The sequence below is a fragment of the Agelaius tricolor genome, unplaced genomic scaffold, assembly GCF_023055355.1.
Source record: "Agelaius tricolor isolate 1412-34295 unplaced genomic scaffold, bAgeTri1.0.p SCAF_2, whole genome shotgun sequence".
Taxonomy (NCBI): domain Eukaryota; kingdom Metazoa; phylum Chordata; class Aves; order Passeriformes; family Icteridae; genus Agelaius; species Agelaius tricolor.
The window spans coordinates 74,977,746-75,049,834 of NW_027269262.1; the positions used below are offsets into that span (position 1 = coordinate 74,977,746).

The 72,089-nt window shown below is 38.8% G+C and overlaps 3 protein-coding genes across 15 annotated transcripts in view; 1 reads left to right on the forward strand and 2 right to left on the reverse strand.

The window, feature by feature from the left end:
• Positions 1–12,914: 12,914 nt before the first annotated feature.
• Positions 12,915–45,325, reverse strand: TMEM67 (transmembrane protein 67). 2 transcript variants are annotated; one of them, XM_071421608.1, is made up of 28 exons: positions 45,110–45,325; positions 43,065–43,153; positions 41,545–41,638; positions 40,014–40,113; positions 39,501–39,570; positions 39,321–39,395; positions 38,044–38,106; positions 35,621–35,775; positions 35,392–35,500; positions 33,768–33,854; positions 31,796–31,861; positions 28,746–28,902; positions 28,256–28,379; positions 27,284–27,389; positions 25,408–25,464; positions 25,214–25,312; positions 24,623–24,721; positions 24,202–24,288; positions 23,378–23,477; positions 23,137–23,276; positions 21,481–21,621; positions 20,923–21,003; positions 19,634–19,750; positions 18,341–18,457; positions 18,154–18,258; positions 17,699–17,801; positions 16,550–16,692; positions 12,915–16,095 (listed from the first exon to the last, which is right to left on the reverse strand). In XM_071421608.1, exons 1-28 carry the CDS (start codon positions 45,294–45,296, stop codon positions 16,015–16,017), a joined length of 2,952 nt encoding a protein of 983 aa, XP_071277709.1. In that variant the 5' UTR covers positions 45,297–45,325; the 3' UTR covers positions 12,915–16,014. The 2 variants fall into 2 exon arrangements, with proteins under 2 accessions (XP_071277709.1, XP_071277710.1); XM_071421609.1 differs by lacking the exon at positions 24,202–24,288.
• Positions 45,326–46,877: 1,552 nt separating this feature from the next.
• On the forward strand, positions 46,878–53,256 carry RBM12B (RNA binding motif protein 12B). Of its 11 annotated transcripts, none has more exons than XM_071421604.1 (4): positions 46,878–47,020; positions 49,898–49,943; positions 50,017–50,176; positions 50,624–53,256. In XM_071421604.1, the coding sequence occupies exon 4, from the start codon at positions 50,652–50,654 to the stop codon at positions 52,749–52,751; it is 2,100 nt and encodes a 699-aa protein (XP_071277705.1). In that variant the 5' UTR covers positions 46,878–47,020; positions 49,898–49,943; positions 50,017–50,176; positions 50,624–50,651; the 3' UTR covers positions 52,752–53,256. The 11 variants fall into 11 exon arrangements, with proteins under 11 accessions (XP_071277705.1, XP_071277697.1, XP_071277706.1 ...); XM_071421600.1 differs by lacking the exon at positions 46,878–47,020 and adding an exon at positions 47,075–48,763; XM_071421596.1 differs by lacking the exon at positions 50,017–50,176.
• Positions 53,257–56,963: 3,707 nt separating this feature from the next.
• Positions 56,964–72,089, reverse strand: part of CIBAR1 (CBY1 interacting BAR domain containing 1) — a 20,582-nt gene continuing 5,456 nt past the window's right edge. The window contains exons 4-8 of one of the 2 annotated variants that reach the window (XM_071421606.1): positions 67,584–67,685; positions 63,928–64,032; positions 63,288–63,401; positions 61,627–61,746; positions 56,964–57,778 (exon numbers count right to left, since the gene is read on the reverse strand). In XM_071421606.1, coding sequence (XP_071277707.1) covers positions 57,668–57,778; positions 61,627–61,746; positions 63,288–63,401; positions 63,928–64,032; positions 67,584–67,685 — 552 coding nt within the window. In that variant the 3' untranslated portion in view covers positions 56,964–57,667. The remainder of the gene's footprint in view (positions 57,779–61,626; positions 61,747–63,287; positions 63,402–63,927; positions 64,033–67,583; positions 67,686–72,089) is intronic. The other variant, XM_071421607.1, reaches the window with a different exon arrangement.

A 72,089-nucleotide genomic window follows, 5' to 3' on the forward strand; every position in this document is an offset into this window, starting at 1 on the left:
AAAGTTTTTTTTTGGTAAAAGTTAATGTCTTTGAAATGTTTGTAAGCTGGTGAGGTAGTGATTTATTCAAGCTTGCTAAGTGCACTATTATTCTACAGTCTCATTTAAATACTGTGAATGAAGATTGCCATAGTTACAGCTGAGTTCAGAAACTGGCACTATTGTATTGTAATTCTGGTTTCTTACCTTGCCTCTCTTGCTCTGGTACAGTGACAGACACATTTCCATCTCTGTAATTACCTGTGGTGTGAATGATCCTGCACATTCATTTAAAAATGCTTGAGAAACTGTGAGATGAGGGACATTTTCCATTGTCTTGTTTTCCCCAAAACCAGTGAGCAACATGGTACTTCCTGCATGCCTTCTGTGCTATCTTCAGCCTAGTCCTTGAAATTCAGTTTGGCATTTTAATTCATTGCAAAAATATACACTACCAAGTAAACAGGTACACTGATGGTCTCCTTTTATGTAGGATATATTCCATGTAAAGAATGTTTTTATGTTGGCATTTATTTTGACAAAAAACAGAGGTCCTGACATGACTGCAGCTGGCAGGTCTTAACACTGACTTCTGTGTGGTTTGGATAGGTCTCAGGATGGTGGCTGGTAAGCAGGAATTGTCAAGGATTTAATGTAATATCCTCTGAAAATCAAATGCCTTCTCCCCTAGCTGAGGAACAACAGGATATGTCTTACTGTCAGAACAACTTGTCTCCATGAGCTGCTTTCCAACACATAAAAAATGACACATGAATAATTGGCAATGATTCAGGCGTTTTGTCGGGCTCCTGAGTCATTCCAAAGCAGACTGGGAGCTGGGTCATACCGCCCTGCAGGTGAGTACGCCAGAGTTGGCACATCTGGGTCTGCCCAGTGCCCACCGGAGAAAGCGATGCCTCCCCTGCTCAGGGGCCCGAGCGGGGCAGCAGCGACATTGCATCCTCACCAGCCGCCCAGCCCCCTTCCTTGTGCCGGCTGTCATGCCTCACAGACCCTTTGCCAGGGCAATACAACTTCCAAAGCTGGAAATGGATGACTGTTCTTTCTTTGTTTGTTTTTCTTTTTTTTCCCCTGCGTTGTATGCTGCTGGTTCAGTGAATTGCTTCTGCCCACAGAGGAAGGGGGTGGCTGGGCTGGGGTGGAGGGAGCCATTGACCTGGGTCGAAGCAAAGAGGAGCAAGGAAAGCAGGGCTGCTTGGCCTCTTGGCTCTTTTCCATCATCCAGCTCTGCCTTTGGAGCTTAAAGGTATGTGTTACCATAGGATTTGTTAAACAATCAGCATTTCCTCTTTAATACAGTAGTGAGAATAAATATGCTTTATTCTTCTGAGATGGTGGGTGGGAGGGAACACTCACAGCACAAGATGGGGTAGGGCCAACTTTTGTCCTGTGAATATTTTCCTGTAATTTTTTCCCAGACAGGATTATGGATGTATGTGCCTTATAGTAGGGATCCCTATGTCATTTGGGACAAACCACTACAAACTCCCATGAACAGAGCTTTGTTTGGAATATTTGATACAATACTGGTAGAACTTTAGGGGAAAACCAGCATTCACCATGCTTTCCTATTATAATTGAGCTCTCTGAAGTTATATACCCAGCTCATCTGCACAGTGGACATAGTGAAATATGCATTTCATACCCATAGTGAAATAAATCTTCAGTTTGCTTGCTACCTGTGATTGCAATGCCATACGCTTGGCTGAGCATTGCTCCTGATGGATCACTGTGCAAGGATGCCTTACACTGGGGGCTGAGCTCCTTGGTGAGTCACTGCAGTAGAATGCACGGTGGAAAAGGCTCCTTTCCCCAGTTACTCAGAGGTAAAATATTTCTGGATTCATGCCTGGTTTGTGCTAGGAATATTAAGGATGGTTTTGTTTTTCTGATAAAGTTCCACTAAGAGAGCAAGTGATCATTGCTCCAGTTAGCACTGAATTCTCTCAAACTGCAGCTGAGTTTTCCTTTCCAAAACGGTTATGTGGCTGTCTGAAACATAACTTGAAACAGTATGGTTGGTTTCTGTGTTGAACACACAGGACTGCATTTACTCTTTCATCTTTGCTTTATCTTTAGTTCCCAGTGGCAAACTGGCATTGAGCCCTCATCTGAAACATGGACCACAGCAAATCTATAATTTTTCAAGCTTTGATGCTGTAATTAGAAGATGAAAAATCACGTGGTTTTTTGTTTCTTTTTAAGCTCTGTTAAAATTATCATAGTTCTTCAAAATTATGAGTAGAATTAAAGCTATGTTTCTAATCAAAATCAAAGCACTGGAAGGAGTGCCTACATTTTCCTGTGGTGGAAATCTGATGAGGCCCAGAGTGAAGTAGTGCTAGAGATGGAAGTCAGTCAGTAAAGGCATGTTCTGTGCACAGGTGTCTGTGCAAGGTGTTGATCATCTCTCCTGACAACTGGATGTGACTGAGTGCACAACTTGCTCTGCCAGCAGCAAACACTGCAAAAGCAGACAACCAAAGAGAAAGTGGTGAAGGACTGGGCAGTCTTTTGTCTCTGAGTTCAGTAAACCTATGCCATCAGGATGGGAGAAAGACAGGCCAGTTCCCAAATAAAAGTGTTTGTCTCTCCGTTTATTGAATCCTAACCTCTTCTTAACATTTTATTTTTCGCATTTGTTCTGTTTCTAAGGGGGTGGCCACCTTGTTTCAGAGGGCAGCATTGTCATCTGAGCTGCCTGTGGTTCTGATGTTTTTTTGACCAAAAAAAGCACCATGCTGAGCATGGTGAGGATTTCTGCTTGTTTCTGCTGAACCTTGAGGCAGATACTTTTAATGCACAAGGCGATCTGGTAATCAAGTAATTGTAAGAAAAATAGGGGGATGCATGAGACCATGATTTATTTGACATCAGAATATTTGACTTCATTTCATAATCCCTGCTGTAGGCACAAAGCCTTGGTGGTGACAATGGGGAAACCTTTTCTCTCCCCATCATCTTTCCTCATGTTCTCTTCTCTTGTTGTTCCCTATGTCACTCGCTGCTTTTACTTCCCTCAAGCAAAAGAAACAGGATGTATTTAGTGCCTTTCCTTAAAACCTTGTGGAACTATGGGACACCTTCTCTGCTCTCAGCTTGGGTCTGACACCCTTTGCAGCTGGTGCTTCTTTATGCCCACCAGGACCATGTGAGGCTGAACCAGAGCTCTGGAGGAATGTGTGGATATCTGATATGGTTGTTAATGAGGAGTTCAAGCTGGTACTTATAACTAAGCAGAAGGTTAGGCACAGATACAGCAATGAAGCACTTCAGGTTGTGAGGGAGGTTATAAGTGTGTGCCTTGTGCCTTTGGGGTCTGGGAAATGTGTCTGTCAGAGCTGGGCACCTGCATGTGTACAAAATGCCCTGAATGTCACCTTTAGTGTGAGCCCTGGGGACCAGTTTTCTCTGAGCCGAGGGCTGGAAAGGCATCCAAACAGCTCTGCATGGGTAAGACAGTGAAGGCTGTGGACTTGTCACTTTGCATGAAAAGGTCTTGGACTGCACAGAGTAGCCTTTGCTCCTTCCAGCAGCATTAAATGATCCATGCAATTGGACATCCTGTCTCACCCTGCTGGTGGAAGGAAACATTTATCCAGAAGAGACTATCGTAGCCAGAGCAGTGCATCCCTTATTTGCCTTATCTCTGGAGCTCATACAGGCAATTTCACTCTGCCATACATAAAGGAAGCAACACCTGTTATTAAAACACCTTGGAAATCATTGGCAAATAGCTGTTATAAACATCAAACACAGGAGAGATAAGCACTTGGATAAAACAACAAATTGTGTGCCCTCAATACCATGAAGGCAGCACTGAGGGAAATGTATTTTCCCATAAGAAATATTCAGGAAAACCTGCAGATACTGCAAGAAATGAGAGGAAAGGATGGAGACTTAGAAAGCACAAGCATTCTCCTTTCTCAGGGGTGGGAGGACAGGTGGTGGGTCTCTTCCTCACAGACAACAAAGGAGATGTTCAATTTCAAAATGAACTTTCGATAGTATGAAACCTGAATAGAGATCCTGGGGATTTAACTGGTTTAGAGTTTGGTGTTCCTACAAACTTCCTTTAGTCCAGGAATTTCATTCTGTGTTATCCAAGTCTTTGTCAATGTGTCCAGGCTCCTTGTTCCCTGGGCATTGGAACCTTTATGTTCTTGGTGTGATAGGATGTCCTCCAGGATGCCAGGCTCTGTCCTGTTCTGCAGGAACCTATAAGCCTTATTTGTGCTAGGCCTTTCTAGGCTTCTCATCCCTGGAAAATAAAAAGTCTGAAATATTAGCAGCCCTGTGAAGCTGTGGATGTGTGAGTCCTTGGCAACTGTGCAGCTCAAGAAATTAGAAAAGAACGAGGCAGGTCCTGAAAATCTGTTTCTTTTTTTTCAGAAGCTCATTAGAAACTGCTCTGCTGGTTCAAAGCCTGCTGAATTTGATGAACTGGCATTTTCTGATAAAAACCTGTTGTTTTGACAAAAATTCCTGCCAGCTGTAGGACATCCCTTATTGCCTGGTGGAGCAGCAGTGACCAGCGGGAGCCAGGCCAGCGCACCCCGAGCCCTGCGCAGGGAGCGCAGCCCTGCTCGTCCTGAGCCTGGCCAGGTCCCTGAGCTGCCTTCCCGCCAGGCCAGCAGCAGAGAGGAGCAGCCCTACAGGCAGCCAGGTCCCTCACAGCCCCTGCAGCCCGTGCCTGGAAGGGCCTGGCCCTCCCCTCCTTCCTCTGTTGACACAATGGGGCTACCAGAGCTCTGTCTCTCCAGAGCAGTTTCTAATTTGTTTATTGATGTTGACAAAAGCCCATTTTTACTTCTGTCAGCAGAGGTGATGTGTCTGTAAATGAACAGTCTGCTCTGCCTCCCTCATTATCAGCAAAACTGCCAGCTAAGCACCAACTTCTGGACCCTCTGTGGCTGATACACGGAGCAGAGCAGCAAAACAAGTGGTCTATTTACATTTTGCTATGCTGGGGGTGAGAAAAAAATGTGGTTTTAACCCCTGAATTGACTGAGTTTGTAACCAGGGAATGTACGTGAATGCAGGTGGCCCATAGTTTCATGGAAATGTGTTTCTGATCATAACTGATCTCAAAAAACTGGGGCTTTAGTAAGGTCTAGCTATTTTGCCTCAATTCATACTTTCTAAATAAAAGTCATAAGATATAGATGGGGATGATAACAAGCTGATAACCCTGAAGTGATTTGCATGTTGTTCCATATAACAATATATATAACATATACATAAAAGAACATTGACTCAGATTATTGTAGGCACAACATTACAAAATGACTATTAACTTGAGATTATTACAGGGAGATTGCTTTAATTAAGACTATCATATTTGTGCCTCTCCCTTACTGAGATTCTATTTCTATGCTGTTTTGATACATTTTATGCTTTTGTTGGGCACTTAAATAACTGGACAGATTCAGTGGGGAGATTGTCACAAGCAGAACTGGAAGGCTGTTCCTTTGGCTTTGGTCCCGTGGCAGCCAGCAGAAAGAGAGTCTGACACACAGCCAATGGTCAGGGGAGATTGTCACAGTTTTGTTCACTTTGAAGAAGCCTCAGCATTGAAACCATGCTGGCAGCACTGGGATTGCTGTTGAAAAGGCAGTGTTTAGGCTAGAACTTGTCCTTGTGCGAGAGCAGGCTGCACAGAGCGGGCTTGGGCCAGGGATATCCAAGTGCTTGGCAGATATTTGATGGCAAAGAGGTGATACAACATTTTGCAAAGTATTTGGGAGTATTCTGGAGTGTTTCAACCACCATTCTCTGTGGGCATCCCTGACCCTCTGAACTGCAGTTGCAGCACATAAATTAAATTGCCACCTCAAAACATTCAGCATTCAACACCGGTGTTTTTTGAAAACAACAGCTAATTTCATCAAAAGGCATTTCTCCTATGTTCCCAGATGTTTTTATCCTCTTTGGCTCAGTCATCTCTAGCCCAGGAAACAAAATAATGTTCTGTATTGGTCCTGGATGAAGAATTTCCCTGAGCCAAGTGTGGTCCTGTAGTTCCTTTCTGTCCAAGAAAAAGCTTGGCTTTGTCTGGCCTGACTTCTGTCAGCAATTGAGTGTAACTGGACAGGAGGGTGGTAGCAGAGCTGCCCAGTGGTCAGTCCTGGCCCCGTGAAGAGATTGTAAGGCGGTGGCACTGCCTGCTGTGGGACACGAGGGCAGGGAGACACTTGGAGCGTTGCAGTGCGGTGGTGGTGTTTGGAATAGGCAGCTGCATAAGGTGAGGAAGTGTCCTTAGAGTGGATGAACGAGTGGACTTGTGAGCTTAGAAGGGAAGCGGAGTTTGGAGCGACAGCCGAGCAACTCCCAGCAGCGCGCCCAGGAGCAGCGCGACCACTGCTCCTTGTGCCGCGGGCGGCGGCCCAGCTGCCCAGAGCCTCTGCGGCTCCTGGGTTGCAGCCGCGAGGAGTTTCCCGCAGAGCAGCGCCGGGCTGGCAGCGGAGCCGCTGCTGCGCAACGCCTTTGATCCCAAGGCCACGCTTCCCTGCCAAAGAGGCCCTTCGGGCGCAGGGCGGCGCACGGCTGTGCGAGCGCGGCTGCGGCTGCGCTGGGAGCAGCAGCTGGAGAGGGGAAGGGATGCCAGAAAACGCCCTTCCTCCTTCAGCCTCCGCGGCTTGCACAAGTGTGCCTTTTGTCCCACAGCTTTGCACGCTCCCAAAGGTGCCCCTGCATACATCATCCCTTTCAGCTCTCTCCGCCTTTTCGGAGGGCACCCCCTGACCGAGGAGCCAGCCCAACGCCAGCAGGGCTCCAGCACTGGCACAGCCTTCCAAAATCACTGCCGTGAAGTTGTATCTCACTTAAACCTGCATGCTCAAGTATAGGCAAAAGGGGAATTACCAGCTACTTTAATTTGCGCTTTTCCAGAGCCCTCCTTTTTTTCCTATGATGGGCCAGTGCAGCCTTCCGGCAGAATTAATGAGCACAGATGGCTGCCTGGGGAGTGCCCACCCCTTCCGCTGCCAGAAACCTTCGCTGAGTAGCCCCCTTTTCTCTCCAGGTTGTGAAAGGAATTTAAACTTTTCTAGCAGGTTACCATCAAGACAATATTCTTAAATCAACACTGCTCTGGGACTGAGCAAACAAGAAGGAGTTTGTTTGAAACATTTCTATTCCAGGTTTGACTTGATTACAGCCTTTCTGGGCATGTGTAAACCCAGAAGAAATTGTGTTTAACAGTGTAGTTCGTTGGGAGCATGAATACCTTCTCCTACTCAGAAATTAACCCAAAATAATTATCTTGGGAGCAAACTGTGCAAGAGCCTGTGCTATCACACAGCAAGGGGGATCACTGGAGTTTCAGCATGTGCTTGGTGGGTTTCTTTGAGAAAAACATTTCCAAATGGGGCAGTTTCTCCCTTCCTTTAGCTAAATCACTCCTTGGCAACAAAGGAGACACAGACCTGCAGCATCCCCAGATTTTGGACAGGGATATGACCTTTGGAGCATTTTATCATTGCTTACAGCCCTCCTTAAAGCAATGACTTGGGTCCAGGAAGGTCACTAGTCCCTACCGACTCTTGGGCACCTGGGGTCCAGGTACCTTTAACCTGCCAGTGTGGCCACCCAGCTGGGAACCATCAGGTTGGTTTGCAGAGGTGCTTTGCAAGAAGAAAGTGCACTCTGGGGTTACCCAGACCCACTGCTGGGAGCCCTACAAGACATTGCTCTCTACTCCCCACCTTGCTGATGGCTCCAATCCTCCCACAGAGTTTAATTTGATGCATATGGCCTTCTGTGGATCTCCTGTGCCTTTGTCATATGGAAAAGCTGAAAGATGGCAACTTCCTGGACTGTAGGCACTTTTCTCAAGAAATGCCTTTCTCATATATTTGCTGAGACAATGGGAATCTGGCAATTCTTAGCTAAGGAATACAAAACCATACGAGGAGGTGCCATCACTGGGTGATTGTCTCTGCTGCATTGGCTCAGGCCCCTCACTGCTGGCTGTGCAGGTTGCTGGCAGCCAGGGACAGGGTGGTACCATGTGTTCAGCATTCACATTTACTGCACGCTCTCCTTGCAGCAAAGGGGCTGCAGAGGAGGAGCACACAAGAATGGGCTGCCCTGCTCCTGTGCAGTGCCAAAAAACACCTGAAAGAGCTTGTGATCCTGGGCTGGTGCTGCACTTTGCTGCGGTGTCTCTGAGCGAAACTGAGGCCTGCTGCCCCAGGCACCTCTGCCCAGGCACCTCTGCCCAGGCCTGGCTCTTCCACTTTTTCCTCCCCTCACCTGGTGCCACCAGCACCATCCTGGCCCTGCAGGACAGCAGACCCTGCCAGGGTTCCTTTCTCACCAACAGCCCTCTGAGCCATTTGCCAGCTAGGTCCATTTCAGTGCCACTGCACAGATATTATCAGGGGCTGAGGCTTGTTCCCAGCTGTGAGCTGGGTTCTAGAGGCATTCATTTTCAAGCACAAGCATCTGCAGAGCTGGCTTGTGCTCCTTGCAGATGTCTATGACGTGGTCCTTGAGCCAAGAGACTGACAAGGGGTGTGAAGAGCAGCCAGTCTTTTACTCTCCTGCATACACACAGGCAGAGAATGTGAAAACATCCACCTCCTCTAATTATACACTGTGACTTCCAGTACAGCTTTTATAACTCTGGATGGCATGGCAATCACTGGTGGGAGGTGAAACTTTTTGAATTCTCTTTTGCCCTTACCTATTGCATCTATTTCAAGCTCTCCCAGGTAAAGCAGGAGACAAAAGTCATTCCCCAGAGCAGATAAACTCCCTTCTGTTCTCCCATCTAGATACATTTAAATGTCTGCAACTTAATTGCATGGTAAAGAATCCCAGCCCTTCTCTGGAAATGGTTGCTGAGAAGGCAGTGGTTCCCTTGACGTCAAGGGATGGGGAATAGGTGTGACTGTGCCAGAGGAGCTAAGAGCCCTGAGTGGCCACCAGGGGAGGTTCCATTATCTCATGGTCTCTTCTGGCTTCATGTCTGCTGAGCATGGGCAATGAATATTATTATTTCAAAGAAGTGCATCATCAAAGCATTTCTCTGCATTATTCAGGCTGTCAAAAATAAACCACTGGAGAGCAATGCTAATTCTAAACAGCTAGAGGGATTGAGGAAATTGTGGCTTGCTCACAGTATTTGGTGAGGAAGCAAAACTTCCTCACTGAGAGCAGCCAACCTTTCCTTACAACCTGTATAACAGGGGTGTCACAGCTGCACAGCTGCAAACCAGACAGCATTGCTGTAGCATCCTGTTCTTCCTGTTGACAGACCAGATGGTCCTGATCCACAGGTCTCAGATCCAGCATCTTCCCTCACCATGCTCACAAATCCCTGAGAGTCATCACAGCATCTGCAGCCTCCAGAGGAATTAATTTGTGTTGCCTTCCAAAGGGCACAGTGCTGGGGTTTCTGCAGATGCAAAGACAGGGTGTCACCTAAGAGAAATAGTATGCAGTAAGATCAGTGTTAGCCACCAGTGACCTGCAGCTTCCTGTGCAGGCTAGGCAGCCACATTCTCTCTCTTTCTCTTTTTTTTTTTTTTTTTTTTTTTTTTTTAAGACCTGTAACCATGTCTACACAGATGCATTTGTCAGGCTCTGCCTCCATCCCTATGAAAAGCTGTACCTCCCTGTCCATGTGGATTTAGGGTAATGTGGGGAGAACCCAGAGTCTCATCAAGTTCTGCACTGAGCTTTTGGGTGCCCCATGTCACAACACTTACTGCATTGTAACTGTAAAAAAAGAAAACATTGCAAATAGGAAATGCAGCCCTTTCCTTTCCTTTCCTTTCCTTTCCTTTCCTTTCCTTTCCTTTCCTTTCCTTTCCTTTCCTTTCCTTTCCTTTCCTTTCCTTTCCTTTCCTTTCCTTTCCTTTCCTTTCCTTTCCTTTCCTTTCCTTTCCTTTCCCCTTTCCTTTCCTTTCCTTTCCTTTCCTTTCCTTTCCTTTCCTTTCCTTTCCTTTCCTTTCCTTTCCTTTCCTTTCCTTTCCTTTCCTTTCCTTTCCTTTCCTTTCCTTTCCTTTCCTTTCCTTTCCTTTCCTTTCCCCTTTCCTTTTTTCTCTCCTTTTTCCTTTCCTTTCCTTTTTTCTCTCCTCTCCTCTCCTCTCCTCTCCTCTCCTCTCCTCTCCTCTCCTCTCCTCTCCTCTCCTCTCCTCTCCTCTCCTCTCCTCTCCTCTCCTCTCCTCTCCTCTCTCAAAGTGTTGAAAAAACAGAAACTAGTTTCTGACTGTATGCTTTTAGGAGAAATGAGCACCTGAGGGTTCCCTCTCCTGGCGTCATTGCTGCTCTGACCTTCCCGGATAGTGCAATAAATACCAAGCTTTCAGCACTGCTGTTATTAAACACAAAGGTTTCAGCTTAACTCCTGCAGTCCCCTTGACAATGTTTCTGGGGCTTGGCTCTCTGCAGGCCCAGGTGAGCCTGAAAAGGAGAAATCTGTAAAGAAGGGCTGGTGCAGGTGGGGCAGCAGCCTGGGGATGTGCCCCAAAGCCAGTGCCCAGATCCATCCTCCAAGAGGCTGTGGAGGGGGGATGCTGCCCCAACAGCTCCATGGAGTATGTAGAGAATTCAGGGGGAACTGCAGCATGTGAAAGTGCAGAATTTATTCATCCCAGGTTGGCTGCCAGTGGCAGGGCATGGATAGGAAGGGGAATCGGGTTCTAGGAGGTACTGAGCTCTTTGCTTGGGAAGTCATTTGGTGCAATTCTTCTTGTCCCAGAGATCAGACAAAGCCAAAAGCAAATAACCCCATTCAGCATTTGCAGAAAGAACTGGAAACTTATTTCTTGTATGATTTGAAGGGGATTATTTTCCTGAAGCTGCAAACCAGGGTGAGATTATGGTGACCATAGGGTTACAGGTCATTTTATCCATTCCTGTTTCCTTCATACTGCATGAGCCTTTCTTGCTACCCTGACACACAGACCTGTAAAATGGAAATTTGATAATTCCATAATAAAAGGCACTTATGTAAATAACCCAATCTCTGAAATAAACCATCTAGATCCATCTCTTAATTGCTGCAGGTTTTCTAGGAATAACTGCTTTAGTGCTATGGCAAGTACATTTCCTTCTCTCATGCTCAGATTCAGCCCCTAGTTTGATTCCATGAACACCACAGGTTGTGAGGAGATTGACAGGTCACCTTTCACACCTTTCACAGATTAACAAAAGAACAATTCTGAACATTCAAAGGGAAATTCTGTGCTGCCTCCTGACCTCTGCAGAGCTATTCCACAGACGAGCTTTGAACATCAAATATTCCCTCATTACCCCAAGGGCTGCCTCACCTCTCCCAGCTCCCAGGCTTGGAGCTACTCCTGCTGTGACTGAAGTCACAGGGGAAAACCAAAGGGGTGACAAGTCTGGAGTAGCATCAGTAGCTTGGTAAAGCAGCTGGAACAGAGAGGGATACAGCTGGTCAGGCCTTTGGACCATCACAGCTCACTGAAGCTCTACCAAGGTAAAATGTAACTCAGCCTGCAGAGAGGCAAATGCGTCTCCTATGGAGTTCCCTGGGGACTGTCCCACAGGCTCCAGGATCCCTGGCCCAGCCTGTGGATCCAGGTCCTCCCCATGGGCACCAGAGCCCAGACCTGCCTGCACAGTTGTGCCCATGGAGGCTGACACAGCTTGGGCACCCTGCCTGCAGGACACCATCCACAGCCCCGCTCCCTTTGGCAGCCAGTGGTGGGCCAGCAAGGACTGTGACTTTCTCACAGGGGTCCTCTGTCTGCTGTGTCATGGTAAGAGCCTGGGAAGGAAGGTGGTGTTCTGGGGTGGAGATGGTAAGTAGGCAATAGAAGAGGCAAAGCTGGAGTAAGCCAGTGCTCAAAGAGCAGGGATTTTTTTGAGGCATCTTGGTTTCATTCTTTCTTTTAGACATACACAGAAGTTAGGACTTCATGCTTTTAAACTGACTTTTAAGGCTATGTTTGGATTTTCATTCTTCTCACCAAAGAACCTGTGCTGCAACCCTGAGGCACACCTTGGCACACAGTGCTGCTCAGCTTGGCAGCATTCTCCTGCTGGGGTCACATCTCTTATTTGCCCAGGGAAGTGGAGAAAGGCAGCATCTACCCTAGCAGGGCCTGGCTGCCAGACCTGCAGGAAGAGAGGGGCAGGATGTGCCTCTCACTTGACAGTGAGGAGGTGATGGAGGAGGTGTCAGGCACTGCCTGAAGACAGTGGCTTGAGGCACAGAAGAGTTGAGAGCTTTTAATTAGTGAAAAGGTACAGGAGAAATGGGTGTGATACTGGGTAGAGAAAAAAAGGGCAAAGCAGGTAGTGTTGAGGGAGACCAGTTTTGAGAGGTTAGGTAGTTACCTCCTTCCACCATCCATTTACTTGTGATTTTCTTAGAAGTGTGTCACAATCTCACTGTCCCTTTCATCTACTGCTCAAACACTCCTGCTGAGCCTGAAAACAAACCAACATCCCTCAAGCTGGGCTTGGCTGGCAGCACTGTGCTGCAGCAGCTGATGGAAGGGTGGGAGCTGAGCCCCCTTGCCAGCTCACTTCTCACCTCTGGTAGGGTTTACCTCAGTCACACTCCCACCTCTGCCATTCAAATGAATGTTCTAGTAAAATGGCAAGTCCTCACCAGTCAATGAAACCTGTAAATGTTAACATATTTTTGAAGTTACTGTAGTTTGTCTGTACATACAAATTTTAATTATTGGTAGAAATAATTTGTTTGGTATCTAACTTGGCAAATACCAACCATCTCATTCCAATAGTTTTGACTATCCAAAACCATACCCTCCATTGTTGCATGGACTGCAAAACTCCTTTCCCACACTTGTTCTGACAGAGCTTCTCTGAACTGCAGAGCAAGCAGCAACCTCTGCCCCTACTCTCATGTGCATGGAAGAAGAAACGTTGTAGGTTTGGGTCAACTCAACTAACAAGTGGAAAAAAACTTGTCTCAAATCTTTGACATTTTTTATTTGCTCAGAGAAACAGACAGGAGAGACTGAAATGCCATGTGGGCAAACAGAACATTTAGAAACCTGAAAGACACTCATCACATGAACACACTGTAGATGCATATTAATGTTAAAAAAATAAAACCCATTAAGCTGGAAGTACAACCACAAGGGATATTTCTTGAACAAATACCCAGCTTGATATTTCTTGAACAAATATCAAGGAATAGGGGAACAAAGCTCAGCCAACCTGTTCCAAGTGTTCACTGGACAGCAAGAATGAAGAGAAGCTTCTTTGAATTCCTGGAGCTTTTGACTCCTGTAATTATTTCCTAAATCATGTAAAATGCCTATGTTAGGAATATTAACATTTTAGACAAATGATCTGGAAAAATAAAACAAAACAGAGTAGTGTGTACACTAAGGAGAAAGAGAGGGCCAAGTGACTGAACTGTTTTTACAGGATGTTTTTAGATTAATTTATCATTTATCTGTTAAGAAGAGCTGCTTTTAGCAGTAGTTCTTAAAAAATGCAAAGCCATTAAAGCTTTCATGTGCCCTATTGTGCAGCAGGTAATTAAAGGCATATCTAAAACTCAAAGCAGGATTTTTGTATGGAGAAGTGTACCCGGGTAGCACAAGCATTGAGAACAGGGTACAGTGTGAGAGCCCCCCTGCTGAAATGTCTCCATTTCTGCAGGTACTGAACTGATGAAAACCAAACTAATTGAAACCACATGCCTACAGATGGCACAACCACATCTTCATTCTGCTTTCGGACATTCTCTGATTCACCCAAGTCTAGTTAGTTTAGTTATTCTGACTGGAGTTGGTCATAAATCTGACCACTCTGGAGAAGGTATGGTACTAGAAACACTTCATGGTCATGAGCACATCACCAGAATTCAGAGAGAACAAGCCTGTGCTGTGACCACTGACAGTGATGTGCAGTTCTATTCACAGTTCTGCTGGCCTAAAGACCAGTATTAGGGCCTTTGCTCATTAATGGACCACAGCAACTCCCTACACCCCTTTAGTCACATCTGTTAGCATCAGTAAACATGGCCACATGACAAAGATTTTATTTCCTCTCATACACTGACTTTGCAGGGACTTGTAAGGACTTAAGTTTAGTTAAGCTATGCAAAGATATCCACCAAAGAAATATATGGAAACCAGGTGAGGCTAACTTTGCCTTGTGAATGTCCTGCTGCAGACTCTGTCAGATGGCTCCTGAGCTTAATTTACATTTTTGGCTCTCAGTAGATCACTGACAAGAAACCTCATAACTAATGAGGTCATACAGTCATGGTTCCCAGTGGAAATAAGATTTTTGACTGTTTAAACAGATCCAGAACCTAATGGACACTTAAATTACTACATTCACTATAAATCAAACAACCTTAATTTTATTTATCCTGAACACTTCACTCCATTAGAAACCACCTTTTCTGAGGCATAGTGTGCACCAAGAAACTAAGAATTGTGTCCATAAGCAGAGAGAAGCAAGGAAAGCATGAAATGGAAATGCCTATGCTAAACTGCACATTAATAAATGGATGTCCCACTGCAAATCAGCTTTTCAGTTATCTATCTCTCTGATCACAGCCTTACTGGCAGGCATGTTCTATCACTCAATACAACTGCATGGGACTAGCAAGTGCCACAGGCTTTGCAACACCAAAAGCAAATGCAGTGGAGCAATAGCAACTGTGAGATTTATGTCCATGTTACTCTCAGTTTAGTATGATATGACATGGCACCAGCATGAGAACATATTCCTCTTAATGAAGCCAAAAAACATTTGAAATGCAATGCTGCTTCAACTCATATAAGCATATCTGCACTGGAAATCTGCTAAGTTCAACTAATCTTGTCCTCAGTCTGTTTCAGAATAAACATGAGATGATGGTGACTGATATTTTTCTGGTATTTTTGCTCCTGTAAGTCCCTTGTTGAATCATCTAAAGACAAATAACAGCTGTAAACTCAGCAAACACTATTCATGTTTAACCATTTACTGAAAAAACATTAAGTATAAAAAGAGGGAGACTTTTCAGTGACAAAAATGGGAGGTAGACACCTCAGTTTAAGGTGATTTGAAGGCCATTCACAATCTCCCTTGGCACTTGAGTAATTATTAATTACTAATTATTAATCTGTCTAAATTAAAAAAATATGATGACAGTAAATGATTATGTCTCTGTTATATACAGAGATAATAAAACCAGAAAATTAGGAGACCATGAGCACCTGTGAAAACAATTTTAAAAAGATTTAAAAAAATTGCTTCCATTTCACTTGTGTGGAAAAAGTGAACAGAATAATTACTGCTGTTTCTCTGAACATCTTGCATCACAAAACAGAAGATCAAGAACAAATCCCAAATGCTGCTGACCATCTCCTCTGCTCTATCATAGCCTCTTTCTCTACATCACTGTAACACAACTGTACCTCAAATACATGTTTGAGATGTGTAGGCCACACCCAAGAAAAACAATTATACAATAGAATTATACAATACTGTATGACACAAGACAGAAACATTAAAATTTCAAGCAAGGGTTGCTGCAAATAAATGATCTTTAAAAAATCCTCCAGAAATACTAACTTAATTCAGAACAAATCCTGTGCTGTGTAAAATTTGACATAGATTTGCTAAACATTACAACTCAAAATGACTTAAATAGGAACAAAGATTTAAGTTATTTTCAGAGAATTTCAGAGTTGGCAACCTCTCCTGTCAATCAGATGCTCAAATTGTTGCCTCAAAGTCAGTGGTCCATATCTTATCAAAAGCCATAAAATAATTTTTATCTTATTCTAATAATAACAACAGTAAGTTTATTTCTGTCTTATTTGCATGTACCTTTCTTTTTAAAGGCCTATGGCTTAGAGTTCACAAATTAAAAAAAACCCTTATAAATACAGAAAAATAAAGCTTAATAGCACACAATATAAAAAATGACAAGGTTCAAATCCATTACATTGTTATTGTTGAAGAGTGCACGACAATTAATCTGCAGGTCAGAGACGCTTTGATCATGTTCATATTTTCCACGATTAAATTCTTAACAGTTTTTCATCTTCTCAATTAAATGAGAAATCTTTGATCCACCAAGGTTTTGGATGCCAAATTCTTCTGCCCAAGTGTAGTACGAATAAACCTAAATATCTAAGAACATTTGGAAAACATATATTAATGAAGAAATACTTACACTAATATGTTTCAGTATCTAACATAAATAGTAAATTCAGATCATCTTTAAATTGTAAATAATATGAATTAGGTGCTTAATTTCCTTTCGCATTTTTAAAACATTTTCCACTACCTTTCCACGCTAAATTATAATAGAATTATGTGCAAATAATTTTAACAGATATTCTTGTTTTTTATTGAAAATTATTTGTAACCTCTTCATTCAGGATCACCATGTGAGCAAAATTAATTTCTCACAAGTCTATTTGACAAAAAAAATAAAAAAAACTACTTCATAAGGTCTCAGTATTATCAATCTTTTCTCACTGCACACTGCTAACTCACTGCATCTATTATCTAGTTAACTATTTAAACTGCCATACTGACTCCCATTTAAAAAATATTACTTTGTTCCTAAATTGAAATTTACCTCTTGTTGCAAATATGTTAGAATAGCTGCTAAAACAAAACTTTGGGACGCTAAATCCACAACAGAGAAAAACAGGATATCAAAGATGAGCAGTGTTGTTTCATTGCCATAATAGAGAATGTCAGTGAAAGAGTGTCCTTCATCTAGGAAAAAGAACATTTAAAAAAAATTAGTATTTCTGTGAGTTGCAAGTTTGTGGAGTTCATCAGTCCATGTTAAGGAAGATGGTAAGAAAACAGAAGATCAGAGACAGAGCAATTTATGACATTCTATGGCAACACAGAGATGGTCCTGTCATTCTATTGAAAAATAATACAAAATTTTCACTTATAAAATGGCATCATACTGATGAACACAATAGATAAAACCCATATATCACATACAACTCTATTTACTCCTGAAATCTCAATCAGATTATTTTAAAAAGTTGTTTTAAATCAAGAAGCAGATGTAGCTTCCTTGTCCTTGAAATTTTTAGTAGCTGTTAGCTCTGGCCTCAACTCAACAATATCATAAAAACATATGCTAAATGCCTTATTTAGGAGGAGGTTCAGAGCTTTGCATTATTTTTGTTTAATGGTTCTGCAGAAAATGGGTCTTTTAAGGTGAAAGTACCTTTTTCACAGCCAAAGTACTCTTGAACATTTATCTACCTCTTTATTTTATCAAAAATGAACACTTCTATAAGAGAAAAGAATATGTAAACAATTACAGAAAACATATTCTTTTCCCTTTTCCTACTTTTTCAAAAAATGTCCAATACAAGTTTGATTGGAAAAATGTGTATTTTCATTATAAATTGTGTATTTCAGTGCCATGAAATCCTGATTTATATCTAAACTTCTGGGAACCATAGCAGTCTAGATTATCAAACAATGTATTTCTATCAATGCTTATGATTATGAATTTCATAAACATGTGCATATCTGTCACTTTCAGCTGCCTTAAATAAAAAACATCACAGTCAAATGACAAATTATAAACAGCATTTCTATAACCTAAAGAACTTCTCTTAAATACCTCCCTCACAAGTATTCATTCAATGATCTCTCCTGCTGTGAACTCTGTTTTAGATTGTAAATCCTGGGAAAGAAATCTACACAGAAACCAGGATACTTAAAATAGTACAAATACCACACATCTTTTTACCATTATAAAAAATACTTTTCTCTATTGGTTCCATGAACTCCATGCCAAGAATTCGTTCAAGCAGCAACTTATCTTTAACAATATAATCCATTTCTTTATGAACCTGTAAGAAAAAGAAAAACAACAGTTCTTGTTTTATGATTTCAAACCTGCTACAAAGTGAAGTACAGCTACTTAGATCTTTATGAATGAAACAAAATCCACTGGTCTATTCCAAGACAAAAATAACTACATAAAAAAAAGGATTTGTCATTTTTTAAGTGCAGTCTGCACTGCTGGACAGCACTCCAATTGTTTTGGTTTTTTTTTTTTGAATGTTCTGGATGCCATAAAATCTTTAGCAACAAATCTTAAAGCACATATGCTTAAAGAGGAATTACAGTCCTTTAGATTTACAATTTTCAGTCTGTACTTTAAGTATATTTTCCTTAATATAGTAATGACAATATACATACGTGATCAATAAAAGAACTGAGAAATTTGTTCATGGCGTTGTAGGCCCTGGTGCTTTGTTCAAAGGTATTTGCAGACGAGTCCAAAAGCCTGGCAGGACCACGTTTCTGAAATACAACAGGACCAAGACTTTACCAGAGAAATTTCATATTTTAAATAAGATTTAAAGAATACCAATATCTTACTTACTCTTGTTAAGGTTTCATGAATCCAGTCATAGTTTAGTCGCATTTTTCTTGAAATGGAAATCTGAAATGTCTGGCCATCTGTGTTTGGTAACAAACCTCTCTGACTACACAGATTTTCCTATACAATTAAAGCAATTGTAAATTAGCATTATTAATGTCATTCATAGACCCAAAAAATAGTCAAAAGCTTTTAATTTCCTCTCTTTCATGTATAGATAATAGTTAATATCTCTAAATATTTGAAATCACTGCACTCTTGTTCTACTGCAGCAAGATTTCCTTAGGACATGAAATCCTGACCCCTGCTGTCACAAAGTCATATTTCTCTTTTCACCTGAGTTCGGTTCATTACCTTCTAATAATACATATTCTCTTATTTATTCTGAAGACCTTTCTTTTAGGTCTATCATTTCTTCTATACTTGTCTCACTTTTTTTGTTTCTTTGTTTGGATTCCTAACTTTTTCCATGTCTTTTTCAGGTTACATTTATTAAATCTCAGAAACTGCAAGAAAATAAAAAATTCAACATCTCCATGGGGAAAACCCCCTGTTTTTCCCAGAATCATATTAAAATAAGCAATTAGGAAAAAAACTGTAGGAACACCTAATAATAAGATTCCTCTGTATTTCAGTGTTTGCAATTTAATTTTCACATGGTTATGGTTTTTTCTGTCTATTTAGCATTGAAATAGCAATATCCTTACTTAAGGTACTTTCATAGTTGTCCCTAAAAAGAAACAAGATGTCATGAAATTTAATGCAGTCTGATCTTGTATTAGACATTTTATATTTGCCTGATCTTGCAGCAAAGATATAACATATGACAAACTAGAAAAAATACTCATACAAATTAATTTCTATAAAGAATGGGTTGTATCACCACAGTAGAAGAGATGGAATAAAGGAACTGATTGGCAGATTACAAGTTTCTGTATTAGTGTTTCAGATCTGTCTCTTTATGAAAGCCTTTTGGTATGCACCTTTTTGAATGTGGCTGTGACCTTATGAAAAGCTTAAATATTGAAAAGAAGGTTCTTAACTACATGAAAAAAAAAACTTTTTAAGAGGAACAGGAATTTAATATCCTTGAGATGTGAAGAAACAACAAGATGAAATAGTGAAGAAAAAGAAAGTTGAGCTAGTTGAAAGAACTACTGAGTCATGCATTTACATACTAACAGCTGCTATCTTTAAGTAACATGGTTCAGTGTAGTGCAAATATAATGCAAAGGTGTGTGGTCTTTATATAAAATAAATAATTGAGCGGATATAAACTTGAATACTTTTACTTACTGCTTCTCTCTTCAGGTTCATATTCATTTCTTCCATATTGGTATCTGCATGTCCATGCACTGAGCGACCATGGATATAATGACCAAAGCAGTTGTGTGACAAGAGGAACACTGAAATCTAAGAGATGGGGGAAGAGAGGACAGTTTAGTCAACAATTATAATTTCATTTTTGATGATCTGAATTCATAGTGAAGATCAGACAAACCAGCCAGTCCTGCTACAAATACAAAGTAGGCAGGTACTGAAAAAATATGGGAGAAAAATATTTAGCAACTCTTTTACAAATTAGTTCTTTCTATATGTAATTAGAAACACATCCCAGCTTCATGTTTCGTTTATCAACAGCAGGGATCTGCTCCTGCTTAATTCCACTGAGACAAGAAATTAAAGCTATTAGATTATTTTTTATTCAAAGGTTATTTCTGTGCTACATAATACATATGCATGATTCCAGCTGAACTCCTAAAAGACTGCATTTAACAGAACTTCATTCAGTATGATACAATGATTATATACCACATAAACTCCAAAATTAATTCTTTTCTACAATCCAGGTACTACATAGGTGTTTCATAGAAGAGGAATATTTGGATGGAATGGAATACATGTCTGGAAAGATTGATAAAAGAGGTAAATCAGTATTTTTAAGAAGTTCTGTACCAATGTGGTAATCCAATCAGTTCTCACTGCACTCTTCTTTGGTTAAAAGGAAATTCCTGCAGTACAAAGCTTCAAAACCCATTTGTAAAGAGAAAGTTCAGATATGAGTAAGAGAAAATGCATGCAAAAGGTGGTAACTGTTGGTACCTGTTACGAGGGACAAAATGAAGTTCAGCAGTTGAGGAACAAGCAAAAGACAGGAGAAGAAACTGGACATATTTGTTTTAAATAAAACCAAGGCAACTTTCAAGTCAGAAGGACTAAAACACAAACCAGTATACAGAATGGCAGTAAATGGTTCCACACCTAATTTCTGTTACAACTTGTTATTTTTGAATTCTGTATCAGCACATGTAATCAATTTAAACTGAAAAAGGAGAAACAACAAAAACCTTAAAAATCAGGTGTTTAAAAGAACATATTGATACCTATACTTCTGAAATAATTTTCCAATTAAAGTTTAACTGAAATCTTGCAGAGTTCACCAAAAAAATGAGCTGAAGGAGACATCAGCTTTGGCTGTTAGCTAGTAATCTAAATTAAATGAATAAATATTATTTAATATTGTTAACACTATCTTACATACTATTCTATTTAAAATGCCACAGATGAGACACAGAAATACTTACATTGCTCACACAACACAAATCAACAAATTGGCTTATCTTATCTTCAACAAATCTTTCATAAATCACAGCAAAAAATATAACCTGAAATAAATCAACCAAATTTTCTTTCATTAGTTCATCAGATTTGATGTTATTAAGCAATTAATTTCACTACTTAACACCCACAAACAACAGAGTTCTGTGGTGGCCAGCTCTGGACTGGATTTAATGAAAAGGGATTGACATACTACTTCCTTTAAGAAAGAAAGTTGTAGTAAGAACCTGCTTTTTATTTTGAACTTGTCAGATTCTTCAAACTTGTTTAAAATAAAATGAAGTATGTGCATAAATTCACATCTTTGAGAGGATTAAAATTCTGATCCAAAGTCAGATGTCCCATATCTCAGAAGATTCATTTTAAGTCCCAAAGGTGTATTATGCTAAAACAACTAAACATAACAGTTAAGAACATACCCCATGCTATGATAAGCAGTTTGGACAGTCTAGAGATTTATTCTAGCTTCCAAGAACCAGCCTGAAAGTGATAATTCAGGATAGGATGTCATGTGTTTCACATACTTGTAGGATGGCAATGGCTACCCAGAGTGCAGCAGACACACCAAATCTTAAAATGCGGCTCCAAGGAGCTACATAGCTCTCACTGCTTCTTGTGAGACTGGAAGAAGCATCCATTAAAGCCAGGTTTGAAAATCCCACCACCTGAAGAGATAAGAAGGTCAATATAACAACAGGTGAGAATGAATAGCATTAATTAGGATCCTGCTGTTTACATCATAACAGGAAGTAAGAAAAAATAATGAAAAACTAACCTGGGAATAGTAGCCTGCTCACTATGCAGAGCTCAATTGTGTGATCCAAAAGTCAATATTGGGTTCTACTGAAAAACTCCAAAAGATTCTACTGCTGTACTGCATAGGGATATAATTTCTGCCAAATTTCAGCTCTTTGGTACTATATATCTCAGCGTTAAAACAAATTTTCATGTGCTTTGCCACTCTTAAAAGACTGATTTATTTTGTTTTTATTGTATAGAAATATATTTTCCTCCACCATCTGTATGGTTGAATTTATTTTAAACAAAAAAATCTAGAAAAAGTTCCAAAATAAAAAAGATGAGAGGAATACTATATGTTGAAATACTTAAGAGGTGAAAAAATAGTGAAAATCTTTCATAACAGAAGTTGCACCAAAATATACTTGTGGTGGGTTGACAATTTCCTCATGTCCTAGTGCTTGTCACTTGGGAGGAGAGACACCCACCCCACTACACCCTCCTTTCAGGTAGCTGCAGAGTGCAGTAAGAATAGGTGCTCTCTTTTCTCCCTCTCTTGTAACATTGCACCTAAGTTGGTCCTGGCCTGTATTTACCAACAGCAAAAATGCTCACATAGTGAATGAAGAAAGTTTCAGGACTTTCATTATTTAATTTAAAGGAAAATTTTTAAAAGGACTATAAAATTGGATAAATGTGTTAAAATATGTATAAGAACCCCACAAAAACAACTATATGCTACACACTTTAAGAATACTTCCCAAGATAGAAAAAATTACTAAACTACAAAAGAAACAAACCCAAATATTTTTTAGAAGTTAAAGCACAGTTTCTCACACATTCTGAAGCTGTAACTGGAGGCATACTGCCATTGGGAACAGAACTGGCACATTTTATTTCCTGCATAATAAAAGGCAGCTGCAGCAATTAGCAGGAAGGAAGTTCAGTTCAGACAAATATGAAATCAGAAATAAAGCTGTAGACTGTGGCAGGAAGGTGCTAATCGGCAAATAAAGAATCGAGTGTGTACACAGATTTATCAGTCTCTTAAGCCTTTTAAGGTAACTCATTACCTTAAAAAAATCCCCAAACATCACCTTAGAGATCTTTGTTAGATCTCTAAGGTAATTAAAGTTTGGATTTTTTTAAGTCTTCCTTAATTAAATATTGCAATAACCTATATATATATATATATATATATATATATATGAATTTAAAAATTCATTAAAATAATTATTTTACTAAGTTACATGATTTCAGTTCAATTTAAAGGTGATTCACTATACAGAATGCGAGAAATAAATATCAGACTCTTATGTTACACTCTGGTTGTGAATTATAAATGATAGTAATGAAAATAATGATAATGATGATGATGATGATGATGATGATGATGATAATAATAATAATAATAATAATAATAATAATAATAATAATAATACCTCCAGAAAAAAAAGAACTGCAAGCACTTGAAAGAGAGGATTTATTTTCCTCACTGTCTGAATTTCATTCCACTCATTTGCTATAAAGTATGTCCTCCATATGCTCACAGGTGCAGCAGTACTTTTAGTAACACCTTCACCTAAAAAGAGTACATACAATAAGGCTCTAAAATTTAATATCTGAGAGTAATATCTGAATTTCACCAAAGCTGCTTATACAAACAAGCATAGTTTGAATTACCTTCAACTGCTTTAAGAACTTTGCCCTTAGGTCTTTCCCAGTCAATAAAGAAAATATCAATAGCAAGTTGTGAAACCAGCAAGTGTAAAAATTGCAGAGCCTAAGAGAGAAAAGTAAGGACAGAAACAGCATATACACAAAAATGGAGGAATAGTTATTGCATGGATTATTCATTAAACATAACAAGCAGTATCTTGATTGTTCATGAGACTGCAGCTTTATTACCAACTTTTGATAATCTTTTGTTTGTTTAAAAGCTTGGAATAATGTTAAGTCCAAAATCATGGAGAAAATACAGCAAAGTAACAAATTACAAAAACCTGACTATTTCCCCATAACATACTAACCTGGACTACAAATTCCAATTCAGTATAATATCGACAATTGATACAATATTTGTATGTGCCATGAAGACAGAGCAGCGATCTTAGAATTCTACATATTTGAATGTAATTATTTGGATCTCTCTTCTTTCTAATCAGGAACTCAGAGCACTTACATTGTGCTTTAAATGGAAGTACTTGTTCTCTTGATGTGATGCTATTTTATTTGGGTTTCTTTATACCTTTATCCGTGAAAGAATGATTTTTCAGTCTTTCTTTTGTGACCTTCTTGAGACATTTATTTTCCTATAAAGACTCCACAAAATAAATTTCTATGGAAAAATGACTGGATTCTCAGAAGAACATAATTATTAGGACATAACATCCACACACTAATAACTAATAACTGTACAAGATATTTAAAAACGAGCCTACTAAAAATAGGATACATACATAGAAGCATGCTGGAATGTATTTTATGGTGAGGAAAAAATTATTTACCTTTAAACTAAATGCACACGCTATGTATGTAACAAAATCTTCTTCTTGAGATGGAAGAGGTAAAAGGACAGATACAAACTGCTGAGCCTATAATTGAAAGGTTACATTGAAACAGTACATGTGGCATATGTGACAACATAATTAAAAATGCTTAAATGTGAATAAACTTTTCCAGAAAAAGATCAATGAATGTGTAAAATATTTTAAATGACTATTAAGCAGACTGCAAGTACAACAAATCCTAAGAAAAAGAAACACACGAACACAAAATTTAAGCACACAAACCAGAATGCTATATAGAACTTGCCTCAACAGTCTGACAAGAAAAAAAAAACCAGAAGAAAAAAGAAAATTAATGTCCATGTAAAATATATTTAATATTACTAGGTTTTCTGACATCCAAAACTGGAAGGACACTTACTTTGAAGAATACAAGCCAATAAATTCCTGTGCCCACTGTGATGATAAAGAAAACGTTGGCAAGGTCTCCAGCATAGAACAGTAAGAACTTGAAAACTGTCTGCAATTATAAAAACATGCTGTAGCCATCTGTAAAACTAATTAAGTAATGCATATGTTCATAATGCATTCATAGAAAATGCTATGTAGCTCATAAAGGAAACTCTAGTACTGAAAAGTAGCCCTGAACAAAAGCTTTCCACTGTGGTTATATATTTATGGTATTTTCACTAGCTGAAACTCGTACATGCTGGTTGTTGTTCAAGGAAGAATTAATCTGAAAACCAAGTCTACTCAACTGATCAGAATAGCCCTGTAAACACCTCTATTTTTAGAGCAGCTTTTCCTCAATGACAATATCAGAATCAAAAAGAATGCAAAACAACTACTTCCTCAAGTGAGCCTAACTCTGGGGCACGGCTCTGTGCAGCTAGGCTAGAAATTATTTCAGTTACCTTAGGAAAATGAACTTTTATAATCACAGGGAATGACAGCTAAGGTGCCCTTAAAGAGAGGAAGAGATGTCCCTTTTCAGTTTGGCAGCTGTTCATACCTGCAAGTCAATTAAAGAGCTTCCTGTCCGCCTCTTCCAGCCTGCAGTCTTGAGAAGAGACCATAACACTGCCAGTCCACCCAACACACCCAGTGCGATCTGAAAATAACAAAAAATGATTTGCAGATATTTTTAAAACACAAAATACAGAAGTAAATAATTATATCAACAAATTAAAGGGAATTACAACTTACATCAGTCTGAATCTGAGCCTCTCTCTGATTCATCTCATAGCTGACTGCGAAAGAAACCTGAATATTAAAATACAAAAAGTAAATGTGCATAGCAATTCTGAAGTGCTACAACCATTATAGACAGCTTTCAGTTTTAATTGGTGGGAATTCCCATCTAGGGCTACTATACAAGTACCACATACATCTCTTTTTACTGCAGATGACCTGGTGTGTTCTGTTGCCAGGCTCAGTACCAGCATGCACTATGCAACTCTTACTGCAGATTTTACCAGCAGTAATGCTGGGGATGGGTGCTTGCCATCTGCAAGTTACCAGCTATACCTATCTGTAATTCTTTCAAATGTGCATGAATTTTTCCTCCTGAAAGGAGACATTGAATATTTGATACTTCTCCTTTTATCACTGATTAAAGGTAACCTTGATGTAATTAGACCAACATGCAAAATCATGATAAGCTTGCACAGCTCAGATACTAGGGTTTTTTCAGCTTGAATGAGATAAAAATTGTCACGCAGCATCAAAATTGTTCCCTCTAGCTTCAATTTAACCTAAGATCTCTTTTGACTTTGATCTGAAAAATTTGTACATGGAAGAGAAAATGTTTGTCTTGGTTTTATAATATTCTGGCCTGAGTCTTTATCACTGTACAGCTAAAATTAACACAAGCATGATAATAAATAGTATTTCTAATTAAGTTTAAAAGAAGCATCACCCCCACCCCCAAAACCAATCCCTCCTTCCCAACATCTTGTGTTCCACAAACATTTGTTCCTGTCAGACCTCCTTCTATCACTGCACTTGGACTGAAGTCTAAATATCCTCAGTTACTACAAGCTCAGTGCTTACAGAAACTGGAAACAAAATTCAATGTATCTTTTTAGTTGCATAAAATTTGTTAAATGCAACAAGACATCCAAAATTGGCAATACTCAAATATATCCCACAGATCTAGATGTAAGGATGAAATAATATGACAGAAAATTGAGGAACTGGAAACAATTGTTCCTACCATCACTATTTGAGTTAATTGCTTTCTAGATACAGTGCTGTCTCAGCGGTTAAATAAAGACATCACTGAGGCAGGAAAAAAAAGGTCTTGATTTTTCTATCTTTCTAATTCTCTTGCTTTCATGCAACTAATATGGAACTCAAGGAATGCTTCTAGCACCACAAATTTCTTCTAGCCAGATGTCTATTTGTACTGGAAGGCTAAACAGTTGAAGGTTGACAAGCAGAAAATGCTAATGTAATTTTTTTTTTGTTCTACCATCCTAAGATCAGTATTTTTATTTTTTAAAGCAGTGTGATCTAACATACCAACAAGAGAGAAGAATGGGACATCTGTGCTGCTATCCATGAAGGCAAACAAAAGGGCAAGTAGAAAATGTCCCTTCTGCATCTGCTACAGCAGAATTTGGTGGTTTTCAGTACAGAAAGATGAAACACTAAAGGATGTTTTAAATATATTACCAACACTTTAACTTAAAATACAGGTGATCTGAAATGTCTGTGTCATAACAACCTCCTCTAAATGCATTGTTCTAAATAAAAATACTAATTCCTTGCATAACTTGCTTGCAGTGCTCCTTAGAGTCCTTTATCTATTATTTTTTGTGTATAATTTTATTTAACTGTAGCCTAATTTAGCATTATAAAACCGATTTCAAATTCCAAGTGTTTTAAGTTAAAAAAGACTGAAAATAAACTGAAAATAGTAAGAGTTTTAACTGATTTGTTTTAAAAGGTTTTAGTAAAAACTTATAACTTCAAAACTGATAAGAACTAGAAACTGCTTATTAAATTTTTATTATCCACTACCAAAAATCAGAATTCCAACAGAACTAAAAGTATGATTAAGGTGGCACAAAGATCTCACCATCACACTCTGGGTTTCAGGGTTTTGGACAAGCACATCTGTGTAAGCAACAGTAATGAGAGGAGGGTAGATGGTTCCTCTCTGTGTATGGGATACCAGACGGATACTGCAGAAATACAGAGCATGATTATTAAAAAAAAAACACAACTGGATGAGTGTTTGGGAAGCTATCATTGAAATTTGTAAGAAAAAACTAAATGAATAGAACAACCTGATCAATAAAATGTGAATTTCTAACTCAATAACATGGCACTTCACATTTAAATGTACAACTGGAGTGTACAAAGGCATGTACAGAAATATATAAAAAAAGTCATAGGAAGGATTGTTTACTTGTAAGAAAATACCTGAATCAATCTTTACCTGTCTACATCTTACAGGAGGATATCACATAAAGGAGAAAAAAAGTTTCTTCTAAAATGTATTCCAGCTGAGATGAGCAATCAGTACTGACCCTAACAGGCAGTCACACAATTTTAGTTAAATGACTACAAGCCTATTCTGGATTGTACAACAGAATAGGCAACAGGTTGTAGAAATACTGCAAAAAAGAATATGGAGGATGAAATAAGATCCTTGTATAGTCAGCATCACACACGTTGAAAAAGAATTAACAGAGGAGTTTTTTGGTCTTTCCAGACAAAACTTGCTTCTAAGAGGAGACTGAATACCTGCTAGCTTGCATTATGCAAACATGGTCTGATCCTTGTACCTGGAAGGGAATCATGGTGATTTTAACTCCCACAAGTCAAGGTTGTTTTCTTTCACTCATCAGAACAACCTATGGAATTTCATTCCATTCCCAAATATGCAATTGAAAAAGCGAAACATATTACATATTAGACATATTAGAAAATACATAACAAAACAACTTTAAGACAATAAAAGGCACACTATACAACATTGGCTTTATTTTCTATGTACTATATATTGTTGTTATTTTCTATGTACTATATATTATTATTATTGTACCTTATTGTTATTTTGCTAGCAATCCGAATTACCCTTGGTGGTTTTCCCAAGTCATTCTCTTTTCCACTAAGTGCATCCACCAAAAAAAATCGACGAGTCAAAAGCCAGTTGTTCATATTACTGCCTAGAAAACATGAAAGTTTCACACACACAAAAAGAATGAAATGTATGAGAAACAACACATATAATTGTATAACACACAGTAACTACTGAGGATTTAAAATTGTTTATTTTCAACTTATACAAATATATAATGAAATGAGATTATTTTATTCGTGCATATTACTGATTGGAATGGTGTATGCAACCAAAGCTTGCACTAAAACTATCAGAACTTGACCTCAAATACTACATTTTTTAAATGGAAACAAGTTATGGTGTGTTGTGGTATCTTTAAACACAACACAGTAACAATAGTTAACACAGATTATTTCTATTTGAAGTTTTGAGATTGTTTAAATTCATAGAGATGTTATTATCACCATCTTACCTTGATTAACAAACTTTTCGTTGTATTGAAGATTCAAATTTAAAACTGGCACAGCCCAAAGATGTTGCTGTCCATTGCCACCATTATATTCAAGGAACAGGTCATAAAAGACTGGATTAGCAAAATCCAATAAAATCTTAGAAACTGAAATTTTGCACTACAAGAAAAAAAAAAAGAAAATTAAAAGATCACTTTAACTAATTAGTTAGCTTGTCAAGCTGTGGATTCCTTCTCTACAAAATTATTGTGGAATCTGTACTACTTCTTCACAAAAGAAAGAATCACAGAATCATCAAGGTCCTGCATGATCCTCCATTTCTCCAGGCTAAACATCCTCAGCTCCCTCAGCTGCTCCTCATAGGACTTGTGCTCCAGCCCCTTCACCAGCTCTGTTGTCCCTTTCCCCATGCTCCAGCACCTCAATGTCCTTTTGAAGTGAGAGGCCCAAAATGGGGCACAGCACTCAAGGTGTGGCCTCACCAGTGCCAAGCACAGAGGGCAATCACTGCACTAATCCTGCTGGCCACGCAATCCTGGTACAGGCCAGGATGCCACGGGCCTTCTTGGCCACCTGGGCTCATGTTTGACAAGCTGGCTGTTGACCAGCAATACCAGGTATTCTGCTGGGCAGCTTTCTAATCACTCTTCCTCACGTCTGAGTGCTGCATGAGCTGGTTGTGACCCAAGTGCAGGACCTGGCACTTGGCCTTGTTACCTCACACCATTGGCCTCACACCATTGACCCAGCCTGTCCCTCTACAGAGCCTGCCTGCCCTCCAGCAGATCAACACTCCCACCCAATCTGGTGTCAGCTGCAAACTTGCTGAGGGGTGCTCTGGATCCTCTTGTTGAGATCATTGATAAAGATGTTAAACAGGACCAGCGCCAGTCCTGAGCTCTGGGGAATACCATCACTGACCAGCTGGATTTAATTCCATTCACCACTCTCTGGGCCAGACATCCAGCCACTTTTTCACCCCATGAAGAGTGCACCTGTCCAAGCCTTGAGCAGAGAGTTTCTTGAGAATATGTGAGAAATGGTGTCAAATTGCCATACTGAAGTACTGGCAGAACAAGGTATTCCAGCTATCTGCAAGCAATTACCCGGTACTAATGATTTTATGCAAACTTCTTGGAAATGACTGCAATTAACTACAATGAGTACTGTGGAGAATGAAGCTCTTAAAATTTTTCAACAGATTTGGAAGAAATATCCTAGCAAACCTCACAGACATAAAATTTGAAACAGCATAAACATTAAAGTCAAGAAACATAAATGCTGAAGTCATGAAATCTGGTTCAGGGCCCACCAGTACAAGAGAGAAATTAGACTACTTGATACAGTCCAGCACAGGCCACTGTGGTGAGGGAGAGACTGAAACATCTCTGCTATGAGGAGAGCTGAGACTCTTTTGCCTGGAGGTAAGAAGGCTCAGGGGATCTTCTCAATGTGTACAAATATTGTACAAGGGAGGGTGTACGAGACAGAGCCAGGCTCTTCTCAGCAGTGCCCAGTGACAAGACCAGAGGCACTGGGCATGAACTGAAACAGAAGGCTCCCTCTGAGCATCAGAAGACAGGTTTTCACTGACACAGGCTGCCCAGGGAGGCTGTGGAGTGACTCCTTGGATACAAGACCATGTGGATATGGTCCTAGGCAACCTGCCCTACATGGCCCTGCCTGACTTGTGGACAAGACAGCCTCCTGAGGTCCCTGACTACCTCAACCACTCTGTGATTGTATGAAGAAGTTAGATGTGAAAGCAGGTAACATTTTGCAAATGTGAACAACCATGCATTTTAAATACTCATGTAATTTGTCAACCCTGTTTTCTCCAAAGCCACAGAGGAAAAAACAAAAGTAATGCATACAATGGACAAAAATGATATTTTAAAATACTCATTAAGTTACTGATGTATCTATTCAAACCCAACAATGTTAACTGTTATTAATACAGGTAATACAGAATCAATATCAAATACTCAAGATTTTAAAAAGAAAAAAAGCCTCATACTCAACTAGTTCAATGATCCTAAATAGAACATGTTTTCATTCTATCTGAAATACTGAAATATGGATTAAACATTAAACAATGTGAAAGATATTAAATATCTTGATAAATGAAAATATTTAACAAAGATTTGTCAATGTTATTTGGTAAACACTTTAAATTTCCCAGAGTAAGCTTTAACAGCTATTGCTTTCCAAGATTTTCACACCACCTAAATAGCAGCCAGAGTTTTGTATTTTCACACTTCAACACATCATGTGGGGAATGGTTTTCAATGTTTGATGAGTTAATAAACAATATTAATATATAGGTATGAGATGCTGTGCACATATATGGAGTTGTATAAAGATGTCTCTTTCTCCACTCCATTGCCAAAGAGACTACCACCTTCCCATCTAACATATTAAGAGACAAAAATTAATGATGCTTTATCACTGGCAGAACCATTTCTGCAGCTGACATAATTTAGTGTTCTATTCCCTCTTCCTTTCCTGGTGTTTAGTAAAGTGTGAAAACCCCAACAGTGTTTTTTCATAGTTAACACAGCTAAAGAATCTCTTTCCTCTCATGAGTCATCTGTTCAATTAAAATAGATTTTCAATGTCTTCACAGAATTCACTAAAATCAAGGCATACCAGAAAGAGTAAATGGAAACAATATTCAGGCATGGTATGACTGGATTTGCCTTCTTTCCATATGAAAACTGGCCAAAGATGGTTGTAGGAAAATTTGGAGATATGATACAAAGCATATGGCTGTCACAATTCAGGCTCTGTGTTCTTCCACTGCAAAGTCAGCAACCTCACAAATACAAATGCCAATTTAATTTACTGTGATTATACTATGTAGTAAACAAGTTTTGTGATGTAGTTAAATAATTTAAAAAACCCACACTAATTTCATTCAATTTCCTAAGAAAGAACTCCATGTTGCAGCTTATGCCTAAACTCCAAAACTTCTTCAATATGCACTGAGTAACTAATGACATATAAGGCAGCTTAATTCAAAATTGAAAATAGCATTTTATATCTTACTTACATTTTGTTGGTAAGTTGTTCCAAAAACATAAGCTGCATCCAATTTAGTTTGGGTATCGGGACAAAGCTGAATAAAACATAGTTATAATTAGGTGAATTCAAAGGTATCATCTTCTCATGTGAAAAATATTTACAAGTACTTATGTATTTAGGAGTCCTCACAAAAGATTTAAAAAAAAATAATAAGGGAAGGATTTATTTTGGGGTAAACACAATTATTTATTTCACTAACACTGATGTGCTTAAAATGCTGGTTTACCTTATTCATAATTGTATAGTATTTTTCAGTTCCATCACTGAAATCTGTGGACAGCAGCATCCAAACAGGCAAGAATAATCTTTCTGTGGACTGAATGTTCAGTGCACTGTATTGCCTCAAGCTCAATCAGAGGCTTCTAATAAATTCAAGAATCCCTTAAGAAAAGAAGTCCACATTCATACAGCCCTGTTTCTCTTAAGCTGTCATTCTCAGAGAATCAAAGTTGTAGCAAGTAACAGATTTTTTTTTTCTTTTTTTAATACAACACATATTTTCAGCAAAGAACAGCAGATTCAGGTGAATCCAGAAAAAAATGGTCCAAAGTCTAATGTGGAGGCCAGAGCCATTTTCCCAAAATGAGAATGAAGTGTAAATTTGCATAAAACACAATTGTATTAGTGTGAAACTGAAATTCTGGGAATTGCTACAATTATGCATTGAGACCACTTCAGCACTGTGATGTCTTATCATCATGCACAATCTATTACATTGAAGGAGGCTTTGAATGGAAAAGCTATTCCTTTCCCACTGGCTCTTGATAGCTGTTAAAGGTTTGCCCAAGAAAAAAAATGTGCCCCAATAAAACTAAACTTATATGTCAGAATATATAATTTTCTATGCATAGTACCTGTCTTAGTAACCTGTTCTCTTAAACACTAGTTTGCCTTAAAACTGGAGACACAGACACAAGATGGCTCATCCTGAGGCAGTAACAAAGTAAATACTGAATGTCAGCTGCTCTTCTACAGACACTGAAATGTTTGAAGTGATGTGCTCCAACAGAAAAGGAACCAACAATTCCCAATTGTTCTTGCTAGTGTTCCTATTGTTATCTGTCTAGGGAAATAGTGAGAGTGCCTAGATTGCCACTGGACTGCTAAACAAATTCTATTCTGTAAGATGCTGCAGCTGCCCATTGTTCTCTCTGATAGACTAATTACTATTGCACTTTCTAATTGCTGCTTACTTGCATTTTTCACAGCCTAACTACACAGCGTGGTAGTGCTGAAGTAGAATGTCTGTGTCCCTGACATCTGAGGGTGTAGTGGCCAATGGCACTGCCAGCCAGTCCCCCCCCTTTCTATGTAAACTCTCCCACCACGTATTTATAATTTGCTGTTATGAAAAAGGGACATGCTGGTCATAGTGTACATTTTATATTTAAAACAAAAAGAAATAAGCAAGCAAAAACCCCAAGACAATGCAAGGAAAATGGCGTAGATCAGCTTTCCTACCTCCCTTGACAGTGACATAACCATTGATTTGACTGTCACCCCCATGATGTGTGCAAATAGTTGACAGCATCTAATGGGGACATACTCATAGCATCATCTATAAACACATGTGGACACAGAGCTAAAGAATACACTTCTCTCAACAAGAAAAAGATGTTTAATAAGAAACTACACATGAGCAACTATGCTGAGTGGAAGACAGAGATAGCTGATTCTAAATGATTAACACTATTTTTCAGAGCTTTCCAATATGCCAAATTTATACTGGTCTAAAGGATGAAGGCAGTGTTGATGAATTTATACTTCTGATTTTGTAGAGATCATTGTGAGCAAGAATAAAGAGCTATTTTCCCTAACCTAGTGCTACAGTTATGAACTGTCATTAGTGTAATAACCAAACTCTTGGCTTCTGTCTTAATTTGGCTAAAGGCACTCAGAACATTGTGTTATCAAGAGAAGATAACTATAATCAAACATACCTGTAAAAGACCTCCTTCCAAACTTTGCCACTTAAGAAAATTTCCTGCTGCATCAAATGAGGCTGCAATAAATTTCAGCTTTACATCCTGTTGATGAAAAAAAAGATAAAGACCAATGAAACTGCCCTGAAGTGGACATACACATTTTAGAGACTGCTGTCTAATTGTATGATGTTTCCTAAAACTTTCAGCACAATCCTTAATTTTTTTTGCCCTTTTGATTTTGTTTTTAATTTTGGGTTTGGTAGTTTACTTTTTTACAAAAACATACCATTCTTCTACAGCTTCATTAGCGACATGGAAAAAATTCCAAAGGAACTTCTACACATGTAGATATGCCCTAACCTAATCAGGAATCTGTGCAGATTTCTAATGTATACAATCCTGGAATCTAGAGGGCTTCCAGGACCTTCAGTGTTAGGAGGAACAACAAGTATTTCAGTTATTAAAACAACTACTACCTTGCATCATTGTTTAATTTAAAAACTAGCCTTGTAGAATATGGCTGAAAAAGGCATAATAATTTTATTTTTGAGTCAATAAGAAAACTCTAGATAAATTTGGCAGTATAACTGACAAACAGGTTATCACTAGTACTATTTTCTGTAATAAGCTGAAATTGAATAACCTATTTCAGTTATTCTATTTTACAATGAATTTGGAAAAATAAATCACTTTACTGTTTGATTTGTTATCTGATTTCTTCATAAAAATGTGCCAATTAACAAACTACTTAAGCAGTCCATCCCTCCCAGGGATGTATATCTGGCTTTGTTAACCTTAAAATTATTTTCCTCACCTTTTTTCCCCTAATTCACTGCAGTAAGAGGAAAAGGCTGGAGTAATACACTGAATCCATCTCTGATACAATCAGCTTGTAGAGATGTGTAGCAGAAATATTACAAATAAATTGAGTAGGGGGAGAAATGTCTATGTAAGCAACAGAAAGTGTAAAACACCACATAAAAGTGATGAAGAACACTGTTTTCAGCTACAGAGCTAATAAATGGGTTGTGATAAAACCTGGCACAGACAACTTGTCAGCAAAAGACCCAGCACTTTGGCACACCAGGAGGATGGCAGTAAAGATACAGCACATCATATTTACCCCTCTTTTTCACATGAGTTCACCATGAAATCTGACAAAAGGCTGTACATATTTAAAAAAAATCAAAGATCAACTTTGCCTCAGATTTATGAAGATGGAAGTAAAAAAGACCCTGAAGCAAAAGACAGTGTCAAAACAACTATGAACTCCTAAACTCTTAAGATGTCTAAAAGGTTTGTGTAGTTACTAGTTTACCACTCCTAATCCAGATCCTTGGGGACACCAATGAACACTTAAAAGCTGGCATCCTTTGTTTCTTGTGCCCTGGTCAGACCACACAGGCAAGCACAACTAGGCCTTATGAGAATGTGGATATGAGAGCAAAGGAAGAGACCAAATGTTATCTTAGGTAAATATCACCTTCCTCTTCCATGAGGTCTCACACTGAGTTTTATTACACTAACTGCCTAAAATTCACCTTTAGTAGAGTCACATCTATAATAAATCCAAACATTTTATGTGGTATGTGTCCTCTTCCTAATGGATGCTTCCCTATGTCTACTACCCAACACCTACCTTATCTGTTCCCTTAAAAGTGAAGGTTGTAGGAAAATGATTTTTCTCAAGCACTTGGGATGCTAATCCTGGTTGGTCACCATAATACAGCCATGGAAGATTAGGCCTCCTGAAAAAAGTTACAGTGTTTTCTCTAATGAAACATAAGATTTTTCATCAAAGAACATTTAGAATAATAATTTCCCTACAAAGCTATTAAAGACCAAAATTTATGGAAAAGGCAACTTACCAGTAGGGTATTGAATGAATGATGCCTACCCTTGCTGTACTGACAAAAATATACTGAAACAAACCACAGGCATCAGTACTTGAAGAGCTCAATGAGTTCATATTCATGACACACATATTTCCAAGAGCTTGGCATGCTGTTAGATTAGAGTACAACTGCAGTGGAGAAACACAAGAACACAGAAAAAAGTATTTAATTACCCCTCCCTTTTGTGAGGCAGTCATAAAATTAATGTTATTTTTAAGAAGCTACTCCTAAATCTTTGTGTTCACTTGAAAGTAATTTCATTCTGTCAATATCTAGTATTTTCTTCCAGGTATTCAGGTACCATATTTTTATAGAACTGCAGATGGCAGCATGAAATCAATACTCTCACTTTTTCAGCTTATTTTAGTTGCATCCACTAGATGGTTAAAAGTGACAGAAATGTCAAAATCTGCACTTAGAAAACAAAGTAAGAATGAAAATATTTAATACCACTTAGACTGTATGGCAAAGATTACTTCAAAGACCTCAGACTGACGATTATAGATGCATGTAGTATTTTCTCTTCAGCTTCACATACCTTGCTCGGTTCTGGTAAACACACCAGTGCCAAGTGCTATGCAGAGGTGACACCTGGCATCTGTGTGCAGGGGTCATTGCACTGGTATTAACTTGCCACCTCCTTACCCCCATTTGTGTGGGTCAAACCAGCAGCTGCTCATCATATGCAGGCAGCGCCTCTGAATGGCTAAGCAGGGTGAGGCAGACAAACAGAATAAACTGATGCCAGTGATAAAGAATGGGACCAGTGGGAGAATGCATCTCAGAGCTGTGTGTATAAGATGATGATAGGAGCAGCTGTAAAGGTGATCTGGGAAAATTCTGAACAAAAGTCTGCTGAAATACTGACTGAGAGGACACCTGCCAGCCTGGGAACATGGCCTGGGAGTCTGAAACATCCTTGAGAAGTGCAGCTGTGTACCTGAACTTCAGAGGCCTCCTGAGATACCATAAATAAGCACAAACCCAAGGAATTGTAACAGCAACCTATCATCTGGAAAGATGAAAAAGAGTCTAGACAAGGCTTAGGATTTAGAAGATGGAAAACATTCCAAAAGAGTAGGAATAGGCAACTGCTATTGATGGTTGTACATTAAAAAGTAGGAAAACAGTCTGGAAAACACAAAAACTAGTCTGAGATATAAAATGTTGTCATCTCTTGGCTGCTCCAGGTGGTGCTGCCCTACACCACCTTATGTGTCTCTGATATAAAAATTACTTTTTACCCAAAATGGAGATTGAATCTGTCCTTGCCTCTCATCTCTCTCTCAATCTCTACACACAGAGGAGGTCTACACAAACTTTTCTATGAGCTCTCCTAGGCAAGTTACCAGACTGTGGCTAGGGATGCCTGACTGCCTCCAGATTCTGCAGTGTTGATCATCTTTGAAGTGAAACTTCATCTGTCATCAGTTTTGAGGGCCCGCTCCTGGGAGTGGTTTCTTGAGTACTGTACTGGTACTATTTGGAATAATACACACACATATGGGTAATTCATCATAAGAGCCTTTGCTGCTTTCCTAGTGATCATTTTGTAGCAACTTGTAATATTGAAATGCATGCCTTCTGCTGCTATTGACTGCTGCTACCACTGGGGTACATATATACACCTGCTTTACTAATCATAACTATACTCACTTTACCAGTAATAAACTGCAGAAATCTCTAATAAAAAAATGAAGGAAATAAGATCCATGTGCTTGTGTATTACAGAATCCTGCAAATCCATATTGTGATCTTTAGAGACTTCTTGACCAGGTAATCCTTTGGGTTGTGACAGATAGGGAACAGAGACAGATAGTAGAACCTGAGAAGTTAAAATCTGATCTTCAGGAGAGCAATACAGAAGGAAAATGAGAATGTGTCATAACAGAGTTGTTAAAAGGGAACAGAGACACATGCCCTTCACGAGTGTCTGTAACTCTGTTGCCAAAGCCCATGGTTACTGTCACCCAGAGCAACATAATGGTAAATAACACTTGCATACAGAAAGCAAAGCAAAGCTAAAAAGGATGGTTTCATGGTTATGAATAACTGAAAACCAACTAAAAGGTAAAGAACAGGTGCCAGTAAATACTGGATATGCTCATTTATATCCAAATATATGGATAGTAGGTCACATACTAGTGAATATTGAAGGATTTTTTCTTTAACACCATTCATCTTGTGAAAATTCCAGCACTATAGACCTGGATTAACATTGACTAGCCCTCAATATTTCTAAGCATTCTGTATATATAGCTATTTCTTTTCTCTTTTCATGTCAAAATAAAATTCTTCAAAAATAAGCAAGGTAAGTTCCAAACATAAAAGTGACATGCTTTTATAGAGTACCATTCTGTATAAAAAAGCAAACTGCAAACATTAGTGAAACTCACCCAACAGGCAAAGGCTGAGGACTGAAGGTTTTTCAGAAACCATGCTGATGCCAGTGTTACACCCTGTAAATAAGGAATTTTTTCATTGTCTTTGTTCACAACAACTCCTACATAATGTAACAGTCTGGAAAACTATGTCAGCTAGAAGATGCTACACTTTTTTTTTTTCCTAAGACCATTCTGTCATTTGTAAATATCTCAGTCTAACAATATTAGTTCAAAACACAACCGTAATGCAATAATTTCTTTCATTTCCCTAAATTAAACAAAGTATACAGGAAAAGAGCTGAACTATTTAAGCTTTGAATATGATTCAGTGATGTAGAAGTTTTCTTTACCACACAAGGGAAGTACTAACAATTTCAGGGGTAAGATGTTGACTTGATGGCAAATCTAACTTAGGACCAAATTTGCCAAATTAATTAGTTCCTCCTTTTTATAATCTCTTTCTTATAACTACTCACACTTGAACTACACATAGCCTTCATACATACTGGAAGCAACTGAAAAGACATATTTTCAATAAAATATTACTTAGAAGATGGCATTTTCAGGGAGCAAATGAATGTTTCATATCTGAAAAACTGAAGACTGCTTTTCACTTTCTTTCAAGTGGTAGCTTTTAACATCAACTCATTTAGGAGAAAAACACATTTCTTAGCCACATAGCATTTCCTGAATTCAGAACTACCTGGAAAACGGTCCTAACTTTGATCAGATTTCACATTTAATGAAAGTTCATTAACTAAAACAATGAAAACCCCTTCAAGCTTCTCAGTAGAACATATTTTCATTCATTAGCTAATTCAAGGAGTTCAGCAATTTTGCAGACAATCTCAAACTTTATAGGTGCCCATTTTCTTCTATAAGGTCTAAGATCAAGCAGTAAACTCAAGCCTTGTATTTTTTTCAAATGTTTTACACAAATACATATTTTATATAGTAAAAACGTCCAGAGGCACTCAGGGACTCTTCAGCATGTTTTTGTGATACAAGAGTATGCTTTAAATGCACACAATTAATACAAAAGGTCACATGCTACTAGTTTTGATATTAAAGTAATGTAAATTACTTGCCCTTTTCAGTCTCCAAAACAGCATGAATTTTTAAAAGCTTACTCCATTATAACAATGCTTGCTTGGTGTCCATACCTGCACTCTATCCTGATGCAAATGACCTTGCCATCACTGGGATCAGACAAAAAATGGGAATTTGAAATATTTACTGAAAGTAAGTAATGAGAAAGCGTAGAAGTGTTTTAGAATAAGTACACTTACTAGCTGTGCAAAACGAACAGCTGCAACTCCCTTTGGGGGTAAACCTTCATGAGCCAAGAAACACAACCCCCCAGTCTGAAAGAAATATAAGAATAAAAAATATTAATAAGATATTGATACACTTGTCAAAATAACTTTTCTTTTTCTGAACTTCAATACAATAACCATTCTTCTACTTACTAGAATGTTTGGGCTGTTGCAGTCACAAGACTTGCTTACTTGTATGAATGTCTGTTCACACCTTACACACCTATGGATCACAAACATGAAGAATGCACTTAAAATGTAATTAAGTATGATATTTAGTCCTCAGAGAAAGCTGATTACATAGCATGCCCAGGAACAGCATCAGCAACTTCACTAGTTTGAACTGAAATTCAAAAGTGATTACTGATTTGTTTCTACTACCAGTGAAGTAGAAAACTTCAGTTTATCAGAATAAGAATTCTCTTCTGCTTCCAATCCAGAGCCTGCTTTTTAGTCACACTAAAGCAAGACAAAAAACCAAGCTGCTGGCCATATAAGGACTTCAGTGAGCGCAAAACACAGTAGGTTTGATACAGGGTTGAGGATTTCCAATTCCATGCCTTCAAAACTGTCATCCCAAAGACATGGTCTGTTCCTCAGGAATATTCCATTTAAACTAGCATGACACTTTTAAATTTATCATCACAAAAGGCAAAGAGCCCCCACCTGCTTCCTGATGCATCTGAGGCAGAGAAGGAGTGCTCACTTCCGTTACAATGTATGCACAATGCTTCATCAAGCAAAACACCATCAAGGCTTCTTTCCACTAAGCAGAAAAGAAAAGCAACTTTGATAAAACTAACTGATGCAGTGTCCCACAGTTCGAGATAAATGTGAAAAAATTCAGCATCTGTGCAGATCTAAAATAAACTCAAAGAGTTTATTTTGAAAAAATCAAGAGCACAACATGCAAATAACATCCACTACAAATGCACATTCATGCACGTCTGTGTGCACTGCTTATAGGTGTGCACATGCAGTTTAGTTTTAAATGAGAAATGCAACATTTCATGTCTAGTTTGGCTGTTCCACTGTTATTTATTCTGAATAAGATTCAAACAAAGGCCTCACTGCAAAGCAAAAATTCAAAACAAGAAGTTTGCAAATTACTGGGAAAAAAAAAATTACATTTCATCTGAAATGATTCGTGGAAATGTCACAATTTCCAAGTTTCAAAACTGCATCTTCCACCGACTACATCAACTGAACAAGAGATTTGAAATTGAATTATTAAAAAAAAAAATCCAAAGAGCATAAAAAAATACAGTACTAATGTTCTTCCTGCATGTCAAATTACAGAATCAGATTTGCTCTCAATATTTTACCATAAAGGCCTGAAATGTACTTTGTAACTCTCACAAAGTTTAAGGCAGAAGACTGGTATTCAGTGTTTTGCAGATTCCTAGGAAAATTTAAAATTATTGATCTGGAAAACACTGATTCTCCAATATATTCTGTCAGAAATTTAACTAAAGTGGACATTTGTAATATTTATTCAGAGAATTACAGGCATTTCATGTCTTTGAAAATAAGGAAAACTAGAGGTCCCAAGAGCTTTTATGTTTTACACCACTGATGAAAACTGTACTTTGCTCTTATGTTTCTACCATGCAAAATAAGCAAAAATCCATTTAACACTAAATTTAACATTATTTTTCTGTCTACTGAATGTCATCTGCAACTACTAGAGAGCATCAAGTAAGAAGCACAGGTATAGGGAAGCACATCTCAGAAAGTCACAGGTACAATTATCTCAGGGAGGCACGAAATCCACCGACACTAATGCACAGCCATTTGCTTGATTTGCTCAGCCTGTTCTCTCCCACCTACTCATACAGTTACAATTCCTTTACTGCACTTTATACTTCAAAACACTGTAATGTTTTTATAGTCTGTATTGACATTGTTTTTATTCCAACTTTAACGACTCCATCCATTGCCAAAGAGCTTGAAGGAAGTGATACATCAGTATTCATTCATGGAATGTTTGCACAATAGTTTTTATTGCAATGAGCAATGGTATAGATTTATCTGTTGTTTTTCATGACAAAGAAGATCAAGAGCGATGTTGAATTTTTACATTAGATAAGAAAACATATGTAAAATTTTCTTTCTTACTGAACAGAAGAGCGTATCTTAGTAAACTCAAATATCTAAAACAAGTGCTATCATCTCATAGCTGGAATACATTTTTTACCTAGTATTTCATTATTGGGGCATTTACAGTTTCCTTTTGAAGTCAGGCCTCTGGGGCAAGTAATGCAATTCCATCCATCTTGAGTAACTCCGCTCTAAAATAAAATATAAAACATTAGAATTTTCAAAAATATAGAGATCATCCAGTATCTGTGAAGAATGCCTTATCCAGCCTTTAGTTAATAGAAAATGAGTTCAGATAAAACATCAATAATATTCATGAAGCTTTTAAAGATAAAAAAAGGCTAAACAATCTAGCAAAAGTAATTTCTAGCAAACACACACAAAAAAGTTAAGCTCCTCTGAACCTGTTAGCTCACATCCTTCAGGGAAAATGAAAAATAGAATGTTTAAAAAAAGATACATTGAATAAACATAATAATGCATACATAGACATTTTGCATATAAACTGCATGCTGCAATTGCATTTAAATATATAGAAGTAATGGAAATTGAAGAGTTCTAAGTGAAGCAGCTTATATAATTGTTTGGAATTTTGTACCTACCCAGACAGTTCATATCCACACTTATTTTATACTATGAAGTAACTGCATTACAGATAAAACCACTGAGGAAAATGAAGACAACTCTCATCCTCAAGTGCTACTGATGTTACTCCCTTCTCCACTATGACCATTTTATCTTTGCAAAAGCCTTGGCAGTAGATCAAAGGCAAATGCCACCATTGCAGGAAAGAGGAAAAAATAGCAAAAGATCACAACACAAAAGGATACAAAGTCTTTGTCTAACACAGCAAGAAGATGGAAAGAAAAGGGAAATTACCTACATAGCCCATTAGCCACTGAACACCTAACTCAGGCAAGTAAGCTGCTCTCCTGAGAGAGGCTCACCCTCTCTCCTGAGGCTTCACCCTCAAAAGTTGGTTTGATGGAAAAATACATTTCTTTGTTGACTATAGTGGGAAAAAATCTTGTTTAGCCTGGTGTCTCTGGATCAATGCTGAGATTATGACACAAAATTGTAACTTAATTTGTCAAGGAAGGTCAGAAGAACTGATGAAATTATAATTATAATTCAAGTAACATAGTAGGAGCATCTCATTTTGAAGTAAGAAGATGAAATATTGTGGATTATGAAGATAGAGCCTAAATATCACAATAATGGTATTTACATAAATAATCAGTTAAGATATCAGTTAAGATATCTATGAGCTGAAAAGCATCTTCAACATTGTTCAGAGTTGTGTTCTCTGAACAAGGACAAAGCAGAGAAGAAAAGTAGTGGAAGGAACTTAAACACTTAAAAAATTCTTATTTTCTCATGGGGTCAAATTTGTAATGAAAAAGGCAAAATAATAGAAATAGACAACTCTAAATTGGAAAAAAAAATACTGCATATAAGCGTGGTCTAAGAAATTCCCAATCAAAGACTATTACGTAAAAATATTTTAAATTAATGCAAAATAACTTGCAGCCAGGACAAAATTTAAAATTAAAAACCCCATAATGGTTATGATTAGTATTCTATCATTATGGCAAACATGGAACATACAAGACTTACCATATTTTCTGGGCATTTTTCACAAGTAACAGAGAACCCCCCATTACTAGAAACCATCCTGTATCCTGGCTCACATTCACAGGAACTACCTGAAGAAAACAAAACAAATGCACTTTTAATCTACATAGAACTGACTGGTTGTAACAGAATATGAAGAACAACTACTATTGCTCTCAAGAGATCAAGATGGATTATTTGATAGACACATAAAACACTTGAATGAGATGTGAATGAAAATCATCTTGCTTTTTAAAAAATACCCATTTTTTGAAAAATGCCCAATACAGTTTGCACATAGATGTTTTAGGAGAATGTTACAAGGCTGACTGATCTACCAGGGTGGAATAGGGATACAGAGTTTGTATTTTGAGGGTTTTTTAATGAAACCAAATTTTACCAGTTGGTCTGTAAGAGATATAATCTCTCTATCTAAATCTTGCCACAGCCCTTCCTCTCTACAACATCAGCATTATATGTTTGTATACAGGTTTTATTTTTTCAATTTGAAGTCAGTCCTAAAACCAAAATGCACTCCTATGAAAAGGTTTTTCAAAATATAACTGTTGTATGAAAAGCTGTTTTCAACTCAAGGCTTTTAAAATTGTGCATGGGAATCAAGGTTTATATTGAATGGTTTTCAGTGAGTGAACACAATATACTTAATATTTTGTATGAAATTAAACACTCTTTTCATGGCACAGTATAATGCCCACCGGCTAGTGCTAAATGACTTTTTTTTTTAGAAATGTTTCCTGTCTCAGTGTCATGAATTTCCCTCTGTACTTTTAAACACATACTGGAAACCAAAATTGATTATATGTACTAATAAACTGTATTTATCGTTTAAGCTTATTGAACTGTTCAGGCAAAAATAATGTTGAATTCTGTGGAAAGTTTTATAACTTTAAATTACATTCTAATGAGTCCAGCTGTACAGAAACATTTGTCAAAGTGATCAAATATTTCTACTTAATTCTAAAGAAGAAAAAGCCCAATTGGATTGGATCAATGAAAAGTTTGAGTTGTGACACTCACAGTGACAATACCTAGATTTTTAGGGATGTCACCTGAAAGCAGAATCCAGGCTGATGAGCTAGCCAAGGAGGGTATGGGCAATCACAAGTGGAATTCAGCCAAGATGCAAACAGCATTGAGCAGCACCTATCTACACCGCTCCAGTCAGATCTGGAGGTAAAAATAAACACTTGACCTCCGCTTGGAATTCTCCTCTCCTTGAAGCCGTTTATTTAGAGGAAGATTCAGCCTAAAAAGGAGCTATGGATCTAGACACCCACATTCTCAGGGGATCTGAAAACAAATAGTATTTTTTTTTCCAGTAAGTGAACTATGGGGTCAGTCTTTAGGACACCATGGTGGTGGTGGAGAAGGTGAGCAGCTTCCACGCAGCAGCTGTGAGCAGAGCCCTCCACATCACTGCTTTCCACAAAGTACCAGCCCTGCAGAGAGAGGTTCTTGGGTCTCAGGCTCAAATTTGTACACACACCAGGGAACTCCCACTCTTGTTGGACTGTGTATTGTATGAAAGATGGACCCTTTAATACCTCCTTATGCCCTAAGGAAAGCAGCCAGCTATCTGTATTTTCCATTTAGTACTGTCAGGCTGTGCTGTATGTGCTCTAAGTTCCCATGTGGGACTTGGACTAGCACAGGCACAGCATGAGGATCTGACACCTGGTATCTCAGACATTCAAGTCTGACAAGGAGTTTAAAGTTACAGAAGTGATCGAGAACATAAATTCACGGTCCTGTAGAATTTTACAGATGAAAATGCAAATAAAATATAATGCTTGAGAGAAAGAAAAAAAAAAAATATTAGAAAAAGGTCGAAAGTCATTTCTCTGAGCTGTATCTCAGATACAACACAGCTGTGCTGGGGCCTCTGAGGTCTCTGCGGGATCCCGGCCCTTTCGCGGCTTTCCCAGACCTGTTTTACCGCCACAGCCGGAGCCCCAATCGCGCACTGCCCGCTGCTGGGGGCAGATTCAGCGCGGAGCTGCCCGAGCCCCGCCTCCCTCATCGCTCACCGCCGGCGCTCTGCCGCTGGTGGGCCCCGCAGGGCGCGCAAGCCAGGCGGGAGCTGTCGAAGTAGCGGTCGGCGCCGCAGTCGGCGGGGCGCTGCAGCGGGACGGAGAAGCCGCGGGCAGGGGGCAGCGCCGCCGACACCGCCATGAGCAGCGCGGCGGCGGCGGCCCCGCGGCCCCGCGTCGCCATGGCACCCCGCGCCCCGCCCGCGCGCGCTCATTGGCCGGAGCCGCGCGGTACGGCGAGCGCCGGGGGCCCGCCGCCGCAACACGCGAAGGGTTCGCGGGGCGGGACGGGGCGGTGCGGGGGAGGGTGCACTAGTCCGAGTTTGTGTGTTTGGTGTACTGAGAGTTTCGTTCGTCGGGTGAGAGACAGGAGCGAGAAACGAGAGGACACAGTGGCCCGTCTTGCATTTGCCAGTACCTCGTCTCTAGAACTGATGCACAGTGTATCATCCCAATGGAACACGTGTTTGTAATTTCTCCCCAGACAGGGAAGGGGTAACAAGGTGAAAACACAAAATGTCTAGAGCAATGGATGCTCAGCCAGTGTTACTCCCCTTTACCTTTTACACCTTTGTCACACTCTTGTTCACAACCCACAGAAGCACAGAATGAGTCCGGTTGGAAAGGACCACAGTGGGTCATCTGGTGCAACCTCCCTGCTCAAGCAGGGCCATCCCAGAGCACACGGCACAGGATTGTGACCAGAGAGCTCTTGAATATCTCCAGTGAGGGAGACTCCACAACCCCTCTGAGCATCCTGTTCCAGTGCACCCGCACAGTCAAGTTCTTCATGCTCAGGTGGAACTTCCTGTGCCTGTTTCTGCCTGTTGCCTTTTGCCTCACTCCCTTACCAAAATTTTGCAATACACCATGTCCTGGATTTTATTTCTTATTGTCACTCTCCTGTGTGCTAATTGCCTAACTATTATGATTTTTGACATTACATGCTTTATTTGTCACTAGATTTATTTTGTTGGCTCAACAACTGTTAAAAGGTTGAGTTTATGTTTTCAAGTAGAATTACCTGTCTCCAGGCTCAGGTTCATGTAAATTTGACTACGTAAAGACGTAACTGTTTTACTGGTGTGCTTGATTTGTGGAAACCTCCAGCTTGTACCCCGCACAGAATAAACAGTATCTTTTTTCTAAACAAGACTCTATCTGTGTTGAGAGAGCTCCTAAAGCCGGCAACATTCCGAGGTGAATCTATCATAAATAGTACAAGGGTTTTTTTCCTACGTAAAATGGAGCAGTCATGTACAGGATATGCACAAAAAGACGGGAGAACGTAAAGTCAGGGAAGGCAGGTAGGATAAACATTAGGATAAATATACCTCGCTTGCACAACCAAGGGACTCTGCCTCTGCCCTTCCCTTTACTTAATCTTGAACCTTTCCTCCTTCTCCTCCATTCGTGCATCCTTGTCCTCCCCTCCTCTCAGAGCCCAGGCCGGAGCCAGCCCCGAGCCGCGTTCCAAACCGGGCGAAGGGGTCGGACCCGCGGCCCTGAGCGGCATCTGAGCTCGGCACGGGCCGGCACCGACGGGAACGAGCCTGAGCGCAGCGCACAGAGCGGCAGCGGCGCCCGGTCACCGTGTGACGGATCTCTACATACAGATCTGCCACGGTGAAGGTCTATCTCTACGCATAGCTACAATCAAACCACTCTGTTATTACACAGCTCCCTCAGAGCTACTGAGGCAGGGAGCGCATGCGCACTGCCTGCGGCGCGGCTCGCGCCCGCGCACTGCAGCGGAGGGGGCGGGGTCGCCCCGCCCGGAGGGTGCGCGCGCAGGTCCGCGCTCGCGCTCGCGCAGCTTCCCCTCAGCGTTGGGGGGGGGCAGTGGAGGCGGCGCCATCTTGGCGGAGCCGTGCCGGGAGCTGCGGCGCTCGCTGAGCGGCGTGTCCGGTGGGTGCGTGGATGGATGGCGTGAGGGACAGAGCACGTCTCCCCTGGGTGCGGAGTGTGGCCGAGGGCGGCGCGAAGTTTGCCGGTTCTCGGTTATCCGACCCTCGCGGAACCGCTGCGCGGCCGCTCCGTGTGCCCCGGCCCCGTGTGCCCCGGCCTTCTCGTGTCCCTGGGCTTCCCACCCCACTTCCCTGCTCCCGGTGCTTCCCCCAGCCCTGTCCCGGTGTCGGGAAGCAGACGGGCCTCTCCGCGGGGGAGCAGCAGCGGTGGCTCTGGCGGGCCGCAGCGCGTGTGGCGCGGGGCGCCCTCCCCTCGCCCCGTGCCCCCCGGCCGTGCCCGGCCCTGCCGCCCGCCGCGGGTCTCTCCAGCAGCGCCGGGGCCGGCGGGCCAACTTGCTGGGAAGCGGTTCCGTGCTACATTCCACTGTGTAGCGGAGCCAGCTGCAGAGCTCACTCATGTTTTCCTTCCGCACTGTGCAAACTGCTATTCGCAGCAGCCTGCTTCCTCTATTGAGGCTTATTTTGAAGAACAAAATAAGAAACCTTCCCCTGTTCCGCTGATTATTCTGTACTGGTCCAATTTCGTAGACGAGGTGTTTCTGTGGGTGTTCTTTCTAGCTTGCAGTCTGTGTGTAATCTTTCAGTGTTATGATAAAAATCCTAGTCTAGTGCAGTTTCCTACCGCGTTTATAAATTGTGGATTATTTTAATGGCTTTAATGTTTGGAATTTCCTGAGACTGTGGAAGAATAGGTATTGTACTGTTTTCTAGCCAATTTTGCTCATATATAACATTTCATAAAACTGTACACTTCTGTGCTTTTAAGCTGTGGCATGAAGTTATTTATTCTCCAAATCCTTGCTTTCTGAAGTCCTTGTTCAGTTAATGAATTGCTCTTACTTTCATGACAAGTCAAATCTTTTTGGTTATGCACTTTAAATTTGGATGGCTTGTCTGTGCTTTCTATCCATGTGTGATGATTTACTAGACAGTCAGTAAGAGCTATTATCTGAACTTGCATTTGTTTATGGACTTGTTAGAGATCCCATTATGATCTGGAACCACTGGTCTGGTTTTCACCACTGAAGGTTGTGTATTGTATCCCTGGTTCATCGTGGAGAACTTGCTGTCTATCACCGAAGAATTATGGAGGAGAGCTGTTGTGAATGATGTTTAAAAATTGGGATAAGAAAATGGAGTTGTGATTCCAGAAGTACTACAGATTAAATACATCATGAAGTAGCAGGGCAGCGGATTTGCTTTTTCAAGACATGAAGGTGCTGTATGAAAATTCTGCCCTTGAATTCTCCATGCTTTTTTGGCACTGTCATTGCATCTGTTGAGAAGACACGATGTAAAGTGTTCTGGGTCTGGCTGGGACGGAGTTAACGTTCTTCACAGCAGCCCATACAGTTGTTTGGATTTGTGGCTAAAGGAATGTTGACAACACATCCGTGTTTTGGCTGTGGCTGAACAGCGCTTGCACAGTATCAAGGCTTTATTGATGTTCCCTACTCTGTTCCTGCAGTGAGTGTGCTCAGAGTAGGTGAGAAGCTGGGAGGGAACATGGCTGGGACAGCTGACCCAAACTCACCAAAGGGATATCTGTGACATGTAATATCATGCTGGGCAACCAAAATGGAGGTAGAGGAAGAAGTATTTTAATGGTTTTGGTTTCTATCTTGGCTCTCAAGGCAGTTGTTATTTGGAGGAAGGCTGGACATCAGTCAGCCTGTGGGCGGTGGTGAGTGATTTCTTTGTTTTGTGTTTTTCTTTCCACCAATGAAACTGTCTTTATCTTGACCCACAAGTTTTCTCGACTTTGTTCTTTCCCACCCCACTGATGGGAGGAGGAGTGAACAATCAGCTGTGTGGGTGCTTGGCTGCTGGCTGGGGTCGACTCACCGCAAAAGCGCATAGAACAGATGGTCATCAGTGAACTTTGTAAATGGGCAGTTGTTGTCGGTTTGTTGTGCTTATGGAGTATTGGTGCAGAAGTGACATGGAGTCTGTTAGTGACAGAACTTGGGCTTTGCTCTTGTTTTGCTGTGTTCAGGTGGAGTGGCAGTAATGGTTATTGGTTGGTAACTCGTCATCAGGATCTAGTGCTTTATAGAGCAAGGTTTGTAGGAGTGTTTGTAAATGCTCAGAGCATTGGGCTGTTGTGTTTGTTTTAAAGGGATGCAGTCATTTGCTACAGAGACTTGTGTTTGTTCTGAGAATATTGTCCTATTTATTGTGTGATGTTGGAAAATGTTGAAAATCAGGGTATGTTAAGTCAGTGTATTCAAGGTTTTCTTGTTCTTATGTTTGAAAGGCAGTAGAGTAAGGATTTAGGGAAAATACTGAAGTTGGCTTTGTAAATTCAGGTACATTCTGAAGTTTCTCCTTGTTGGATATTTTTGCTTTCATTTGATGGGCTTCACTGCGTATGTTAAGTGCAGTGCTGGACTGGTGAGTAGCATACTCTTGTGAAGTTTGAATCCAGGTGGATTTCAGAAGAATGGACATGTCATGTAATCCTGAGATGGACCTAAGCACCTTCCAAGAACTCAGTTGAGAACTGTTCCCTCGATACACTGTCAGTCTGTTTCATTGCAACAGTTCACTGTGGCACAATTGATGACCAAGTAATCTCATCGTATTTTCATCGTTTCCTGAAGTCAACTTAACTTATGAATTTCTTTTGCTTCTAAAATGGAAACAGAAAGATATGGTGCATGGCATCTTGGAACATGGAAGGAGTTCTTCACATGGGTTCATACATGCTTGGCTTTAGCATTAGCCACTGCTATGGATGGGCTGCAGCAGTGTAGCACAGTGTGTAAAGCAAAGTACAGGTATCAGCCATTAATTATGTTTCGTTTTCTTTCCACAGTTAAGTTGATTTTACAGAATTTATCAGGTCTCCAAAGCAGAAACAGGTAAGCTGTCAAAAGCTTAACACTTCTCACTGAGTATTGTGACAAGATCATACACAGCCTTTTTTCCTCACAGACTTGTGGCTGGCAACTAGGATACACATGTGGCCACTGCAGTTAATACTCTGACTACACCAAAGAGACAACATTTTTGAATGCTGAGAAAACATACATTATTGAACAGAACTGATCACTGGGTAGAGCAACTTGTCAAAGCAGTAAAGTCATCACTGTTTGTGAGTTACTTCATTTTCCAGTGACATAGTTATTCTTTTTCTTTTCTCCTTTTATCAATTAGTGTCCTGTTCAAAAGTAAACCGGATTTTTTTTGTTCCTTAGGAGTAGGCAGAGATCTCTGGCACATAGTAACCATGCCGTGAAAGACTTGAGGTGTTCTTTAGGTATTGTGGATGGTGAGGAGTGGCTTAGGTGGATTTTGTTGCCCTCAGGGTAGGGAATATTGATAGATTTGTGCACGAGTGCCGGTGGAGTAGCTAATTGTTCTGACTAATCAACATTCAGTGAATTGTTTTAATCTTGTTCCAGTGAACTTGTGGGTTTTTTCATACCTTCTCTCTTGATGAGACAAGGGCATTCATTAAAAAGGCTCTAGCTTAAGTGATAAGATACTGTAATAGCTGAGTACTAAAGACGTGCTATCATGTGTACCTTTTTGTCTGCAGGTGATTTTTGCTGTGGGTTGAGCTCAGCATGGCTGTAGTCATCCGTTTACAGGGGCTTCCTGTTGTTGCGGGTCCTCCAGATATTCGTCGTTTCTTCTTGGGATTGAATATTCCCGATGGAGGTGTGCATATTATTGGAGGAGAGATTGGGGAGGCTTTTATTATATTTGCCACAGATGAAGATGCACGGCGTGCCATGAGCTGTTCAGGAGGGTTTATCAAGGACTCGCGCATAGAGCTCTTTCTCAGCAGCAAGGCAGAGATGCAGAGTACCATAGAAATGAGCCGGAAACGATTTGACCGTGGGGGACGCGAAACTATGTCTGGCTCTAGAAGAACAGGTACTAATGGTTCTAGTGCATCAAGTATTGGAGATATACCACATTTAGTTACAGCTTCCCCAAAAGGAATAAGAAAACCTAGTTACGGGCCACCAAATCGCCTGGAGGCTGGTTTCCATACCAACGGTACAAGATACGGTGATATGGGTATACCTAAGTCAAACTATCAGTTAAGAAAGGATTGCCACCCGTTTAACCCGGATGATCGTTACCTCTTTCTACGTGGTATACCTTACTCTGCAACGGAAGTGGAAGTACGTGCTTTCCTTTCGGGGATTCGCGTGGATGGAGTGATTCTGATAAAGCACCGCAATGGTTTAAACAATGGTGATTGCTTGGTAAGATGTGCTACACCCGGTGATGCCTTAGAAGGACTTAAACGTCACAGACAATACATGGGTCAGAGGTTTATAGAAATCAGTCCAACCACAGAGGAACGGTGGATGGAATGCGGTGGGCGGATAGACGTGCCAGATGAAATGGATGACTTTTTGTGTGAAGACCATTCTCCGAGAAGTTCGGGCTACATGCATTCAAGGAAGCATTCTCGTTCAAGATCACCAAGGAGACAAAGAACACATTCTCGTTCATCTCCTAGCCAGGAATATTACATACACTTAAGAAATCTATCTTTTAATGTGGAAAAGAGAGATTTGAGAGATTTTTTTCCTGAACTGGATATACACAGCAAACAGATTAAGATTCTAACAGATAAGCATCAGAAAAGGACTAGAGATGCCTTTGTGGTGTTCAGGAGTGAGAGAGAATATCAGGCTGCTTTGGAATGTCATAGAAAGGTTCTTCTCAATCGTCCTGTGTACATTTTTCCAATTTCAAGAAAGTCAATGTTGAAAATAATTGACTCTTGTGAGAGGAAAAGATCACCGGACAGAGATCATCTTGGACAGGCCATATCAGAAAAAAGTTACCGGGAAGGTCATTCCAGCCCTAAGAATTGTGTTTATGTAAGGAATTTTCCATTTGATGTGTCAAAAATTGAAGTGCAGAAGTTCTTTTCAAGATTTGATATTGACGAAGATGATATTTACTTGCTTTATGATGAAAAAGGAGTTGGACTGGGAGAAGCACTAGTGAAGTTTAAATCTGAAGAACAAGCTATGAAAGCAGAAAATTTAAACCGTCAAACATTTTTGGGAACAGAAGTGTTAATAAGACTTATATCTCAAGATCAGATGCAGAAGTTTGGTGTCGCTGCATCATTATCTGCACCAAATGAAATGCATGGTCATTCACATCCGTATGACAGAGGTGACCTCTCCCGTCCAGTTGGTTCACCATCTGGGCCACCACAAGGGCCACCCATGCATTCTTTTGGTCCCCCTGGGAACTTCAGGCATCATTCTGAATTTAGACATCCCCCTGAGGACTTCATGTGCCCTCCTAAGGATTTTAGGGGTCCACCACCCCTCATGGATTTTGGTGGTGACAGTGAACCTTTTGGCAGAATGGAGTTTGGGAATAATAAAATGGGAAATTTTCCTGAAGGAAGATTTATGCCAGATCCAAATTTCAGTGGTGGTTCTGAACGTGTTGTTCCTATTCTGTTGAAAAATTTACCTTTTAAGGCTACTCCTAATGAGATTCTGGATTTTTTCTATGGCTATAGAGTGATACCGGAGTCAGTTTCTGTGCAGTACAATGAACAAGGATTACCTTCTGGTGATGCCATTGTTGCTATGACAAACTATGAGGAAGCTATGGCTGCTATTAATGAACTGAATGATAGGCCCATTGGTCCACGGAAAGTTAAGTTGAGTTTGCTGTAAAGGAGGAAAAGATGCTCTAATAACACATTCTAGGTTTGACAGTATTGACAGTTATTTTAACTTTTAATTACTGGAAGATGCAAAACAGTTTCCATCAACGGTTGTAAATAATACCCAGTTCAGTTGTTTAGCTCTTGGTTGAAATACCTGTAGGACATTGAATGTCTTACATCAAGGTATAAAAGGATGGAGTTGTAATGCTTTGGGTTTTTTTTTTAGATTAATTCCAGTCTTATGTCTTTGCATCAAATAAAAACGTAAGTGCTGGTTGACTGACCACACAAACGGTTCAAATAGAAGATTTTCAGTGCTACCTGCATTAGTAAATGACACTTCCTACTGAGGTTAGCATAATAAAATTAATTTTTTTTTTGTTTCTTTTTGTGTAAACTTTTCAGGTTTTATTCGGTTTCATATGTTTGCAGGCATTCCTGTTTAAGAGCTTGCTGTTCTCATTAGCTGGCTTTGCAGTTTTTTTAAAATAAAAAAGAAATTGCCATTTAAATGTGTGTCTTATATTTAAAACTTGTATAATTAATGATCTCAGTTATTATGCTCAGCAGATCTGGGTCTTGGTGAGAATGGAGAATGATGCTGGCTGCTTTGTCTGGAAAGAGTGAACTGGTAGTTTGTCAACATAGCAAAGGATGGGTAGTTGACAGAGCTTGCAGAAGTTGTATTCATCAGTTAGGCTTTTTTCTCACTCACTGTAGTACCTTGAGGCAGAAAATGAGTGTTGGAATTAGATCAAGAATTCTGACTTGAGTGGTTTTGTTTTATCTTCACATGCTGCGTAATATGAATACTAACTGGCTAATGATGTCTGGATGCATTCCAGGTCAATCTGTGATTAGTTTTAACTAACATCTCTCACTGGCAACCTAGCTGACAAGCATTATTTTCTTATGTAATAAAATAAATGCTTATGTCAGCATTTTAGAATGTGTTGTTTCCATTGGTTTGTTACCAACATGTTTAAATTTTAGGAAGAAATAAAAGCTTGGAAAAGCTGTGTCTTCAAAATTAAGGCTTAGTAGGAAACTTTGATTGCGTGGGCAAGGACTTTCATTGACATTACAACTGTGCAAGATAGTATCTGTAGTACTAAAGGATTAAGTCTCAGTCCCCTCAAATTGAGACAACAAAGTTGCAACTTGGCAGTGAAAACTTCTAACCTTTGCTTGTTCAATAACCAGAATTCCTAAATTCCTGAGGTAGGGAGGTCTCTATTCCAATTCCCTCCTCAGAGCAAGTTTTGGCTCAAATGGGCTACTCAAGGCCTTGCCTATTGCATCTTTAATAGCTATAAAGATAGAGCTGTCCAGGCAGCCTTTCTAGTCAATGATCCCCCCTCACTGGTGGTCAAACCTTTATTACTTTATGTGAAGTCATCCTTGTGATTGCAGTACTTCCATGCCAACTGTTTGGTACAAGAGAAGAAAAAGAATGGAATTTTTTGTTCTGTAATATTTAAAAGGTTAATGTAGCTTTATTGCTTCTGCATATTATTTATTCTGTGTTTTAAGTGCCAAGAAAAAAACTCTTAGAATGATAATGCAAGGTCTGTATATATAGATTCCTCTGAGCAAAGAAACATAATGGCCAAGTTTTCAACTTCGAACACATACTGATTTTTGCTTTCTGCTAGGAATTAGCTTCAGAGTTATATAGTTTTGAATCCTCCTCTGAACTTAAAAGGAATTAAAACCCAACAATTTTGTGCTTTATTTAATAGCTACTTTAAAAGAGATCAAGGAGCCAGAAGATGTTGCAGGAAAAATAAAGACATGAGAATTCTCAAAACAAACTTCCCTGACCATCATGTTGAAAACTTCATTGTGACTATTTTTGTAAACTAGCATCTTTACGACTAAGCTGTGTTGAAAATGTGATTACAACTAACTTCTCCAGTTAATCAGTTTTAAATGATTTGTTGATTTTAAAGTGCTTCTAGTTACTACACAACAGGAGATTTTGAACTTGGAGGTTCGAAAGGTAAGAGTTTAGGAGGTTGCTTTGCCAGTGAAGTGTGAGATTATCTTTTAGGAAAAAACTGTCTGTTTTCAGAAAAGGTTAAGTGTAATTGCTGATAAGATACCATTATTTTTTCAGATGGTAAACCTTTCTCCCCCCAGTGAACATATAACAAGTGTCATAAAGCTTGTAATGGCAGAGGTCATAATTAAGGCATTACAAAATGGTCTTTTGTTTGCCCTGTGGCTGATTTGTATTTAATTTAAAGCCAGATTAGAGTTTATGACTACTTTAGGTTAATATGAAATGTCTGATTGATAGACCAAAAAAAAATTACTTTCTCACAGTTTGTAAAGAGCTGCATCTCAAAGTACGTACAGATGCACCGAAGGAGAGGAAACTTGGGAAGGGATGCCAGTACGTCAGCTAAATAACAAGGTTAGTCAGGGATGAGGACAGCTGGTGCTTAGTTTATAGCTGTTGTCTAGTTGGTGTTTTGGGTATGTGTGTGTCCATCTGCCTCTGTTCCCCCGCCTCTCCAGACTGGGCATTACATTCTGATTCTGCTGGAATAGATGGTTCAGGTGCATGGTGTGATGACAGCATTTCCTGATAACAGGGTTCTGTAACATCACACGTTTAGTGGTTTGGAGGCACTGTATTCTCAGTACAAAGGAAAAATCAGAGACTGCCTATAATTACATGGCTTGGAATCCTCTGCTTCCTTTTTAAGTACCATCGATACAGTGAGGAGTAATAAATGAAATGCTACATTTGGTGGTGCTTATATAAAACATGGGAAGTTTCCTTACTTATGTCTTCTCTGAAGTTGCTTTTGCTACCATTGTCCAAAAATTCTGATGTAAAAGAGAACAGTTTCTGTTGTCAAAAACTAGAAATAGTGATCACCTACAAAAGCAGCTTGAGGCATTTTGGGAAGGTCTAACAGGACAGTCTGATGAGTACCCTTAATCCCTAAAGAATGTGCCAGTGTGTTCAACAGAGAGGCAAAACAGTCTAGGCAAGAATGGATACAAGTCTGCATCATCTAGGGCCAGTAATAAAAAATACAAATGAGAGAATGGAGTAACTGCAAGTCAGTCTTGCAGCATGCACTCGTACCATGAGAAAATTCTTTGCAGAAGGATCTTTAGGTAATATTTAATTCTTTACTAACATCCTAAATTGTTACTCTGGCTTCTACTTCTGGTGAAGTATTTTAGTCAGGGACTTTTCATCTGTAGTTTTGAGGTCTGTGCAACATGCAAAGTTAAGACACTACGCACGCAGGATAAAGTTGCCCAACACTGTACTTTTCTGGAAGTTTTTCTGTGATTCCTGGAGTTGACTTTTTTGTGATGTAGGGAGAATGAATTTTATGCTTGTGAACTGCATAATCTTTTAGAGGGCAATTTATCTAAACAAAACTGCCTTTTTTTCAGAATTGCTTTCTCAAGGCATAGTACACAAATACTTGCTATTTGTATCTATGTATATTTTACAAAAACCTGAAACTGTTATGAAGATAGCTATCTGTTTTGGACATGGACTACTTCATTGTGTATGAAATGGTAAAGCGGTGATCACCAGAATTCTGATGTGATACTACTATTTATTGAAGTGTCTTAGTTGCTGAAATAGATGGGAATTAATTACACCGATACTTTTAAAAATTTTGCTCATTGGTATTTACTCCTTGCCAGCAGTAATTCAATATCAATGGTATGTAATGCTGGTGTAAAATTATTTTTTGGGTTTAAAATAATCCTATATTGTGAACTTCTCATTTATTTTCATCTCATTAATTTTTGGCAAAACCTGTCTTTTCACATGTCAAAACAGGTATGCATTGCATACATATGCATCAGTGGACAAAAAGTAGCAATATTATAAATGCACTTCCTGTTTTTTTTTCTGTAACTGAAAGGAAGATTTTGTTATAATTTAAAATTGTTTTCCCAGTCACAAATTTAAATTCTTCTGCATTTGTTCTTTAGCAGATACTAAAGCTGGAGGTGAACAGTGCGGTAAACTTTCTGGCAGACAACCATGCACTGTTAAAAAATGAACACATGTAACCTCTATCCCCAAACAGGATAAGAAATTACACTCAAAATGTGTAATTTCTTGTATGTTTGATGGAACCAATAATGAAATCACGTAGCTAAACACATGGAATTTGAACTATGTATAGCATGTCAACTAATATAACAAACATCAACTACATAAAACATCCACTAGTTTTATCATGAAGGCACTTTTATTTAAAAGCAAAGCAGCATTGAACATAAGATACCGGGCCAGGTCCTTATTTGTGACTGTTCATTCTGTATATGTAAAGGAATCAAAAGTCATCTGTACCTGATGAAAGCCTGAGAAAAATGAAAATAAGAAAAAAAGTACACCTCACTTGTGCCTTCTGCCATCCAGGGTGGATAGCAAAATGAAATCTTAACAGGTGGTTGCTGCAAACAGTTTCATAATTACCACGGTTACTTCAGGATGCATAAACCCAATTATAACAGTTACAGCTAGAGTACTTAAAAAATTCAAGAGGTGTATAGCTAGAGAGGTAATATATTGGCAAAATAAGGACAAAACAATGTTCATAACTGCTTGAAAGCTTAGTGCAGTTTTTGGACACTGTTCATCACGTATGTTTAAGCACATGTGATTACAATATAACATCTATGCAAATATAATACAGGCATCTATTTAAATATTTAATTTTCTAGCTACTGAAATTGCCCACTTTCAGTGGATTTTTTTCCATTCTTTGAAACCAGTCATTTGTTGTCTGGCACTCTAGAATCAGCACTGATTCTTGCTCCTGCTGGAATTCTAAATATATAGCCCCAGTGAAATTTTAGATCCAACATACAAAAAAAAGCCTTTAGGGGTTTTTTCCCCCTTAATAAAAAACCCCTCTTAGAACAGCTTTGTTATCTCACTTCCTTAGTAGCATCAAATTCATCCTCCTCATCATCCTCTTCATCATCTTCATCTTCCTCCTCGTCCTCTTCTTCATCTTTTCTTAGCATTCTGCGGGAAATCTGATAAAAATCCAAAAAAAACTGTTTGTTTTCTGCAAACAAAAATAATTCTCCATTGGCATTTTCAGCCTAAATGTTTGCATGGTTTTCATCTGGGGGAGGGGGTAAGTTGTTTATTTATTAACTGTTCATAATATGCACACCAATGGAAAGATACATGACACAGAATAAAAATACTGTAATGGTTTTAAAAAGCTAAAAATATCCATGTAGTCCTTCAGAACTATTATAGGACAGGGAAAATGATATTTTTTACCAAATTAATGCTAAAAATCAAATTAACAAGATGCAAATCAGTTTTTTCCTGGGTTGGCTGCTGAAGCAGCAGGCTGAAGAGGAGTATTAGGGCCTAATCTTATCTTGAAGACATCAGACCTTGTCAGTTAAAAGCTCAAAAGGATGCTGCTCTAAGCTTTTTACCTTTTTTCCCAAGAATTAATTAGACAAATTTAAGAGTCTTGATTCATAGATGAACTTCTTTCACTGCCCATCAGTGCTTGCCTTTAGAGTGACTCCTCCTTTTGGTTCATCAAACATTAAAAACAAGTGCCAGCTGCCACGCTTTCATCTCATTTGACAGATTCTGCAGTCTGTACTTTTTTTTAATGAGGGCTCAATCTAATTCCTATTGAAGATAGATTCTTCACAGACAATGCAAAATTTAAAATTTAAAGAAGGATACATGTTTTTTTTTCCTTTCCCCATAAGAAAGAGCATTGAAGACAGTTATCCAAGTCATCTGGAATGCTTTTGAAAAATTTCAGGTTCAGTAGTTCTCTAAGGGAATCTGCAACTCTAATTTTGGTTATATTTTCTGTGTCTTCTCACATACAGTGATATAATAAAAACTTCTGCACTGAAGACAGAGCTTGCCTTTTCTTTTAAGCAGCCCCCTATTTTAAAGGTCCTTAAATGCTCATTATTAAATTGACTTCTGACGTGCTATAATTCATTCACCCATGTGTGTAATGTAAGTTTTTTGTGTGTGCATAAAGCAAACTGTAGTCATTGAACTTTTGAAAGAAGAAAAATACTTAAGTCTTGTTCATGCTCACCAAGTATGTAATTTAGCTCGAAGCAAATATTTGCTTACAAATTCCTGAACACAACAGAAAATGGAGTTAATCATTGGGTGAAGCTGGGTTAACTTGAACTGAAATGTCTAAAGCAACAGTTTCTCATTCCATGAAAAAAGAAAAAGACAATGGCAGTGATTTGTAATTGGAGTTTAAGGAATGCTGCAGATTGAGCCTGTTAAGGTGAAATGAATTTCACTGGGACAGACTAATTTTTTAAATTATTTTCCTAGTTCAGAGCATCTGAAATTCTTCAGCAGAACTTGCATCATATTTCTGAATAAAAGCTCCCCCCTTTCCTGAAACAGGAACTGTTTCAGATTTATGGCTTTTTTCTGCTCACTACTCAAATACCTGAGCAATGCAGCAATTAACTAAATAGTATATTAAATACTATCACTGGTGGTGGTAAGATGGCTATCCCTAAGAACCAAACTGTATCAGGGAAGGAAGTTGAGAAAAGAAATTATGCAGTTTAAATCCAAGTTATTGTGCCAAAGAACTAAACATACCAGTATTGAAATTTAATTTTTCAGAACTTAATGCAAAAAAAGAGTATGATAATTTTTTGACCATAAATAATTTTATGTTAAAATTAATTATATGAGTTGCATGCAGGTGATGACAGTCCTTGCTTAAGCAGTTCAGCTCCATCTTTCACTGCAGATGCTACTGCAGAAACATGGCAATTCTGTCCATGTCTTAGTGCTGGAACATTTGGATGCAGACATTTTCAGTAATGGCTAAAATGATACTTTGCTGTCCTACAGAGTGTCAGTGCAAAAGTTTGTTATATTTAATGCATGTAGATAAAACTTGTGTAGTTAAATTTGATTTAAAATATCTGGAAAACATCCTTCTGTTTTGCTACAGTTCTAAAATATAAGCTATACCAAGCTGTATTGGTAAACCAAAATGTTGAGGATGGATTGCCAAGTGAAGCGTTGTAAAATGAAGGACATAGCTCTTTGTGAGAAAATGAATCAAGCTCAAGGAGTACTTTAGATTTTTAACATACAGATAATACAGAAAGTTAGTCCACAGAAGCAGAAATAAATTCAAGGATGGTACGTGTTAAATCCTCTGAAAAGACCTGAATTGTGTTACTGGCACACTTTATTCCATCTGGTATGCAGTGACTTCCTACACTGTCCCCCACCTACAGGTGTTTGTGTGTGTGTCTGTCCTCCCCTGCCCCACAGACTTGGGCCGTGTGTTTCTGTGAACTGCTTCCCACATCATTTATACTGCTTTACACTGGAAATTGCAAAGTACTACATTACAGACAGTGAAGGATTACTGTGCAGCAGGAAACTAGATGTGTCAAAAATTTCAGAGTGAAAGATCCACAGAAAAGATAAAACAAGTCACCTGCAGGTTTTTCTGAATACAGTTTTTTTTTTCTCAAGACTCGTTTGGTGGTTCCAAAGATTAGCCCTTAGTGTAATTCAGCGCCATGCTATTTGCAGAATCAGAAGGGGCTGCCCTTTCTTCACTGACCTATGGTGACTGCATTAGTTGGGTGTTCCACCCCTTTTTTCTGCCATATGATCCTCTTTTGCAGACACACTGCACAGCCAATAAGGTAAGATGACCTTATTTTGAATTGCATTGCAGTTTCCCTCTAGGTGTAGATGACTTCCTGTTGTTTTCAGGTAAGTTAGAGGTTATGAGAACACTAACACTCAAAGTTATAATTAAGAGCAGTCTAGGAAATGAGAAAAGTTAACCTGCAAGTTAGAATGGAATTCCACTCCACCTCTGGGAGAAATCACAGTGTACATACTCTCAGTTTTCTTGTTTTGTGTTTTTTCTCATATTTTCTGAAGTAGCTTGAATTTGAAATTTGAGTGATAGAGAGGACTGGCAAGTTACTCAGTCAAGGTAGTACTTCATGCACTGAATCACTAGGTTGTATCTCTTCAGATGACAAAATTCATACTTTCAACAGAACAGCTCAACTGTAATAATTGCTCTGTTCTGTGTTGAGAGCAGAGAAGGGGTAAAGTGTGTACGAAGTCAAGAGAAGTTTTCCTTACTACAGTATCAATGCATGAGTCTATTCAAAGAAGAAAGGTAAGATACATGCATTTTAAATGTGGCTTTGTCTGTAACTGAAACACTGGTAAGAATCATTGCAGTTTCAGAATTACAGTTGCAATGAATTAAAAATAATTTAGCCATTTTGCAATGTCTGCAAGTTTACTGCTGTAAACAAGTGGCAAAGATATTTGCAAGGTAGCTGGTCCAAAAAAAGGAGTGACACTGTCTTCAACTGTTTCACTTATTTTTACCATCCTTTTCCTCACCTGCTGTGAATTTTCAGAGTATAAAAGGAGAGGACTGTAGGTCATGAGTTTGCTCTGCTGCTAGAAGGTATCACTAGTCTGGATTAGGATCTGGTAGAGAGGCCACAATCTAGAATCTGAATACTAGAAGTATGCAAATATTTAAAGAATGTCACTACTCTTTCAAATAAACTCCTAGATCTCTTCTCTGCAAGATGCCACAGTTTGTTGATGGAAGACCAAGTATTGCTGGAAATGGCATTTGTCAAAATTATGCAACACAGCTTTAAAAGCTGAGGGGTTTTTCCCTTCAATGATAAAGCTGCATTATCAAGAGCCTATTATGATATTTATGCCATTGAAAGTTTCTTTACATTTCCGATGGTCCTGAACTGAGTGAAGACAGTGGATCCATGTGCATTAACTAAAAGATTATCTTAAGTAGATCTTCAATATACTGATTTAGTATGTAATTTTTTCTTACCTGTGCTGTTCTCAGTGAAGATTTTGAGGAGCCAGTTCTTTGCAAGGGGGACTTGGAATTTGCACGAACTATGTCTAAGCGAGACTGATAGTCTGGTGGATAAAGTGAGCTCCGAAAAACCTAATTAAATGGAAAAAGCTGTGACTTAGGTGCTTGCAAGCCAAGAATTACCAAGACTGAAGCTTGCAGAAATGCAGCATTGGAGAATGAAACTTGATCTAGAGATGTGCATTGACTGTAGTTTGGACTGATCAGTTTTAGGTAAAAAAATGGCCTTGCTTAACCTGAGACACGTCAACATACTGATGCGGTCAAGGTAAACATTCTTCAGAGCTTTGGGGGCATTTATACAGGGAAAACTGCAATGGTTTCCCACCAACATATGTAGCTGAGTTTCAGGCTAAGCTAGAAGTGTGAACCCCAGCAACTCCTTCAGGCTCTCCATTTCTTGCAAAGATGAACTCAATCTCTACTGTCAGACACAACTGCATCAAAAATGTTATTGAATTGTACAGAAGATGTACAACTTAAGAAAAATTTGGGAAATCTCTTAGAATATAGGGGAGACCATGACATCCATTATATTTTGAAGTTATTTCAATAACCAATACAACTATTTGTGCAAGACTTTAAGTCAAGAAGACGGTATATTATGGTCAGTATTTTTATGAAAAGTAAATAATTGTCCACTTAACAGAAAATTTAAAATGAAATTAAAATTTGGTTGTGAAAGACAAAGTACTGACTTTAAGCAGATTTTGAATTGGTCTCATGTGACATTATAATTGTGAAACTAAAATAGTACAAAATTGCCATGGCATAGTTTAAATGAAGTAAAATTACCAAGTTGTCTCAAATATGACTGTCACTGAAGACTCATGGTTTTTTAAGTCTTGTGCTAACTTGGTTCTGAGCTATGTCATAGACAGAATAAAATTATGACTGGTAGGATTTACAAAAAAAGACTGAAAATGATCCAACTTTTTTGACAAACCAAACATACACAACACACACTTCCAAGGTATTAAGTTTAAAGACCCAACATCCAGAAGAACTGCAAGAATGAATAAAGGACCGTAAAGCCTATCTTGGGAAAGAGAGACTATAATTCAGAAAGACAGGAAAGGGTGACTTAAAGCGGTTTACCACCACAAGGCAAAAATCCCACTGTAGTAAGTAACAAATGTCTCTTAATTCTAGAACAGCCTAATAAAAATGATTAAAAGATGAAAACAAACAAACAAAATTCAGGTTAGACGGAGATCTTTAATATAGTAGTTAGTCTTTACATCATCTTATCACATCAGTGTAAGGTTTTTTTCTATGTGCATCTTTAGAGCAAGACTCACTGCAGAAGTGTTCTTTAAAAACTGTTTTATGTTTACCTGAAGTTGAAGTGGCAGGTAATTTTGTGAGTCTCTTTTCTGTGTTTTGTGGGAAAGATTAGATTGCCACTGCAGTTGCTCTCTGTGTTCTCTGAGATTACAAACCTGCATGCTCTTGCTGAAGAAGTGCAAAAAAAAAAAGCTTGGTATACATGAGTTTCTTCTGGGATCCTGAAATATTTGTTGCATTTTTCTGTGTGGGACATGTCTAGCCCGATTGTGAAAACTGTTTTTATATAGGAAGTAAACAGAAAAGCAAATCTCAATCACTCTTACCTCCAAATCTTCATTTTCATCAATATTTTGGATATTTTGATAGGCAGCAGTATATATCTCTAAAGCTTTCCCATGGAACAACATTTCAATAGTTATAAATTCAGAAAATATGTTCTGAAAGCAAATGAAAAGAAAAGTTTTCTTAATGCAGTATATTTGCACTTCAAGAAATTACTGTATTCTGTGTTTGGTATTTATATGATATAAATAACTGCATGATACTTAGTACATTTAAATAGTCAGATTGAATGAATCTAAATGAACTTTAGACATTAAACATAAATTCTGGCTGGGCTATCACTTATGCAGTTATTGTTTAATAATAAATTCTGAATAAATACTTCAAAAGTAAAGAGGAAGTGTATTAGGAATAACATGTCTTACTGAAAAGCCACTTGATAATCTCCAATATGTATTCCCAAGATACTGTCAGTCAGAAGTTTTGCTGTTTTGAAGACTGTCTCTTATAGCAGGTTGAGGATAAGTTATCTGTAGATCCTATATCTATAATTTACAAATCTGTGAAATATTCATGAATACCACAAGATTTGCATTTCAGTGAATACTAGAATGTTGCTAATTTTGCCCCCAACTAACTATAGTGATTTTATTATGCAAGATGAAATGTGAGCACACATACTTTGATGTCCCTTATCTTCTGTTTCTCAAAATTATCAATGGTTTCCTCTAAGTGCCGAGTTGTTCGAGTAGCATCCATTGTTGCTCTCTGCAGTTCATTTTCAGCCTGGTAAAGTAACAAAAAGGTGAAATTAGTCGTGCATTTGATACAAAGCTATTTGCTGTAATTGCCATTATTTAAGTCTAAGTTTGTAAAACAATACATATCTGTGTTACAGTATTTAAATCTGTACTTAATGAACATCTAAAGATGCCTTCTACACTGTTGTGACTTGGATGTGAACGTGAAGAATGACCAGCCAGTCAGGGAAGTCCCTCTGCCTTGATTCATTTTCTGTAATAATCATGGGACAGTTTTATTGAGCCAGTCCTGACATCCCACTGACAGCAGAGTGACTGGGTTTAGGTACTTAACCCAGAGTGGTGGGAGAACAGGAAAGATCACCCCTTGTTTTCTACTGCAGATCAACCTGGAGGGTCCAGAAAGATTCTTTTCCAGTATAGTGTGCTGAACCTCATCTTAGTACATTTTTACAAATTATTTAAATACACAATTATAGCTGCAGCTGGAACTAATGTACTTATCCTGTAAATATCTCAATCTTGCAGGCTAGAGTTGTTGTAGTTTTTAGATTCAAATGCATTTCAGGTATTTTATGCTTTAAATATTTTTGTATTATTAAAATATCTGATAAAAAAAATCTTCAATGGGGCACTGGGAAGGGGACACATCAACCATTTTTTAACACATAAATATACAGTTTTTCTTATTTTGTTACTACAAAAAACATTTTAAATAGCTATTTTAATTAGATATAATTATAAACTTTATAGAAAGTTCACTACCATTTAATGAAAGATATTGAAACTATTCTGATTAAGTCAAGTCTGAGAACTGTGTAGTATTACAAATTAACAATGTAAGAGCTTGCACTTGAAATCTACAAGATTTGGCTCTAAACTTCTTTTATTTTCCATACATGACTGGTCAAACATCATACACTAGTGATACTTACAGGCCCAGTTGGTAAGTATCATCACAAATCTATTTTGTCATGAGTTTTGAAAGTAGTATATGGATCAAGTACTGTATCCTGTGATCAAGTTCTAAGGTTCTTCCCATTTCTACAAAACTGCAACTTGAGACGATTTTTTTTTTAATGGAAAAAGACACCACAGGTCCAGTTCCTGTGATCTAGCTTTTAGTGTTACATATATGGAAACCTAATGAATAAGGCATGCTCTATTCACTTATTTGATTGTAATCTGCTAACCTTATTTTACAGGATTAGCAATTTGAAACAATCTCCTTTCAAAAACAGCCAAAAATCATAGACACAATTCTGCCATTACAGGGCAAACAATATTGATAATCATCTTTAGTAGTACATAAGGTCACATGTTCATCTCTCTTTCCTGATTTTGCCCAAACCACAGGAGGGAAGAAAAGACATTTTGTGTATTTTCAATTACTTCAATCAGTCAGTCTGTAAGTGATGGCAGCTATTATGCATTTGCAGTCTTTACACATACAAATACAGTCTATTATTTCTATGGTAATCAAATACACCTCCTCAATAAATCTTAGATTGGACATAATTTGTGCACATATGCTTTGGCAGAGGAATTCTGGTTGTTTTAGAGTGAAGTGTCCGAAGTCGCAGAGCCTGCATAGTTTGGACAACAGCAGTTTGGTATTTTCTGAACACTCACCTGTGACTGGAAATATTAGTAAAGGAAAAAATGGCAATGTAACAATCAATATTCATGGACATGTTCATTTTAATTTCTACTTTTAATATACTGTGAACTATTTATCTTAGTTATTTCAAAACATCTGTATATTTAGTACTATTATTATGTTGTCTGAAGCCTCTGGCTGTAAGATGTAAAATCTGTTAGAGCTTTGCTAGAATTCAAGTATCCAGGCCAAAACATTTCAGGACAGCTGTCTGTTTTGGACTGAGAGCTTGGTTATTTATTTTTAAAAGAATAAAATAAAAAGCAGACAATCTATAGTTTAGCAGACTTCTTCAGGAAAAAAAAAATTATTTTGATTTACGGAAGTGTTTTTTTAAAAACCTGGTAATGATTTCCTTTCACAGCTGTGCTAACACACCATTTGTAAGATGGGAGTACAGATTCTTTGCTCTCTGTGGCCAAAGTTGTTCACTGCTGCAACATCACAGTTGCTCAAGAATAAGAGAACCCCTGCAGGAGCCCAGCTGCTGTGTCCTAATGTGGTAAAGCCTCTCTCAGACCTGAAAACTGACCTGCACACATCCTCAAAAGCAAATGAACACATTCCTGCTCCTAATACGTTTTAATGTGTTTTAAGTGTCAATCTGACCTTTTTAAATGTCAATCACTTTAATATGCTAATAGGCAGCATTTGGTGCTTTTGCCATGTGCAGAATCAGACTGTACTGAGATTTCGTAACTCTTCAGGCAAAGCCTTAAGTGTAGAAAACAGGTGTTACAAGAAGCTAAGTCACAGAAGAGTATTTGGGAGAAGCTTAGAAAAGAAACAAGAAGAGATTAACTAGGTGCCAGTGACATACCCATGAAATGAAATGAAATGGGAATTAGCTCGAGAGAGAAAAATGGGACCAGTCTCCCTTTGGGAAAAAAACAGCTTATTGTCATAATTTACTCCCTTAATTCCAACAGAAGATAACTTTGCAACACAACTCAATTCTAACCCTGTGGCTGACAAATGTCTGTCGTTATTACAGGAGGAATTCTAATTAGTCATGACTTAGTTTAACTGATTTGATTAATATTAAATAAAAATTCTCTGGCAAAGACAAAAATAAAATGTAGTTCTCCTGTGTTCAGTTTGACCAACACTGTCATTTTCACTCTTTCTACAGTCTCATGCCCCAGTCACTACAAAGATCCTGAACATTCTGAAATACAGTTGATAAAATCCAACAATGAATAGGACTCCTTAACTCCCAAATCCAACACTCAGATGTAATAAAAAGTAAACAGCACATCATGAACCTAGATCCTGTATCATAATATGTAAGCATAAAGGGACTGAAGTAGGATTGCCTTGATCCCATTTATTTTGGCATTCCCTAGATTCTGATTGCTTCAAAATTTAAAACTTCAGTGAGATTTTAATGGAAATTCTAATTCAGTTTGACAGAGGCTTAATTTTTCTCGTTGTGATATAGAATAGTATACTGGGGAGGGTGACTGATCTTTGGAAAGGAAGAGTAGTCTAGATGAGTATTCTACTAACAGAATAACAACTTATCCTTTCATGCAGCTGGAGGAAACTCATATCCCATCTAGATACCAGGAAGCACAATAACCAAAATGGCAGGGAGAAAAACAGTAAATCCACAGAAATAAAAAATAAATTGTCTGATTACACTTACTTTCAAAAGCTTCCAAATTCTTGGATGTAATCTATGCCTACCTCTCTTGCATAAACATATCAAATAATTTATAGTTTCTTTTCAATTCAAAAGTGAGTAACTACTGCTCTGTAGCAGCTGTAACTCTTCATTAAGTTTAAGAAAAGATTCAACATTGGAAACAGTTTCTCTAAGCAGCATTAGTGTTATTACTACTTTCCAAGCATAACCGTTTAATTCCAAAGAAATTCTAAAAATATTTCTCATAGTGACTAGAAACGCAGGATACAATAACGTGTAGATCTGATGGATTCCGCTGACGTGTCTTTTCCAGTTGAGATAATTGCTTGGCTTCTCGGCTCTTTGCTGTTAAAGTTGCTCTAAGATCATCCTGGAAATAAAATGTTTTAGACATGTTTGAAATACATCTAGGATAATACAAAATATGCTTTCCTTCATACAAGCATTGCCTAGAAAACATGGACAAAACTTCTGCTTCAAATAAACCAGATTTTAGTGACCTGTTAATTGATCCTATGAAAGAGAAGTCTAGTGGGGATTGAGAGAGTTTAGCACCTTGTGCAACTCACTATAGCACATGTTATGATTGAAAATGTGGGGAAGGAAAGAAAGATATTCACAGCTTTACATGAAAAGTATAGCAGATGGTCACAAGCTGAGATCCCCAGAGCGTTAAGAAGGCAGACTCATTCCTGACTTAGCAATAGAATAAATGTGGTACTTAGAAATAAAAAGAAGCATCAAATAAAGTGGCATCATTAAAACAAAAACAAAACAACAAAGCAGGCAGCAGTCAGTACCAAGGAGAAGTTATGAAGAAAATGTAAGTGCTGTCACTGCTGACAGTGGAGCTGCTGAAGGGGCTGGAGCAGAAGTCTGATGAGGAGTGGCTGAGGGAGCTGGGAGTGTTTAGCCTGGAAGAGGCTCACGGGGAACCTGAGCTCTCTACAGCTCCCTGAAAGGATGCTGTAGCCAGGTGCGGGTCAGTCTCTTCTCCCAGGCAACCAGTGACAGGATGAGGACATATAAGCTGCACCATTTATTTTTAAATGAAATATTAGGATTTTTTTTTCCACGGGAGGGGTGATCAGGCATTGGAATAGGCTGCCCATGGAACCGGTAGAATCACCATTCTGGAAGTGTTAGAAAAGGTGTCCCTGGCACCTGGGGACATAGTTTACTGGTGAACATGGGGGTGCCGGGCTAATGGTTGGACTCAATGATTACAGAGGTCCTTTTCAACCTAAACAATTCTGTGCTACAAGGTACCATAGGAATTCTATGACTGAAAGGGTTAAACTGCGTATTTATACATATGCATTTACTAAAGTGTTTAAAACCATTTGAAACAAAATACATCCAAGTAATGGTGGAGCTGGAGAAGATAAAACTTAACCAATACAGAAAAGGCAGAAACTGTTGACAACTGGTTTTGCTCTATTTCCAAAGGAGAAGTAGTATGTACTTCTAGGAAGACCTGTGACAATTTAAGAATGTTCATCTACCAGTTTTCTCAAATTTTCATGCTATAAAACTGTTTTGTAAACTGTTTGACATTCATGGAATGTAAGATTATCAGTCAAGTATTTATCACTTCACTGATGCTGGTATGGAAAAGCTCATTAATTTTGATGGTTCCAGTTTAAAGGAGCAGTAGTTTAGAACAAGCAGAAATATAGTCTAAAGTCTAACAAAATCTGAGGTAGGATTTGGCATGCATTTCAAATGACCTTTTACTCTAAAATACCACTTCCACTCTTATTTACTACTCTAAAATGGAGTTAGAGCTATAAGAAACTATCATATTGGGAAGTTGTCTGTGCTCCTTCCTTGGATTTCAATTTTAATGCTTGTATATGTCACCATGACAGAAGGATATGCAACTAAGAATATGTCTTTCACTAAGTTTTGTGATCCTGTGACCAGATCACTACTCAGTGACAAGCACAAGATTGCCAAGTTTCACAGTGCTATGTTTCTTCAATAATGAGGCTGTACATGAGGACACGGTCAAAACATGCAGTTTCTTACTTGTTTCTATCCTTACTGTCTGTATGTCCTTGTATATAACTGTCATTTTGCTTCATCTCCAGGGACACAGAGCTGGCTTCTGATAATAAAAACTACTTCATCTTCAGCCCATGAATGCTGGTTTTACTGCTGTTATTTCAGAAGGGAATTTACACAACTTCTAAGGTCAAAGACTACTGAAAAGGCCTATTGCTTTTATGAGAGCCATGTGGCTACAAGAAAAGCAATAATAGAAATTTTTAAATTGTTTTTTCCAGTTTTAAATTTTAAAGGTAGAGAAAGAGAAAAGAATGTATTTATTTTTGAAAAAACAAAGTTTTCCACCTAATGGTCACAGCTGCATGTTTAATGCTATTTAATGACTGAGCCCCATTAATAGCACTGACTTTCTAGGCACATTTAAAACAGTCAATCAGATTTAACACTGTGGCTTGAAAGGGTGCTGACTTCCACACAAAGTGTACTTGAGGATGCAAAGTTCTAGAGTTACCATTATTAAATTCAGTGTTTTCTTTCTAGCATGTAGTGACTTTGGAAATACATACAGAGACTGAACTGTTCCCTCCTCTACCTCTGCTTTCTGTAGCAACAGCCACCATGAAACATACTTCTCTTCTAGCCAAAGTGTGACAAAGAATTAGTGCTACTATGGCCACCATGGTGAAGCTGTGTACAAGCTCTGGATGTACAAAAGTAGGCGCAGTCACATACATATTTTGTCCAAGAAAAGGGTGCAGAAAAAAACCCAATAAAATATTAAAAAGCTGGGGAAAATGTAATTTATGGTGAAAGAATCAAGTTATACATTACCTAACAGAAAAAAAAAAGGAAAATTAGTTTTACTAGCATCTAAATACCTTCATCCAGAAAAAAACCCAGAACATTACAGAGCTCTTTCATCTCAGTGGAGCATGTAACAAGAACCAAAGATTAGGTGAAGTCTTTCATTTAAAACAAAGCACCACAAACATCAACTAACCACAAAGCACCACTACCACCAACAGTCCTACATTCACAGTGTCTTTAGACCAAGCTTTGACATGTTTTTGGAAAATATGCTTTAGTTACACTCAAGGAAAAGTGGAATGGAATAGGCAATGAGATAAAAGATCCAAAGAATATAAAAGTATTCATAGTCCCTCTAGGTTTTCACTATGAATTCAAGTCACACACAGGAACTCTGGTCACCCATCTATTTTCAAATCATACAGAAGTACAGCTATAGTTCATCCACCAGACAATGAGCTGGCAGAGCCTCATCACTGTACTGTTACCTGCTTTAGTCACTGAAAGAAAATCAATCCTTTCTTCTGCATGTGGATCACCTTGGTTTTATGATGTCCTGTTTTACAGGAAGAAAAGGAACCAGGAACAGAGTTGCCAAAAAGCAGAAAAGTGAAGATTGATAAATAGAACAATGAAACAGAAAGAAATCCTCATAGCCACATTTAAGCTGTGTTACAGGACAAGAAGATTGTTTTAGCTTCCACTGAAGCTATTCAGCATTGTAAACCAGAACAAGTGAATGAAACAATTTTACTGCATTAGCAGATTAAGGACAACACTACTCTGATGGACCCAGGCCTCTTTAAAGCATTTAGTAGCACAGGACATTGATGTCTTACACCACAGACAAAGCAATAGTTATTTTTAGATAAAGCACAGAAAAACTGCTGTGTACTTATAGGAACAGATCCAGTAAGTAAGCAGCAGTGAGAACATCCTCTTTATAGAAAGTAGCTATAATGACATACTCTGCCTGATTTTACTTAGCTAATGTAGTTACAGCTAAAGCAGTCCTAGAACTAGCAGCTTGTGCTAGATTTACGTGAGTGACAAAATTTCCTTTGTCACTAAATATGTCCCAGTGATTACAGATGATAACTGAAGACCAGGTAGTTGAAGTTTTAACCAAGGTTTATGGTCAACGTGCAAAGGGAAAAAATAACTATTTTTGGCCTACATCTTTAGTGAACTCTATCTTAGTTCAAAGGTAAACTGGTAAAATTAATGATCTCATCTCTGGTTTAAAAATGCTTTTGCACTCCTCACTGTAGCCAAAATCAACATTATGCAATGCTTTCTGACATTCTGAAAGGCAAAGACCACAGGAAATGCAATTCCCTGCGGCAAGCAATGACTTGGTTTCAGCTGCTTCTGTCCTCAGCATTACTGGCTATCAGTGGCAGTGCACCTCAAGACAGTCTCTTCAATGCTTTGGCAGCCCCAGGCATTGCTGTAATGTTTTGTGTTTCCACAGCAACCCTACTGCCACAAACACATGAAACTTGTCTTGCACCCCCAGCACTTATACCCTACAAAGTACCCAGTTCTAGATCTCACAAACTGGTGACCATTAAGATACCAGTTTTTAGGCACTACAGTCTACAGCTCAGGTTTTAGGCACTACAGTCTTAGCTCTCAGCTAAGGACTACTGGGGGTAGTCCCACTCAAGTGTAGAATGCATTTCCTTGACAATCGTTTCTCTAACCACCAAGTGAGGTAACTGTGCACTAAGTCCCAAACACTGCTTGGTTCTTCACCATATGGAAAAAAAAAACCAAAACAAAAAAACCATAGGAAAACTGCTTGCTCCAGATGCACTGCCACCATCTACTCAAATTAATCCTGATGAACACATTGTAAGGTTTTTGTTTTGGTATTTTTGTCAAATACCATCAGAAAATAATAATAATAATTTAAGCTTTTGATTTATATAGATTATGATACAGACATCTACAT

Bases quoted from the DNA above. Each gene is read 5' to 3' on its own strand.
- TMEM67 (XM_071421608.1), bottom strand. From the start codon at position 45,296: ATGGCGACGCGGGGCCGCGGGGCCGCCGCCGCCGCGCTGCTCATGGCG. The intron at 38,107-39,320 runs GTAAGTGTACTT...CCTTATTTACAG, and splicing joins CTGTTCGTTTTGCACAGCTA to GGTGTAACACTGGCATCAGC. The intron at 28,903-31,795 runs GTAAGTAAGATA...TTTTTCTTGTAG, and splicing joins GAACAACTTACCAACAAAAT to TGCAAAATTTCAGTTTCTAA.
- RBM12B (XM_071421604.1), top strand. From the start codon at position 50,652: ATGGCTGTAGTCATCCGTTTACAGGGGCTTCCTGTTGTTGCGGGTCCT.